The sequence below is a fragment of the Cupressus sempervirens genome, chromosome 2 (assembly GCF_028749045.1).
Source record: "Cupressus sempervirens isolate cs-2001-9-10 chromosome 2, ASM2874904v1, whole genome shotgun sequence".
Taxonomy (NCBI): domain Eukaryota; kingdom Viridiplantae; phylum Streptophyta; class Pinopsida; order Cupressales; family Cupressaceae; genus Cupressus; species Cupressus sempervirens.
In genome coordinates, this window is record NC_143119.1 from 580,902,009 (window position 1) to 580,974,097 (window position 72,089).

Here is a 72,089-nt window from a genome sequence, read left to right on the forward strand (position 1 = left end):
TTGTTCTAGTATAGAAAGTAGTATTCTTTGCTAAATATATAGAACTCTAGTTGTCGCAACAAATAATAATATGTCAAGTATCAAAACCAATATCATAGCACAATCTCTTAAGCCAAATGGTATCTTTAGAAGCATGAGTAGCTTCCATATACTCTGCCTCTATTGTATAAAAAGCAACTACAGTGTGTCGTTTACTCATCCAACTATTTGCACCACCAAACATTGTGAAAACATATTCACGAGTAGACCTTCTCCTATCACTGTCACTGCCCAATTTGAATCCACATATCTACAAATACATAGAATGTCAAGATACAGTAAGATTACCATGAAAACATAAGCAATACTCAAATGTGCCCCTTAGATATCTAAACACTCTTAACTACATCCCAATGCACCCTTCTAGAATAAGCCATATATCGACTAAGAACTCTTGTTGCTTGGGCAATTTCTAAACTTGTACAAACCATAGCATACATCAAATAATTTTTAGTCTATACAAATCAAGTTATCGAACCAACAAAACATGTCTAAATTACAATTAATATCACTTCATAACCAAATAAACTAGTATAGATATCTTAAATAAATCTATCTAAAGAAATGTCGATAGATACCCACTAAAAATAATTATAATTTAATTTACCACATCTAAAATTATTTATATTTCCTTTATCTCCATTTATTTAGTTTTTTACTAACTTAAGCTTTTTATTTTAATTTCTTAAAAAATGAATGATTTATATCTCTAAATATTATAATTTAAACAATATTTTATGTGGTATTTATTAAATTATTTTTAAAAGTATATTCTATTTATAATAAGATTTAAATTTTTGACATGTAAATGGTTGTCAAATTTAACCTAAAAGAATAAAAGTTAACATTAATACGCTCACACCATCCCACTCCCCCATTCTACCATTGTAGAATGTCTATCAACATTAAATATAAAATTTTAAACCAAATTGAATGAAACCATCTACATTCCCTTGGTATTGATGATACAATTCTAACCTTAAAATAATCTTGCCATTATCATTTTTTCTAAAAACCATGTGAAACTAAATAACTAACACACTTTAAAATGCAATTTTTTCAAATAAATGACTTCTTGAAGAAGGAAAATTGGATAAAAATCAATTCAAACTCTTAAAAATATATAGTTAGAAACTAGGGGGTAATGCTAAAAAAACACTAATTTATATATTCTAATTCTTTACAATTTTGTAGTTATACGTATCTTAAAATAAAGTTTTTTTTTTAAATATTCATTTCGGTGTCAAAGTTGGCTATAAAGTGGGAACCAATACTATAGTACCACTATACTAGTATATAGTTCTAATTTTTGTAACATTTGAACCCTATGTTTGCATGTAAACCAAGTCGCCTCACTTTTACATACCATCCACAAAAACCCATCATCATGTCAAAAGTTTGGACATGGTGAACTTATTAAGTCACTAGTGTTGTCCTTGCACCAAAAGCTCAAACTATTAATATCAAATACAACCACTGGTCCTATAAAACACAGGAGGCAATTAAGCCATGTCACAAATCCTGTGAGAGATGTCCTACTACCAACGATCCCCCACCCAACATCACTTGCCTATGTGGATTCAAACCTCTAACAAATTCTAATAACACTTATTAAGCCACTAGTGTTGTTGCACCAAAAACCCAAACAATTAATGTCAAATACAACTACAAGTCACATAGAACACATGGTTAAGTCATGTCATGAATCCTGCGATTGATGCTAGCCCACCACCAACAGCACTATCTATAAAGAATATGATAGCTACTATTCAAATGTAATTCAATCTATTAATACTTACATAAATAAATTAAATTGTTACATTACTTATGATGTGTTTAAAGGATTTATTAACAATTTATCTTACAAGTGACTTAGCAACCATGGAAACATGTCATGTCCTCTTAAAGTATTCCACAACCCTCTTTCACCTTAATCAAATATTAGTATATTTATATTCCAAAGTCAATTTTTTCAGTACACTTATTGGATGAATACCAATTTTTTATTGCGTATACACATTTCTTTCCCCAACCATTCTACTCATTTTATAGTTGCCAAAAGTTTCATTTTCTTGATTGAACACACGTATACATTGAGTTCTCCAATTTTATGTGCAAAGGATTTGTTGCCAACATGTCTAGTTATGACACCATGTGTGGATGCCTCTATATAGTACCATCTAACATCATAAAAATAAATCTTACATAGAACAGTTTTCAAAGAGAGGTCCTATTAACCGAAGAATGCCTCCCTATAAGATAAACTTGCAAGGAATGCCTCCATAAGATGGGATTAGGACATTAGATTACTTATTGAAATGATATTCTGCATTCTTTTTTTTTCTCGTAAAATCACTGACTTTCCTATTCTATTGATGGTCTGCCTAGCCAACCAAAACCATGGTCATGAATCATGAAGCCTATTCAAAAATCAACAAATTGCCAATACCATTTCTATCCCTGTGCAACCTCGAATTAACCAGTGGGCGTGTCCTTTGCTGCAAACTATACATAAGTGCAATGGCCATCTAAATTAATGATCTGACACTTCAAACTAAATAAAGTTCAAGCCTTACCTCTGATACACCTATTGACAACGAATTGATGTTTTTGAGCCATTTTATCAGAACTAAAGACACTTCTTACGCCTGCTGCTGATGGATTGAAATCCCCCATATACCTTACAATAGTTTGTTGATAATACAAATGTAAACATTTATTGGTCAACTCCCTCTGGCCTAAAGATTCATCCATCAATGCAAGAAAGCCCTTAAAGCACTAGCTTTCATGATGTAGTACAAGGATTATAGTTTGTTCATTGTACTAGAAGATGATGTAGCTTTGCCTAAAGGCTTGTTATATTTTTTTAACTGTGTTGGAATCAATATAAATCCAAATCTGATTTTTTTTATAGAAGGCATCTTGAGCTTCTCTACTGGGAGGCATTACCAACACAGAGTTCATCCTCTACCGTTGCACAAAAGTTTCAGCTGGAATAAAAACATAGAAAATTTAGCAAGCCAGATTGTTACAAAAATGGTATTCATTTAACTCATATCATCATGTTATTCATATCATGTTAAACCCACCACTTGCGTGACACTGGAACAAGTAAAAAATATCTCATCTATCCATCCATTCTGTTACCTTATAAAGTAGACGCCAATTTTTGTTCATTGAAATGCCATGCAATGAATCTCTATTGATTTCACTCGGCTTCACAGCTTGCAAAAAGATGATTTCCAATGCCAAAATAGACTTTTGACATATACTCGAAGGGATGGAACGGTTTCCAAAATCAAACTCCACTTGATCAGATACATGCCTTCAGGTCCGCTTGTAATAAATAAAGGATGCTTGTCATTTGTTAGATGGCAAAGAGATCCTGCAGTCAGCAAAGCCTATGCAGACTGCTTTAAATTGATAAATGTTCAGAGAATAACTTTGCAGCACAAAAATCCTTCCAATGCACCCTATTTCTGCACGGGATTGAAGTCCGCTTGCTCCCATGAAATGAGCTAAATTTCCACAATTATCTCAGACTGAATATTGACACAAAAAGTGAATGCAGCAGAATCGACTGATATTTCAGAGGTTGTAAATTCATCCCTTAATCTGGAGTTACATTTCCTTCAATGTTTGAAGCTTGTCAAAATTTGGATTTTTTCGCAAAATTACAATTACATTTCTTTTAATCTTTGAAGCTTGTCAAAAACTGGATTTTTTAGCAAATCTTTTGCAGAAGGTCTTTTTACTGGATCATTATCTACTAAAGCCTGTTAGATAACTCAAATCAGAGTCCAATAGAAAACTATTTATGGAAATGATAAAAGATGCAACAGCCAACAATAAATCTTGACGAACTACATTACCTGTAGCAGTCTTTGAAAATAGACTGAAAAACCAGGAAGGAGGGGAATCTTGATTTCTTTGCTCCTGTCTAATGCTCTTTCAGAATCAGAAGTCTGCTTTCTCTTTACAAGTTCATAAAAAGTTACACCCAGTGAGAACATGTCCGCCTTGTCAAGATGCTCATAATTACCGTTCATGATTTCATGGGGAATATACCGTGCATCACCTTCTTCAATCTGAAGGGTCCCATCCAGAAGTCTCGCACGACCAAAATCTCCAAGCTTGTAAGTACCGCCACAGACATAAATGTTTTCAGGCTTAAGATCCAGATGTACCACTCCACGGTTATGAATAAACTCCAGTGCCTGAGTAATCTGTAAGAATATGACAAGCATGCTTCAAGATTGTCCGGGTTCAAAATAATGAGTTTGAGAGTAAAAGATACGCCTTTCCTGTACCTGATACATTGCATCAAGAAAGTCCACATCTGATTTTAGAAGCCCTTTCTCAAAAGCATTTGCCAGACTATAGTCACAGAGCTCCATTTGAATATAAAGCATGTCATTCTCAAACCAGGCAGTGCGATATCCCACAATATTTTTGTGAGGGCCTGTTAGCAGACACAATCCATATTTAGACCATGGCATGTTTTTGTTCATAAGCAATGATTTAAATAAGTGTGCTTAATGTACCTAATGCTGCTAGTACTTGAACTTCCAAGAGTGCCTCCTCACTGAAAGGCAAAACAGAACCAAAACTTATCACATTAACCAATATCAACAGTAATAAATACAATCAAATTGTTAAAAATAGAGAAGCAAAAAAATACCATGCACTATCCAGTTGCAACTTGCGTGCTGAACGTTTTACTGCATAGCAGCAGCCATCAATTCTATTCAAAGCTTTGTAAACACGGCTAAAATTTCCTCGACCAATTTCCTGAGTGAAAAAATATTATCAACCATGAACCATGAAACAGTGATAGATCTAACATTTGAAAGATGGTAAGATAAGGGTTACCTTCAACTCGTGAAAATCTGCATGGTACCGGGACAAAAAGCTTTGTTTATCAACATGAACACCACATGCTGCAGAGGAAAACAATCTGATTGTTGAAATTGAAAACAATGTATATGAAAAAGAATAGCAGGAAAAAACGAAATCTAAAAACTAAAATTTAGGGGTTGTTATTTGATACCTGGAGATCGGCGATAACTTCTTTGAAGCCTTTCATTTAACTCTTCATTTTCAGGCATATAGGGATTTTTGACACAAGGTGGTGACCTAGCACGCTCCCGTAGTGTCAATGCTGATTTTGAAACATAGTTTTTCCGACCAAATGCAGTTTCTGTTGGAGTTTTAAAATAATCTGAACCAGAGCCCTCCCTCAGTGTTGCTAATTGATCAAAGAAAGCTGGAATGTTATCAGATGTACCATTTGAAAGGCTCACTGAAGCAATGAAGAAACATGAATTATCAGATTGCAATGAACACCTAAAATATATGAATATTCCAATTCTTATATACTCCATAAACTGCCTGTACATAATGTTTGTGGCTGAGTATTAGAAACAGAAATATTAGCACAAGCACCATTGAAAGCCCATACACTATTATAGAGGATAAGCAATAAATACACCATTACCTAAAATATAAAGTTTGCAAGACAATACGCTTAGCATTCATCCACAGTGGAATACAACTTTCATATCAAGTCATATGCACATTTTACATACAGTTACACATCAAAAATAATATACCCTTTGCTTTTATAATAATTTAAAAAAAAAATTCATATAAAATTTTGAAAGATTGTATTTCCACAGAGCTTTGGAATAGAGGACAGGGGACAGCACCGTAACAACAGTTGGATGCCTGCACACATACTATTAAGTATATAATTATTAATAATTCTTTTTCATTATTGTTAATTAAAATAAATTTAAAAAATTGATTCATATATATTAATATTTAAATATAATGTAATAAATAATTAATATTTGTATTTATATAGTTAATATTTATATTGATTCTCATTTCCTCAACATTCATTAAGGTTGAGCGCATTTACAAGTGTATAAGGCACATTCAATTGAGGAAAACTTGCAGTGTGTTACTTAGAGCTCAAGAGTGCACGTAAACCATTTCATACAATATTTATTATTTTGATATGAAGTTTAAGCAAAGTTGGGGAATTCTTGTTTCTGCCTTTCCCCATAACTGATGCAGCAGCTCGTGTGACCGGTGACCAGTCTGGTCACGCATAGATGTTTGTGACAGCGAATTACATTAAGCCTTTAGCCATCCTTTCTGAGAGCTCAAACGAATGCAATTTAACAGAAAAAAAAGTATGACCTCACAACAGTAACTGCAAATTGCATTTGGATTCATTTTCGCAGGTATAAAACAATCTATTTTTTCTTAAATTTTAATGGCCATTAAGGGGATATCAGGGCATCCATCAGCCATCCCCAGCACATGACTTCTACAGGACACTATATGAACATTGGGAGGGAAGGCAGGGCACGAGTTGCATGTGCCTGTGGAACCTTGAAAAATGACATACACCTAAAGTAAAACCAGAAAGACTCTTGCACTAGAAGAAAATTGCATCATATTTACTATTACAGAATAACTGCTGATCAAACAGCCATAGATAATTTATAAGGCCTACAGATGAACTGCTGATCAAACAGCCATAGACAATTTATAAGGTGCACAAACCATTGCAGAAAATATTTTAACAGGAAATTTATGCAACTTTAGTCAATTCTGTTTTCTGGCTATTATTATGACTGAGGCGACAACTCATATGACTCATCTTACTGCGCACAGATGATTGTGACTGCAAATCACAAATAAATAACTCTTCCAATTCCAACCATAAAAAATGGTCCTGATCCCATCGTGTGCCCTCACAACTGTTAACTTTGCAGAAATTATATTAAACTTCTACAACTCAAATCGAATCTTGTTTTTGCATGTATAAAATGTCTCTTCTTAAATCTTAATGGCCTCTTTGCAAACATCAGGTATCTCACAGCCATCCCAATTCCCTAGTTCTGCAGGACATCATGGGGGCATTTTTCCTCGGAAGTGATGGATAGGCAGCAGATAATTTTAGTAGGGGTGGCAGGCAAAGGGATTGAAGAACTTATTCAATAAAATCTGGATAATGTCATAAACCTGAAGTAATAAAGAATAACCCTTGCCCTAAAATAAAATTACATTGTTTTACAGAAAAAACACTAATCAGAGAACCATGGTCAATCTCACGACAAACATAGAATTTAAACTGTGGCAAAAATATGATTATATGGCAACAAGTGCTTCCAGGATACTCTGAATATAACACAAGATAACTTCTGAAATACTAGCACCAAATGCAAAGTAATCAGTTTCCAAGGTAAAAAAATTTGGAATCATAATGTTGACATTTCTTAATTATTAGCACATTAAGGGCTCCACAATGGCTAAATTCCAGTTATATAGATAAGATATCATAATCCTCACTGATGGCCACACAGAGAGATGATTCAGTATACAGGTATATGTACAGGAGAGGATACCATGATTAGTATTTATACCATGATTTACGAATTGACAAATTGCAGCAACTGATAGATAAAGGCTGGTCAAAAAGAGAAGATAAATGCAAATTGATTGAAAGCTTTATGATTTTAGAATCCAAACCCTGATATATATCAAAATATTGGCATTTTGATAAAGTTCAGAATTAGATTTGGCAAAAAATATCAAAACTCATTTGTGCCTCAAATATTCATCCTCATCCACACATGGTTCAAGAATCAAAAGTAGCATATATGCTTACAGGACTGAGAATACTTTGATATGCAATATTTCTTGAACCCGACTACTGAACAAGGCACCAACCTAAAGTCTACTTCAACATGGCTTTTGTAGCTACCATTGTTGCATAAAATATAAGAAACATCATGGCCTTAACACTAGGAATTTAGGAACATACCAACCTAATGTCTACTTCAACGTGGCATTCATAGCTACCATTGTTGCATAAAATATAAGAAATGTCAGGGCCTTAAACAATTAATGAAAACATTCTACACTACGAATTTAGGAACATACTAACCTTATGGGAATCTTGCTATATATAGAGGATCTGATGACAAAGCTTGGCCCAAGATTTGATTATGTAGTTAGTTTTACAAACCAACTGTGAGTTCAAATTTCTAAAAAATATGCTTTTTCTGTGCACCTGTCTGTCTAAAAAGATCCAAATTTGTTGCCCAGACATCAGTGTATGGATATTGTAGGTATAGCTCCAAATGCAAGTTCGAAACGTAAGTGAAGGGTAAAACAAAACACTATTGTCAAATTTTTGAAACAGAAACGAAATGATTATAGGATCATCTCAGAAAGGATCATTGACTGTAAACAATAAGAAGCTCAATACATTATTATTGTTCCCAAACAGAAAAGGTTGATATTATTTTCAATAGAAATAATCAAGATAACATTGCCTCACTGGTTGTTATTTCAAAACTAAATGCTAAATTAAGAACACAGCTAATAATTGATAATTAAGTGTCAACTGTAATATCAAAATGGTTTGTACAGTAACCACAGTTGAATTACTTAGAATTAATATTGAATCTGCAAGCCAATATGTTAAAATGGAATTCAATTGCTTGGGATTTAATCAGGAAAGTTCAAAATTCTGGAAATTCTAAGAAAACAAACATAAAGAAAAAACCGTTTTTTTCTTTAATTTCAAGACAACTAAAGAGGAAAAATGCTGATTTTCCATTTTACACACTGCAAAATAATTTTCATAATTTAGCTTTTGTAAATCCAAAGCAGAGGTCCAGGCTAGCGTCAATAGCAAAGCCCCTGCAACCAAATCATTTTTTGTAATAAACTTTTGACCAAGCTCCAAAACCTTAAAAAATAAAGATTCTTTGGGCTTTTCAAACACACAATCCTTATAGAACCATGCATGATAACAGAAGGTTTGGCCCAGGAACATCTGAAATGTACACAGACCAAATGATCAGGGTGTAAATGAACAGGATCTCTGATAGAGATAAGAAATGTTATGGTAGACTGAAATTGTATTGACTCAGAATTGTTTATTGTTTCAGAATTACTTACCAAATTGATGTCTGATGTAACAAGTCTGATTGTATGTGCTTTGCAGATCTCCATAACATAACAGTAGAATGGAGAATGGACAACTTTATATTGATTGATGTCTTTGATTGCTGGTAGAAGAGATCGCAGTGAGACTGAGTATTACCGTTGATTGATATCGGTCTACATCTGCGCTCTCTATATTAAATATACTAGGCATCATGTCCCCGTAGAGACATGACTCTACATGGCCAATGGCCACGTAAGGTCATGTCCCTATGTGGACATGACCTTTGATAATAACACAAACCCGATTACCTTTCGGTGAACCATTATTATATAATGAAAATATTCAGATCAACTCATCTAATGATAAGAGCCCGATTAGTTAAGGAATATTATTGATGTATAACTATATCAAGAATATAAGACATATAGAACAAATATATATGTAGAATCATGAGTACATGTACTTAATATAATGTGTATTTCACTTCTACTGAAGCTACACTTTAACACTCCCTCTTAGCAAGGTTGAAGTGATAAAAAATCCTTCATGATATCAGTATCAATGATATCTATACACAACACTTTATCTGACTTTAACACTTTGAAATAATGACTTGTCAAATAACTATAATCACAATGTTATGAACACTATCATAACATGTATTATGATCTTTGATAGTCCATAACAATATCGAGAGTAATCACAATACTTTCATTATCAATGACTTCCGGCATATCCGGTACAAAAACTGCCATAATAACAGATCTATCATTTGTAAGATCGTCACCTTACAAAGATTACCTTCTAAATATATATGTCCATGAAAGATCATCATCTTTCATTACATATATGACACAACTAGACAAAATTAGAGGCATAAGCACACATATACAATTGAAACTTATGTTCAATATTCAAAATCACAATTTAATCATACCAAGTTTTCCTCTAAAGTATTCCAATTTTACTTTGGCAAGAGGTTTGGTAAAAACATCCACAATTTGTTCATTTGTACTTATGTAATCTAGTTTGATAACATCTCGATCTACCATATCCCTAATGTAATGATAAGGTATTTCAATATGCTTAGATCGATTGTGGAAAACTAGATTAGTTGAAAGCTTGATACAACTCTAATTATCATAGTGAATGATAGTTGGCTTCAAGGGCTTCTTAAACAACCCAACTAGCAATTTTCGCAACCATACTACTTCTCTGGCTCCCATAGAGGAGGTTATATGTTTTGCTTCTATGGAGCTTAATGCAACTGAGGATTGTTTTCTGCTGAAACAAGAAATCATCCCAAATCCGAGACTGAAGCAACACCTTGTAGTACTCTTACGTTCAATAGAGTTGCCTACCCAATCAAAATCTGAATATCCATGAAGATTGATTTCGACTTGATCATATCCGAGTCCCATACCAATTGTACCTCTTAGATATCTTAAGATATACTTGGCTGCATTTAGATTTATCTTCTTTGGTTCCAACATGAATTGACTTAAGGTATTAGTAGCATAACATATATCAAGACGAGTGTTCACCAAATACATTAATGATCCAATGATTTGCCTATAGTATATAGGATCTGTAGGTTCAGATTCGATCATGTCATCCTTCAATTTATGTAAGTTGACTTCCATAGGAGTAGTAACTGGTTTACAATCCATCATTCCAAATTTCATCAAAATATCAATAGTGTATTTTCCTTCATTTAAGAAAATGTAGTTCCCCTTTTGCCAGACTTCTAGACCTAGAAAGTAGTGAAGAAGGCCTAGGTCTTTCATATCAAATAGTTCTTGTTTGCACTTGTTTATAAGATGTTCTTCACCTGTTATTAATAGATCATCAACATATAATACAAGAATAATCATATCATCACCATTTACTTTGAAGCATATGTTTGGATCAACTTCATTCTTAGAATATCCTAATTTTGTTAGGTAGCTATCTATTCTTTCATACCATGCCTTGGGTGCTTGTTTAAAGTCATATAGTGCTCTTTAATTTACACACGTGGGAATTTTGGTCATGAGTGATGAACCCTTCTAGTTGCTCAATATAAACTTCTTCTTCAATTTCACCATTTAAAAATGTTGTTTTAACATCCATTTGGTGGATTTTCCATCCTTTGGATGCTGCAATTGCTAAGATAGTCCTAACAAATGTGTACCTAGCAACTGGACCAAAAGTTTCTTCATATTCAATTTCTTCCTTCTGTGAGAACCCGCGCGCCACAAATCTGGCTTTGTATTTTTCAATGTTGTTGTCAGGTGCATGCTTGATTCTATGTAGCCACTTAGAAGAGACGACTAATTCGTTCTTTGGTCTGGGTACAACATCCCACACATCATTTTTTAGAATTGATTAATATTCTTCAATCATTGCATCTTTCCAAAGTTTGCTTGATAAGGCTTCTTCAACATTTGAAGGTTATGTTTTGATAAGTTCATATAGTAGTACCACATAACATGAATGATTTCTTGTTCTCTTGCTTTCTCTGATTACTTCATTAGGTTCAGCATGATTCTCTTCTATCATTTTTCTAGCCCAAAGTGGTCTCTTTTTGTTATTGGAATTTTTAGTATTCTCTGAATTTGAAATAGTAGGTGAAGAAGGTTCGGTATCATTCTCCCTCTCATTCTCTACTAAATGATCTTCATCTAGTTCAGTAGTAGGTTTTGCATATGATTCATCAATGTTCTTAGAAAGATTAAAGGCAACGTCTTCTTCAAATTTTCCATCTCTAGTGATCTCAATTGTTCTTTGACCCAAAACATAGATCCTATAACCTTTGGTTGTTTCACTGTATCCAATGAGTATTCCCTTCTTTCCAGATGGTTCTAATTTTGTCCTCTTCTCTTTAACAATATGAATATAAACAAGACACCCAAATATTCTTAGGTGACTTAGGTCTAGTTTGATACTCGAAAATACTTCTTCAGGAGTGGTGTTTTCTAATATTGAGTGAGGACATCTACTTTGAATATAAACTACATTATTAGAAGCTTCAACCCAAAGGAGGTATGAGGATTTTGGTCATGCATCATTGCTCTGGCTGATTTAATAATTGATCTATTTTTTCGTTCTACAACTCCATTCTGTTAAGGATTATATGGTACACAAAACTCCCTCTTAATCCCAACAGTAATGCAAAAATCTTTGAAAATTTCAGAGATGTATTCGCCTCCATTCTCTAATCTTAGTGTTTTGATTTTCTATCCAAACTAGTTTTCAACTACTACTTTGAATTTAGATAATACTTCAATTGATTCCTTTTGTTTGAGGAAACCCAAGTTCTAGAATAATCATCTATGAAAATCACATAATAGAGGCATCCATTTAGGGAAGGTACAATCATAGGAGCACATAGATCAGTGTGAATAAGTTCAAGTACAGATTTTGATTTGTGTATACTTTTAGGAAAGGATTTCTTGGTGTTCTTGCCTAGGGAACATCCTTTCCAAATGCCTAAGTTCAAATTTGAGACTAAGTAATCCTTTTACAATTTTTCCTATTGATGACAATGTACGAAAATGAAGGTGAGCTAGTCTTCTATGCCAAATTTCGGTTGAGTTTGATGTTTCATGATTGAGGGCTAAATTTTGTTGGTTATAAAATTTATATAAACTTCCATCTCTAAATCCAATAGATGTAGCTTTCTTGATATTGGAATTTTTTGGCAAAGATAGAACTCTATCCTCTTGAAAGGTGATTCTCAATCCTTGATCAGCAAGACCGGAGATAGAGACCAAATTTCTTTTTATACCAAGTACGAATAAAACATTTTTTAAGTTGAAGAGTAATACTTGAATTGAACATGATCCAATACCTTTAACTGGATGTGTAGAATTGTCTCCAATGGTTACTTCTTCAAAGAAGTATTCTTCGATGCTTTCAAATTTGTCTCTAAAAATTGTAATATGACGTGATGCTTCACTGTCTATAATCCAAGTGTTTTTGTTGGAGTTTAATTCACTTGAGAGTGCTAGATAAAATGCAAGGTTTTTTTCTTTTTCCTCTTTCTCTTTTTTGATTTCTACTAGAGTTGCTTGAATTTTCTTTCGTTCAAGGCAGAAGTTGTGAGTGTGACCAAATTTGTCACATTTGAAACATTGTACTTTTGACCAATCTTGTTTCTTACATGATTTGTTGATTCCTTCCTATTACGTTTGAATTTACCTTTCTTTTCTTTATTGTTTGTATTAGCATGAAGAGCTTAAATATCTCCCTCTTGATTTATGTTGATTCCTCTGGAAACTAATCTCGATTCTTCTTGAGCGCATTCATTTTTGAGGAAATTAAATTTAGGAAGGTCAAGTTGAGAGCTTAGACCACAAATAAAGGTTTGCCAAGATGGTGGAAGTCCTTTTAATGCTATGATGCTAAGTTCTCTGTCATCAACTTGACTTCCAATTGTTGCAAGTTGATCTTTTAACTTAGAGATTCTTAGGAAATAGGACATAATTCACTCCCCATTATTCATTTTCATATATAGGAGATCTTGCTTTAATGTTCGCAGTCTACTAGTGTTGTTGATTTCAAAAGTGTTCTTAATAGTAGAGAAAATCTCAAAAGCAGTTTTAAGAATGGATATAGAAGGAAGAATATGATCCTTTACCGAATCTATAATAATTTTCATGGCTTTGTTGTGTCTCCTCCATGTCGTTCTATCTGGATCATTTTCAGGGATTGATTTGTTTGATTCTATGTACTCTCCTAACTCCATCTTTTTTAATATAATCATGACTCAAATTTTCCATGATAAAAAATTTGATGTCCCTTCAAGTCTATCTTCTAATCTTATATGATTATCCATTTTGAATTTGAGGATAAAAATCTAATGTTGATAATTCTGAGATTTTAATTTAACTCTGAGAATAGGATTCTCTATCAGGATGGCTCTGATACCATGTAAGTGAACAGGATCTCTGATAGAGATAAGAAATGTTATGGTAGACTGAAATTATATTGATTCAGAATTACTTATCAAATTGATGTCTGATGTGACATTAAAATGGCTACAATATACAAAATAGAATTATGAATATGGTTGGGCAATCCATTAAGAAATAAGTCATGTTTGCATGGCACAGGCAGGATTCTCAAGAAAGGATGCTCAAAGAGCACTGCAAATGTGATTAGAGCACACCCAAACTCAATTTGTTTCTGTCAATAAAATGATGATTGGAAGATGCATCTTTAATAACTCTAAAGTGTGCTGACTTGGACATCATTATCACGCACCTTGCCTAAAATCTCTTTATATGAGGTGACTTCTACATATAACATGGCCAGTGGAAGTGTCATTGTAATTTATTTGGAGGTTGAACTAGATTTTTGGGCCATGATAAATATTAAACTTTAATTTTGATTTACATATGGCGAGAATCATTAATTTGTTCAACAAATTCAGTAAAATGTGTGTTTTTTAAGAAAAAAATTTTATAAAATTGTATTTTCCAGAGTAGCGCAAACTTATCCCTATATCCAATAAGGATACAAGTATGATACAGCATGGATATACATTGGATACAATAGCCACATGTGTCAAAGAAACTTGATTCTCCAACCAAGCCAGATACGGTAAGTTGATGTTTTTTAATAATTTTGAGGTAAAATCTTCCTCAGCTTAATTTAACAAAAACTTAAAAAGAATCAATAAACAAAACCTACACCAAACAAGGAAGACATGTGAAATGTTTCTGTATCAGTAACCCATTTTTTGCATTGTCTTCAAGAGCAACTCTACCATTTTTTGGGTATTGTATATTTTTAAATCAACTTATAATTATTTACTAAGTAATTGGGCTCATCCCCAGGCCTACCAAACCAGGTTCAGTTTATCCTGGGCAAAACGAAATGCCCAGAGGTGGTTAAAAAGAATTGCATTTCTTAAATTTTTTTGGGGTACTGATTTGACTTGGCACCTTCCCTAACCACGAAAGTGACCTCCAATTGACTTCAAACACCAAAACAACTTAGGTTTTGCTCATATCTTTTACAAACAGTACATCCGTTCCTACAGGCTGAGCATATAAACATTTGTTGCCTCAACAAAAGGAGTTGAAAAAACATTGGAGCTTCATCAAGAACTGCCCCTCATTCCTATGTATTTGCAACCTTCCATTGACTGTAAAAAGTGTAAGATTTTGTTCATTTTTTATTTTTTGTTTTAAATGTGTTTACAAAATTTCTTGCCATAGGAATTAGAATGGCTTGTAGTTCTACCTCCACAAGTCAACAACCAAAATTCAAAACAGATCCAAATTCTTCTCTATGGAAATACATTGAGGAGGTGGAAGATACATTTGGAAATGTAGGCAATGTGATGTACAATATTCTAGTTCATATTATCAAGTGAAAGCCCATTTGCGCAGAACACCTAAAAGATGCATCAAACCTTGCCCTGGAAAAGACGAGGTAACTATACCACAAGAGACTGTATTAAAATATATTATGAAGCAAGCTGTAGATGAACAAGAAGCATATCTACTAAATTAGTCCATTCAAAAAAGTCCAAGGAAATGCAGCACCCAACTAGTTCGGATATTGTTGTAGAAAACCACCCACTTTATCACAGCCACTGTATGCAAAAAATCAGAGGGCTTTTCAAAACTGCATTTCAAAATGAGGCTTGAAACATTGCCAACCAATGTGTAGCAGGATGCATTTATGCAAATGGACTTTTTTGAATGGGCTGATTTTGAAATGTTGGAAAATGTTAATGCAGCTCCAAAAGAGTACTAGGGCCCGTGCTATTAGAAGGTCTGCAGCATCTTGTTGGAAAGAGGGGTAAAGGGGGTTGAAGATACATTGAAGCCCAAAAAGGAAGTAATGAATTGAGGCTGCTGTTTCCTATGTCTATCAGTCTATCTATTTGTCTATCTGTCTATCTGTTTGTTTGTCTGTCTGTATGTGTGTATGTATGTATGTATGTTTGTTTATCTTTCTATCTATTTGTCTATCTGTATGTCTATTTGTCTATCTATCTATCTATATGTCTGTCTGTCTATCTGTCGCTTTGTTTATCTATCTATTTACATATTTGTCTATCTATCTATCTAGATGTTTATACATCTGTCTGCCAACATACATTCCCTCTATCTATCTATCTAATGTGATGCAGAGGTTAAGTGGGGCGGGGTTCAAATCAAGGTTGTTCCCACTTAAACCTATAAGGGAAATACAAGGTTGATTCAAAGGGTTTCAACCAATCTTGGGTTCTTAAACAACACCCAACACCCTAATTCCCCAAACTGCCCAGTAGGCCTAATTGTTTTCCTAATAGGTCTCCAGCGACACAAATGTGAAGTTTACTCCCAAACTTTCCAAAACACTGCCCAAACAAATGGTGGATTCAGATACCCATTCCATCATTCTTTAACATATCCCAATTCCAGCATAGGTTGTTTTGGCCCAACATACAGATCTTCAGACTGTGCACCTATTTTAGGCATAACATAGGGTCATTTTACAAAGCAAGTGTAAGCCCCCTTTACTCCCAAACTCCAAGACTTTCAACAGTCCCTTGAAATGGTTCCAAAACAAGGAAAATCAAATCAATTTGGTCTTCAGACCCCTGCAAATAAGAAACCCCCAAATTGGTCTCCTACAAACCCTTGAAGGTAGGGTTTTCTCAATGTACACCTTCCCAATCAAATCTCAAACTTCTGAGAGTTGATACACCTTCTCCATACCATAACAAACCACTTCCAATCATAAAACACAGACCTCCAATGGCTAGAACTCCTGCCACTGCTCCATAGCCATGAATTTAGTGCCCTTCACACTCACAAACTTCATTAGTGATCACCAATCCTTAGAACTTCCAGTCAATACATTGTTAGGATTACTTTGTACATATGATTACATGATCATTCCATGAGAATCAGGTTCCTACATTCATGGAATGATCAACATTTCATGTGAACACTCAAAACTATAAGGAAAACAGTGAAATCCTTTAAGGTAGTGAACAGCAAACTTTACCAATCTCAGTACATTAGAAATTGATCAAACAATGTATAAATATGCTCATGAGATCATAAGATTTCAAGAGATCAAAGTTAATCAAGAATCCATGCACAAAATGCTTGCAAAATGAAGTTTTATTGAACTTTTCATAACCAGTCCGTACAATGCTGATCAGTTCCGTACCACTATGTTGCCCCCATGCCTTGACCAGGCCATATAGGGTGTATGACAACTTCCCCAACCAATTTAATTTGGTTGGAACTTATTACAAACATGTTTAAAGTCCTAAAACTAGCTTCCCTCCTAAATGCACCTAATTGTTGGATTTCAAATATTTGAATCTCATATTTTGTTTTATTGCATATTTTAGCAAATTAACTCCTCTAACTGCATGGATTCAATCCACAATTACTCCTAGGACCTAATTGACCCACCTAATCAACTTAGATACTTTGTTGGCACTATTGGCCACCCTTACATCAAAATTGTTTCTAAGTCCTTTATCTGGACTTCTAGGACTTTTCACATTTACATCAAATTGTTCATTACAAAGTGCCATTATTGGCTTCAAAATCTTCCAATTCACATTCAAGGATGCTTTTGATCCTCTGACTCCATTTGGTTCCAAGGTGGGTTTAGGTGTTTGGCTAGGTGCCCCTGCACCATAATGTCAAAATAATGATAATGAAGACAATGATTTAGAAAATCATTTGATGATTAAAAGTTCCAACTGTTAAAACTTGAACTTAATATTATTATAGCATTATTTTGATATTGAACTTGGAAGTTTGTACAAGAATTACAATTATCATGCATGTTTTAAAATTTAAATGACATTCAAGTTCATGGCAGTTTATCTATTTGAATGATGTTATGTGATTTTCTAATCTTAAATTATGCTTCTAGGCTACATATATTATATATTTGTGATTTTTACAGAGGACTTTGTAGTAACAAACCCAAACCACAAAATGACTTAGCACAACCAGCAAATAGGATCCTCAAACCCAAACTAGATCTGGAACCAGCAACTTAGATTCCTTATGTAGCAATTATTTGTCTATATTACTTTCAAAGTAATGAAAATATCATCTATTAACTTAGATGCTAAGTTACAGTTGTCAAGTTTTCACACCATTGCCCCAAAAATTTTGGGGACCCCCTTTTTTTGATTGCCTTAGCAAATTTGGAGTTGTCTAGAGGTTTTCAATTTGAAAATTTTACATCTTGGATGCCTTCGGGCCAGGAGGGATGTGATTTGATTTGTTTTCACCCGGTGCGAAACTTGATTTTCCGGAACATGTAATTTTATCTTTAGGCCAAACAAGTTTCAAAAACAACAATTTTTCAATGGTTAGAACAATATCTGGCAAGACAAATTGCAAAGTTTGGACTTAGATGGATTTTTAAAAATTTGAAATAATTGTATAAGCTTGAGCATTTTCAAAATGAAACTTTTAGATATAGTCGTTTTGGAAAATCTCAAAAAAAAACTGGTGAAAAGAATTTTTTTTTATAGTGAAATTGAAATTGGAGTTTGAATTTTGATTGCCACAAAAATGATTTATTTTGTTAAAAATTAAAATTGCATTGCAAAATTAAAATTGGATTAAATTGCAAAATTGCATTAATTGGGTTGAAATTTTGCCTAAAGGATTTTTAAAATGTTAAAAAAAATTGGTAATTTGGAATTGAAAATTGATTTTAGCTTGCTAGATTCAATTTTAATGATATTTTAATTGCCAAAACATTGTTAAATAAAAATTTTGACATCTCCTAGATTTACCTTGTTTCTATTTTGCAATTTTTGATCAAAAATGGCAATTAAATGGGCCAATTTCACTACAGGCTAGGTAAATTTAATGTTGCATTTATATTTGAGCCATTAATTAAGGGACTAAATTAATTTTGTTTTCCCTTCAAGCAAGTCGGTCCACTTAGAGAGGCAAAAGAGTGTGGTATAAGAGGGGGTTCCCCTCTTATTTTCTCATTCCTTTTTCCTCCTCCTTCGATGTGCAATTTTCTTCTAAGGGAAGCAAATTTCAAACTTGGGCAATTTTTTGGGACAAATTTTTCCATTTCTTGGCGGCATTTTTCTCTTTGTTTGGGCGAATTTCTGCCCTAGAGCGATTTTTTGAGCAAATCTAATTTTTTCCAGCTTGGGCGATTTTTGTGGAGTTTGATTTCTCCATCCTTGGTAGCGATTTTCTCCTTCCAGAATTTGGCAATTTTATTTGGTGATGAGGTTATATGACTTAAGGTCTGATTTTTGGCAAGTGGGCAATTTCAAGGAAGTTGAAATTTTGATTTTTGCTAGGGCATCATTATTTGTAAGGAGGATTGAAATTCCCAAAATATGATCCGAACTTGAAGAGGGCCCAATTATTGGTGAAGGCTTTAAAGTAAAATTCTATTCATTTTTAGAGGTGAAGATTGGTTTTAAAGATAGATTCTATTCTTTGTTCTTGCTTGGTTCATTTCTCTTATTTTCTTCTTGCACTCATCATCCACCACTTCATCATTCCATTGATAGGCTGAAGTTGGGAGATATAAGTGTAGATTTCATGATAGGACATTTGGAGAGGCAAAAATAAGCTAGACCACCCTAAGATTGAAGTTGGGAGATATATGTTTAGTCCATCCTAAGGTAACATAGAGGCAGAAATAAGTGGTAATCTCATCCCTAGGAAAGAATTTTGGAGATTGATAAGTATAGAGATAGGATTTGGAGATTGATAAGTGTGATCCATATCATTTAGAACAAAGGGGCAAAAATAAGTGTTTACGATGGTAGATGTTAATGCAAGCAAGAACCCAAAGGGAACAAATACCAAAAAAGACAAGAAAGACATGATGCTTAAAACCACCTTCTTTTTGAAAATGAGAAGAATAAGTGATACCAATATCGACACGGTGAACATGGTACAGTTGAAGGATAAATTGAAGGAAGGACAATCCCCCATGGCAAAGAAGATCTACAAGAGCGGAATTGTACACACGATAGCTTTCCTCCTACCTTGCCTTGTCCAAAATTGGCAATGGAATGTGCATCCCAGTTTGATATTGTTACTAAGTCCATTTTTTGTGAAGGGAAGAGAGTGTTGGCTAACATCAACAAACAAGTGGTTGAAGAAGTATTCAATATTCCCCAACATAAAGGCATGACAGTGGTAATAATGGATCGAATGGCCAAGTTATTTCAAGATAATCAAGAGGCTTATCTCATTCATCTAAAGCAGAATTGGTTACACGAAGGCAAGAAGGGAGTCACCAAGTCGTCAAAGCTCACCAAGTCAGATTTCAAGCTGGCGTACAGTGACCTTATTGTGCTTCTCAGCCAAATCATGAACATGGCTCAAGGTATGCAATTCGAGAACTGGATGTATTATTTTATTGACGAAATTGAAAATGGAAAGAGAAGATTTAATTGGGTTAGAATTATTAATAAATATTTAGAGTTGCAACTTAGGATAGTGCAAAATCAAAAGTAATTCTACATGGGATCCTATCTTTTCTATCTGATTTCGAGACTATATGAAAATCCTGGACTTAAGGCCTTAGGAGTGATTGGCAATGGGTCAAGGCAATGTTTGGTGCATGAGTGTTATCCACAACTTCATTTGCACAACACCAAAGATTATAAGATGTTTTATGACGCCTTTGCCATGAAGACAGTAAGGATATTATAGGGGAACCCTACTAGAAGGCTCTCATCGAAAGCAAAGGCAAAAGTTAAGAATTATGGGAGTTGGTTCATCCAATTTTCGCAATTCACACATATCAGAGTGGCAAGGTGTACAGTTTGTCCCAAGAGACTTCCAAGGTACCCACCCGACAAGGTAGTTTTGATGGAGTTGACTAGGCAACTTGAGTATTATGACAAAATGATGAATTTTAAAGTTGAGACAAGGATTACCTTCTCATTTGGAATAGGCAATGATACCTACCCCAATCATGTCGCGTTAGCAATTGCAAAGAAAGAGTTAGAGCGATATCACCTAGGATGGTATAGAGCAAGACAAACATTCGATCCTAATAGTCTTATCAAGGCATCCCACAGAAATACATTCAAACATATTCCTACTATAGAAGATTTTTGGGCCAATGCACGGGATGACTTTTATGTAAGGAAGCTAGCTTTCTCAAGATTGTTAGTGAGCATGATGAGGGCAATCAAATGGGGAGGCCTTGATATTCCCAATCAACTGGAAGATGATGAAAATGTGCTAAGAGAAGATTATGATACAGTGGATGGAACAGAGTTGAGTCCAGTGGATTGGGATGATCATCAGGATCCTTCCTTAGAGGCAATTAGAAGGACAGTTGATCTACACAATGAATTATGATACAATGGGAAGTTAAGACAATTACAAAGTTAGAAGGTACGCCTTACTTATGAAAAGATGAAATCAGAGGAAGAAGGTCCAGTAGAACCAATCGAAGAGAAAGGTGAAGGCAATAAGCAGCAACAAAGAGCAATTAAGAGCAAGAAGAGAAATTTGGAGGTTGAGAAAAGTAAAGAACATTAGGAGCCTCCAACAAAAAGACGGAATGCAGCATCATCAAGGGAGAGCATAATTGAGGCTAGAAGTCAAGGGAGATAATACAAGTGGACAAGGGATCGCGGCAAAGGTGAGCTCTGATTTAGAATCGAGCGATTACAATGACATTACTGAGTACTCTCCTCTCTCGAAGAACCAACGTAGAGACGATGTGACAATCACTAGTGAAGAAGACGATAGGCCAATTGATATTGAGAAAGTAAGTCAGGCGTGGGGCCGTTGGTGATGCTTTGCTAGTCGAACCAAATCCAAATTTGGGGGGATGCACTGCTCCACTATGGTTAAGGCAAATGCTTATGCCAAGAGGTGAGGTGGTGACTGTCCAAACAAGTGAAGATATTCAAGGGTTAGGGGAAAAGGACAATAGCGAGAAACAAAGACAAATTGCAAAAACGATGGCAAAGGTAATCAGAAGCGATAATGAGGGTCATCAAAAAATTCAGATCGCTATACCAAAGGTTAGCAAGGCACTAGATGAGATTGTAGCCGAGGAATATGAGATAGTAGGGCATAACTTGGGAAGAATCACGAATGACATGGAATGTGAGGAAATCCAAGAAGGCATGGTTTCAATTAGATAAAGGTTGAGGAAGGCAAACGAGAGGATTGTAAAGTTGGAGGCCGAAAACAAGTATTGGAGAGATTGCCAGCCTATCCAACAATTGCAATAGGCGACCCTTTTGCAAGATAGTGGGAGCAACATAGAAGCGATATGGGCTTAATTGCGCAAAGTCAGAGATTGCACCAATGATATAATTCAAGATGGGTGAAATTTCTTGCCTTTCTCTCGACATTCAAGTCATTAGTGTCTATTAGAGACAAATTCAGAACATTTGAAGGGAAGTGGAAGGATTTCCTTCCAGTCAAGGACTTAGCCATTCCCAGGCTACATGCATTTATCGAGCTATCGAAAAGATATTTGGAGAGAACCAAGTTGGTAGATGAAAGAGGAATGAGCACGGTGGAGTCTTGGTTTGTTGCCTTGACCATCAAATTAAGGATACTTGAAGAGATAGGGAATGAGATTGCACAACACAGCCCAAGCATTGACACCTCCATTTCAACCATGATGAGCGATGTTGGGGCTGCACTTGATTTTGAAGATATCAAAGAGGAGAACGTCAACGAGACAGAATCTAGATCAAGATTGGATGAGTTGAAGAAGGTTGCCATCAAGAAAAAGCATTTGGGCACCCTTGCCTCTCTCAATGCCTTTATCGAACATGCGAAAGAATATGAGAAGGATCATGAGAAGACACTGCAAATAGTGAGCAACATGATGAATTCAGCTGAGCTCGAGATGAAGCATGTGCTTTGCCCTCCCATGAAGGAAGTCAACGACAAACTAGCCAAGTTCATTGCCTTGGCTAAAAAGATGAAAAAAAGGGTAGAATTATATTAGAAGATCATTTGATGTAAGCCCAAGTGGCAAATTCTCCTTTCTTCTTGGGTAGGATAGGTGTCTGATTCTGATTGGCTACCATTTTGATGCCTTCTCATTGGTTGCAACTTTTTCTTTTTTTCATTGGTCCATTGATGAAGTGGCGTCTTCTCATTGGCCGATGGGGTGGCAACCCTAATTAAGGTTTTGAGATCTAATGTGGATCGTTGATTTTGTCTCTTAATCTCTATTGCTGGTTGTAATTTTGGCCCCTATATAAGGCCATTTGCTCTCATTTGTAAAGGGTTGAAGAAAATTGTTGCTTAAGATAATACCAAAATTGCTTCTCTTATCATTGTTGTGACTTGCATGGTGATTAGGGACACTTGGTGTTATTGCATGGTTTCTACTTCCAATAGTTAGAGTTAAATTTCACTGAAGTTGTTAAAGTAGATTTTATTTCAACAAAGTTGTTAAAAGTAAGAGTAGATGGATAGTTATATGGTGATATTAGTGGATGTTTGATAGGGATCTATAAACTAGGCCACTAGCATCCTAGCCGCTGGTTAGGAAGCCTTGCATGGTAACCTAGTCTTTTTATCCTTGAATCATTGCATTTATGGAGATAGAGCCACTGGTAAGCTTTTATCAGATTCGATCCCTGTCCATTTGCTAATCTTTCCATTCATAGGAGTAGGGTAAAGCAACGAGTAGCTGAATAGTTGGAATTCATTCTTAAAAAGTTAAAAAAGGAGAAGCATCATTGGCAAACACACCCTCCACCGTCATCACCATCAACATCATTTGACGCTAATATACTTTACAAAACCAGACATCATCACCATCACAAAAAAAGTTCGACAATCCTTGAATGAACAATGTAAGGCTGCCTACATGATTAACCAGCAAATCACATTAATATAACTGAGTTAGTATTCACATGTGTAGGGAACATTGGAGTTTTTCTCATGTCTTCAAAAGTATTCACTTTTCAAGAGAGGGATTGAGTGTTTGATATTCCATATCAAGTATTCAATTGCTATAGTTATGTAGTGGTACAAAATTAACATCAATAGTTACCACAATAGCTCCTCCTTGTTGGAATTCAAGATTCAGTTTGCTACATCTAGTTCGGTTCAAATTTGCTCAAAATTCTGCCATAGTCAGATAAATTAGCTCAAAATTCTCTCAGAAGGACCCAATAAGAATTTTGGATGAATTTGGAAGACTTTGATTTGGACGGAGGAATTCGAAATGAATTTGGAGCAAATTTGACTGGAAATGACATTTTCATTGACTTTTTCATTAAGTTTTTTATCCAACTTAGGTATATTCAACCCTCCAACCCTAAATTGACCACTAAAAACTTTAAAAGACCAAAAAGGTTATTTTAAATGTCATTTGTGAATGAAAAGAAAAACTTCTTCCCTTCATTGCTAAACTTTCTTTCATATATGTGGTGGTGTATTTTGCTATGTTGATTTAATATTAGCATAGTGGGGTGTGTGTGTGTGTGTGTGTGTGTGTGTATTATTGTATAGACGAACCCAAAACAAATCGGAACCCAAACCAGAAAAAATTTGGACAGATTTCGAAACCGGATCTTGAACCCACATCTATACCGGAATCCAAACTAGCAACTTAGACTAAATTGTATTTAACAATGTGTTTTTTATAAATGTCATATCTTGTTGTATCCATGTTGAGGGTCTTTAAAAATAGTTGTATCTGTATCCATATCTGGGTTCATGCGACTTTGGTATTTTCAATATTCAACGAGCCTGTTGAGTCCTGACTCTCCTGAGTTTTTTTTTTTAAATGGGCCTACCCAGCAAATTCTGCATCCAAGTTTTTCAACTATGCAAACAAGACAGCAAAATAATATTTTGGGAACTTGTGATAAGGACATAACCTATTATTAAATAAAACCATAATTTAGAAAAAGGAAAATATGTAATAAATATTTGATCACATGACAACATAAAGAGTTCTTAATAATGTAATTAAATAATTATATTCAGAAAAATAGGGAGATATCTTATTTGGGAACTCAATGATCCAACCTGCCCTTTGCCTTTTGCTTCGACCAGTAGTTGACTTGATGGGAGGTGTTGGACAAGCAACATTTTCCTGCATGAATTGATATAAAAATAGAAATTCAAAGAGATCTGAAGTGAAAAAAATGAAAGAAAATAACACATTGCTAGAACCACATCATGGACCTACCTTTTTGATATCAAAGTCCATCGCAACTGCCTTTTCAACTGGCGTAACATAGTCCTGAGAACTAGAGCAAGAGCAAATTCTGTTAGACAATCTAAAGCAAGTCATAGCAACTTGAGCAGTCTATATGAAAGCATCTATATAAATACACCATGCGAATCTCATACATTTTGCCTTGCAATACTTCTGCTAAAAAGGTACAATGTATGACTCTTTTGATTGAACTCAACTATCCAAAACCATTCTGATTAAAGCAAGACATGACAATAATCCCTACAAGGCAATTATCACAGGGAATGTGCTGCCAGCAACAGTTGGGCAATGCATCAAACATAGACATGTTCATGAAGCTTAGCCACTAAATCCGTCATCCTGACCAGTAATTGTCACTATCTCAGATTACTGAAGATAAAGTACAGCTTTTTAAGCAGAAAAGCATATGTAATTCTGAACCCCACATATGCATTTAAAATCTAGAGCTGAAAAATCAAGCAACTGAGGCTAGGGCTACCAGCAGTTACAATGACCTGTAAACTACCACGATTTAGAAACATAGTATAGATTTTGGTAGACCTGATTTTCTTATTAGGAGAATAAGGACAATCTCAAACTTCAAAATAGACTAATAATTTCCTATTAGAGTACTTCAAAGTACAGAAAACAAACATATAGTCAATGCTTTCACTAGCTAGACAGATGTAAAATGACACTATGCAGTAAAAGACAGTGTTACACCAGTACAGGGATACTTCAGGATGGCAGGACGCAGGGAAAATGGGCCTCTTTTTCAGGACGGTGGGGGGATGGCCAGGGGACAGCGGGAAGGGGAGGATTGGTCAGAGAGGGGTGTTGTATAGTATACATATAGAACTTGAAATGCTAGTTATGAAATGATGTTTCAGTAGCGCACTAGAACATACCAAATTAAAATACTTGAACATAGCAAAATTGCAACATGAATTAGAACCGTTGACATTCAACGTAGTAACATATTACACATCCAATAGTAACATTCAAAATTCAAAATTTAAATAGAAATTCAAGTCCACATCTCAGCGGTGACATGGTTGCGGAATGGCGGAGGTGGGGGTGCTTGGGTACTCAAGTACCCGGTGCAGGGACGTCCCGGGGACTGGTACTTTAAGGTTTGGGAGGGGGTGCGAGTCTCCAGGTTACACTGGTAAAAGATATAGTACAATAAAATTTTGAATTCAAATCAATTTATTATACCTATGTAGCTGAAAATTTTAAGGACTTACCTAAAAGATTAACAAAAACTCAGATTTGAACTATGAACTTCATTTGGGGCAATAAGTCACATGCGACTCCAACACGAAAAACTAGAGCTTAAAATAATCTTAAATATTGTGAAGGATATTCTTTTAACTGAAAGCAATTGTTGCTGGACATTTGCAAAAAACTTGTGTCTGCTCAGGAAGGCATCATCAAAGATAACATTTCAAATAAAAATATTAGTCTTGCTATGATGTAAGAGCAAGGATAGTATTAATAATTTTTAACCTGATGCATGGCTTTTCTATTTTCATTCAACAGTTCTGGCAGTGCTTTCCTACAGCAGAAGAAAATATTCTGACTTGTATTCCATTACACAGTTCACTTTTCATATCAACAAAAGCATATAAGATTAAAATGCACACTTTAACCCCGAAATCACAACAAAACAAAGGCATAACTACCAAAATCACAAAAAACCTATCTCACAGGGTCAATGTTCAAGTTTCTAAAAAAATCAGAACAATTTCTTCAACTAAAATAATTCTGAAAAATAAATGACTAAATTCAATTAATATAAATCTGCAATTTTATTTTTGTTTAAAATATCATTTTAAATTTAAGAATTTAATATATCAAAGGTTATAGAAATTTATAATAATAAAATTTAAGTAAATCTTTTAATTTTAATGTAGCCTAATTATATTAAATATTAATAATTATTAATAGTTGACAAAATTATTAAATATTAGTAAAAAAATTCCTTTTTTAACCTATACTTTACTAATTTTAACCTTAACAACAACAGGCACAGGAAAAATAGCAAGCATCTGGAAAGCAGCTTTGCATTGACTGCCAAAAACAGTCAGCGGATGCATGCCAATCCTCTCTATTCACTACAGCTACTTCAAACTCTCTTTATATGAAGCACAGGAATGGACCCACCACCCTGCCTCTTTACATTTCAAACAAACATTTGAGATGCCGTCAAAATGGAACCAGTATCAGACATGGTGGTGACCCTAGTGATCACCAATGCACGCAAATACTTTTCCAATGGCCTCAACCTGCACTGGATCGTGGAGAGCCCTAGAAAACTCTATCACTTAGCATTACACAAACTATGCTAGTGTACGGTTCCTGTGCTAGAACCAACCCAACTGAATTGTAACCAGGAGACAACAGTAAAAACAACTTCAGATGTTGCTAAAGCATGAAAACAAATAGGACAACTGTAACATCAAAGTTCATTAGAGACAGATACATTATTACGTCCTTGATTTTGATTATATGAAACAAAAGAGTACTGAATATCATATAGATCTATTTAAATTTACTCTACTCGTAAGTCGTAACAGGAATCAAAATAATTGCAAATGTGTTTCCGCAATCCATAATATTAATTTTTTGCTTCTGGATTCAGATTGTGTATATCTTTTTGAACCAACATTTGGGTCACACTCTGTGAACCATCATCAGGGCAAGAGAGCAGTAAGGAATCAAAATGTCTTGTATTGTGGTTGCCTACGTACCATCTGTCCATAACAGATCACATTCACTTTCATATCCCCTATAGACAGCTCATCTCACTTCTCTCAGCTCCTGACAGCATAAGGTATTATTATGCTTCTTATCAGTATAAATACAACTGATTTCTCTACACAACACCCTCCTGCTGAAAAAGGTTAAGGAAATTCATTTCCATCATTTTGTCATGGTTGTAGTCATAAAAACAAAGTTCCAGCTTTTCTTCAATTTCTGGAGCAATTTTTTCTTTCTGATTTTTCTCCTTAACTCTAACCTTAACATAGTCTGTTCCTAAATAAACGATAAAAGCCTTTATCTTTTTGGTTTCTGCGGTTATTCCTGAGAACAATTTTACTACCATTCTACTATACATCCAGGGTAAGCAACTATAGTTCAATCAGAAGTTGCAAGCTAATGGATTTTTGAATTGCAGAAATGTGAGATATAATTGAAATACAAAACGGGAACTCACTCCAGAAAACGTCTTAAAAATGGTTCATTGCTACAAAGCCACAGACATCTCATCAACTTCAGGTACCCAAAAATTCCTTATATGGGCAAAGGTGTTAAGCAGATTTATATTCCACAAATTTGTTTGCTGGTTAAGTCATCAAAATAAAGATTCATCGACCATTTAATACTCCCATAAAATTAACTCCAGTCATCAAAATAAAGATTCATCGACCATTGAATACTCCCATAGAATTAACTCCACTGAAATTGTCGATCAAACTGTAATCTGATGGGTAATCTCAGAATACCCAGATTTCTGGCTATTGATTCTGCGTTGAAATGGTTGTGATTATGCGTGCCACGTGCAAACGATGTTGGAAAAGGTAAAGATAGAGATGATTTTCAAGGTCAGATTATGTGGACCAAATGTAAACAAGGTTGGAAAAGGTAAAGAAAGAGATGCATTTTTAGGTCATGCTCAGGCCCGCCAGCCAACATACTATTTGAAAATCTGTTCTATGAACAAGGCAATTTCTATACCCTTTGCTTTCAACCTCGTGAAGCAAGTTTAGCAGAACGCATATACCTCGTATTCGCACTTATATCTCAACATACAATAATAGAAACCCCTCATACACTCACTTCTACCTGAACTTGATGGTTCATTGCCAAATTAAATCAAGGTGAATTCGAAATTAAATACTTACCCACCTCAGACAAAATCAGAACCTGGTAACATTAGACAGATTCAGGCTCAAGCTCCAAATAAAAGAATACAAAAGAACTTATGCCCTAAACGGTCAGCAATCAAGCATTCCTAGCCAGTAGACCATCTAGCGGCATTTGATTACTAAGAAAGTCACCGGAGTTCCATTCTCATAGGTTCACTGTCCCTTCTAAGTCCATCTCTAGAAAAATAGATACTCATCAGAACTTCGAGCTAAAGCCCATTTGGGTGTTTGTTATAAAAGAGAACTCAAACGAAACTCTAACTTGTCTATACACTACACAGGGCAAAAACCAAGATTAAAAACGCAAAAAAATAATTAGACAGAAAAAGAAATGGATAAAAGAGGATGAAAAAATGCATACTCGAAAACTTCTTGGCTGAGAAGACCACTGCTATCAAATTCTGATAACAAGTTAGTCGAAGTGACTTCATCCGTGGATATGTCTGCGCCTGCATCTGTGTCTGTATCTTTCATTATAATGTCCTCTGCATCGGAAAGTGAAAGCGAATTGCCCTCTTCTTGTGATAGAGAAAGCAGAGACACCTGACTCAGCCTTTGGCTCAAACAGTGGTTAGTGCGATCCGCTGTAACCTTTTTACCCATCCCTAAAACAGCATTTTAAATTTAAACGGATGAAGATGATTGCAATGAGCTAAGGCAAAGCCTTTAATTGATACAGAAGATGCTCAGCTCAGCAACTATCGAACTGAGGCAAGAGCACTGATGCGATTTCGAGTTTGAAATTGGGTTTTTTTAATATGTATTGTCTGATTGATCTTGTTTTAAGCGTTGTTTTGTGCCAGTGGGGGTACGGGGGGGATTAAATAAATTTTATTTCGCCAAAACGCTTCTATTTTTTTAAAGGAAAAAGATGAAGCGTGTGAAGCAAGATGGAGGGAGGGTAAAGGACGTATGTTGCTACGGCTCCCAAAGGCGGGAAAGAGGAAAATGATTTAGCATTTGAATCCCTTATGAAAGTAGACTAGTACTGGTATGTTTTTGTACATGCAGGAGTGCGCTGATGGGAAATGCGCTCTAAAATAAAAATGTAAAATGAGCATTTAAACATAAATATTATTTAAAGTCAAAAATAAAAATGTAAAATGAGCATTTAAACATAAATATTATTTAAAGTCAAAAATAAAAAACATAGAGATGAATTTTAAAATATTTTAAGAAATATAAATATTAATTTTGAAACATGTTTGAGATTTTTACAGATATTACTAATTTATGTCGTGTTTTATTCTAAATAGAGTCATTTTATTGTGTGAAATATTTTTTCATTTTAACTCAAACTTTAAAATATACCAAGTTGTTCCCTTGATTTATTAAAACAATACAAAGAAAAAAACTTGAATATATGAGAAAAAAAGAAAAAGATAATTTTTGGTTATACAATATTAGCCCACTTTGATAGGGATGGGGAAGTAAGACAAAAACTCCAAAAAAGAAATGATAAAATAGAATAATATATTTATACAAAAAAACAGAATTAGATATATATAATTTTAATAGGTTCTCATATTTTCACATTAAATTCATATTGTTTCTCATCTTCATAATTTATGTAAGAGGAATTCTAAAGTTATGAGAAGGGAGGTAGAAGTATACAACATCAAATATAATTTACAATAGCACACTAAACATGGTTGAAGATATCACCATTTTCCTTACGCAACCCACTAAACTTATAATGGCCAAAGATAAAATCATGGATAACTTCATCAGCTGAAATAAGATAGCTGAAATAAGATGGTTGAGAAGCCCACATTGTTCTATTCCTAACCATACATTTTGATTAATTTCATTAAGTAAAAGAGATGTGTAGCATAGAGGCAATAAAATCTTGCCCACAACTTCACTTCAAAGTGTATCTATTGATGTACAAATGCAAGAACCTCACACAAAGTAATGAACATTAGATTTCCCAAAACTACCTTGAGAATGTATTTTCCTTACATGCCATCATCGTCTAGACTGCATACATAAAACCATAAGTGGGGAATGCAAAGCTAAACAAACCACTAAATTGTTGACAAACATGAACACCATCTCATTCTCTATGGTAAGTTGTGAGCTCATTTCCCACATTATGCAAACAAAGAGAGATAGAAAGAAGGCTATGTAGTAGAAAATAATGAAATGTTCAAAAAAATTAATGAATATAAGAAGAGGGAAAGACAAGGCAAGTTTCCCAACACATTTAGAATAGGAAGAGGAAAGTTTCCCAAAGTTATTTTAGAAACAACTAAATTCATATAAAAAATTCCTATATTAATAACTTATCCACTAGTTACGAAAAGTGCAAGATTAAATTACAAAAGAAAATATTTTTTTTTTTAATGAAAAAGGTGAGGACTAATTGGAAAAGATAATTATCCGGAAGAGTCTTACAACTTTTTCGACAATAAAATACATTTCCGGGAGCAATTCTCCCACACAAAGCCTATCAACTTAATAAAACATTAGTTTGGTTGTGGAATTGACAATTGGGAATCGTTATTCTAGAATTATTATTTCTCAATAGAAATTTGTTTTCTTGTTTGGTTAGACAAAATAGAAATTGGAATTGGAAAACATTGGAAACAAAATTCAAAGGAGAGAATATACAACTGGTCTGCTTGGGTGGAAATTCAAAAATGACTTTCTTGAGATTACCAAGAACTAACTCTACACCAATCTATTCAAGGGTAAATAGCTTCTATATCTCAACCTGGAATTGTATTTGAATCAGCGGGATCTGCTGGCTATAATACCATTGGTTTAACACATCTGAAAACACATACCTCCACTTCATACACTATTGTTAAACCTAAAGTATTAAGTTTGCATTTTTGTGCACACCCTGATGCAGCCAAGAGCCCATATCAATCATAAAGAGAAAGAGGAGATAGGTGGTGGTCCCAACTATTTAGATCAATCGTAGCCCAATTGGTGGTGCATATATGTACTTAGTCAGCCATTCAAACTTTATCATCTAGCCCCTCAGCGGTAAAACAATCTTGAACAATTTCAATTTTGGATACAATGATTAATGAATTCGGAAAGTGCCCCTTTTCAATATAGTCTCGTTGTGTTATTATGGGCCACATAAATTTGTTTCAACGAATTTCAAATTTTGATCAAATAAGCAAAAGTCAAAGTGGGAGTAGGAATAGTTATTCCAATAATAGGTTTTTTTTAGGAATGGACATATGCTCATTTTGAGGCTAAAATACCCCAAAATGGGAATACGCATTCCTATTCTCAATTCCAATTTGGCGCACCAAACGGAGAATACAAAATAAATTCTAATTTTCCGTTCCTATTTCGGTTATATTCTGCAACCAAACGGGCCCTAATAAGGTAAATAGATTTCTTTTTTAAATTATTTATTTTAATATTAATCGTTGAATGGAGAAAATTAGGGAAATAAAAGTCGAGAGTAAATAGGGGTTGACTTCACATTGCAACGAAAATGTTGTATTCATATGGAGTATCAACTTTCATGTTGGTTGAGAAACTTGTATATGTATATATTTATGGAATGAGGTTTATCTTTTTTAAATGGTTGTTATATATATATATATATATATATATATATATATATATATATATATATATATATATATATATATATATATATATATATATATATATATATATATATATATACTCTTTTTCCTTTTTTAATATAATTATTCTTAGGATTTTTCTTGTTTTTAGGGGTGTTTTCATTCGTATTCACCCAATTATGGTCTTTATAATTTCTTTGGAGAGAAACAAGAGAGACTTTCTTTAATCCTTATTTTTATATTTGGAAGTTCTTATTCTTCTTCTTCTTCTTCTTTTTCTTTTTGTCTTCTTTTTTTCTTTTTTTTCTTTTTCTTCTTTTTTGCTTTTTTTCTTTTTTTTCTTTTTGGCTTGTCTTTTAGTTGCTTTTTCTTTTACTTTGGTTTTCATTTCTCACAGCTTTTACATTTTTTATTTGTTGTTTCTTTTAATTTCATTTAATTTGATTTTTTATTTTGAGCATCTCTAGATTTTTTTAAATCTCTTTTATGGTTTCAATTTTATTTATTTTGATAATTTGGCTCACTAGCTATTTCTTTCTCTTTTGGTGTTGTTTTTATCCATTACCTTTTTTCATTCATTTTTTCTTTGTGTTTAGTCTTTTCAGGTAGTTTTTGTGCTCCGACTTATGTTCCATTTTTTAATTATTTGTCTGAGTCTTATCAACCTCGTGTTGAAAATAATTATTCAATTGTATATTGTCTTTGATGTCACACAAAATGTCAAGTCTTTGCCAGTTAGTGTCTGTCAAGCTCACTCAGGTGATGAAGATAGTTTCTAGTGTTTGTTGAGTGTTCTAGAGGTAATCAAGTTCAGAGTTTGTGTTTGTTAAGTTCACTCAGGCACCAAAGGAAGTTTGCAGGAAGACAGTGTCTACGGAGTTCACTCAGACACCAAAGAGAAGTTGGCACGGAATCAGTGTTAACAGAGCTTACTCGATAACCAAAGGGAATTCAGTTTAGGATGCAATGTTAATTGAGTCCACTCAATTACCAAAGGAAGTGTGAAGAAAGTATTTTTTGAGTTAGTATTGACTGAGTCGGGTCGGCTAACAAAGGATTTTCTTGATTCAACATATTTAGTTTGATGAATTTATTTGTTAAGTCTATCTGACTTATGGGATTATATTGAATATTTAAAAGTGTATTCAAGCTGACTTGACAAGGTAAATGATATAAGTATAAGGTCAAGTTGTGGGATTGAATGTAAGAAGCATGGGATTGAAAAGATAAACTAAGGAAGCGAATTGGAAAGATAGCGGAGTATCCTAAGTTGACCGAGCTATAAAGTTTTATCTGATCGAGAAGGATCAAGTATTCAAGCCAGAATAAATATCTAAAATCAGCAATATAGTTGCATCAGCAATCAGGTTGTATTATTGTTACTCTCTAATAATTGTAGCAGTGAATCAAATCTCTTGACAGAGTTAGCTTAAAAGTTATTTGCCAAATCCTTTAACAAGGTGGCATTTATAGATTGAAGTGTCTAAAGACCTCTAACAGGGCCACTCCTAACAATGTGATTTAAATCCTTTAACAAGGTCACACCTAACAGTGTGTTTTGTAACCTTTAATAGGGTGGGCTCCTAACAGAGCTCACTTCATAAGAGTGAAAAATAGTAACTAGTTGCAATTGGTGATTTTTCCAAATTGGGTTTCCACGTTAAATCTTGGTGGCATATGTATTCATGTTATTTTCTTTTTGTTTCTGCAACTAAGTTAATTGTGGTTAGTAACACTAAACATATTAAGAAGTAAATATTTTAGTGATTGTCGAGTGATAGTAATTCTTACTATTAATCGAGTGATTCCAGTACTAACTGAGTCACAATAGTATTTCGCTTTCAGCAGAGTTTGATTTTGATTTGTATTGGCATCTAAGGGATCTGGAATTTATTTTTGTGGTAACTGATTCACCCTTCCCCTCTTAATTATTCCTCTTATATTTCCAACAATTGGTATCAGAGCTTTTGGTGCTTGCATAGAAGGTTTCAAGGACCTAAGCTAGAGATCAAGATGTCTTACAGAAGGGCGATCCCTAAGCTAAATAGAGATAACTTCAACGCATGGAAAGAACTCATGAGATTGCATTTGGCAACCATTGGAGACTCAATCCTAAAGTACCTAGACACCGAGTATGTGGCACCTACTAGAACTGTGACTGTTGAAGAAATTATAGAAAAGAAGAATCATAACATTATGATGATTGACATTGCCTCAACTCTCAACTATGTTGAATTTGATGAAGTCAAAGACTGTGGTACTGCTTATGAGATGTGGATCGAGCTAAAAGGCATCTATGGAGGAGATGATAATGTAAGGAGAGCTAAGGCAGAAAGTCTTAGAGGTCAATTTGATCAAATGAAGATAAGAGAGATGAGAACATTGCAATATACAATGAAAGAATCAAAGCCAGTGTGTGTGCAATCAGAGCCTTAGGAGCAAAGATAGAAGATGAAATAGTGGTAAGCAAGGTTCTCAGAACACTTCTTCCTATACATACAATTAGAGTTTCAGCAATTCAAGAGATGAGATGCAATCCCAAAAATTATATAACATTGGATGCACTAGTGGGAAGCTTGACAACATTTGAGTTAGATAACTATGATAACTATGTTCCTAACTCTAGCAATCTTGAGTTTGAATTTCAAGCCAAGCTATCACTCAAGAAGAAAGCTACAAAATATAAAAGGCAATTTGATAGTGAGGATGAAGATGGTTATGATGAAGATCTTGACGTCATTGAAGCATTACTTGCAAGAAGATTTTTCGAGGGCAAAGGAACGTACAAAGGTAAAATTCCTTTGATCTACTTTTCTTGTGAAGAAGTTGGTCACATTGCTGCAAGGTGTCCAAATAGAGAAGGCAAAAAATAAAATAAACATAACAAGTACAAAGGCAAGAATGATTTAAAAAGCTACAAGGACTACACGGACAAAGGTAAGAAATCCTGTTATATTGCTAAAGATTCTAATAGCAGCGAAGAAGATGAAATGGTCTACATTGTTGTTAAGGATGAATTGAATGATGAGAATGATAAGATGGCCCTTATCTCACATGTTAGTAAGAATGATACATGGATTATTGATAGTGGTTGCTCTCACCATATGACTAGTGACAAATCTAAATTTGAGAACTTGGTACACGATAATGGTGGAAGTGTTAGATTTGACAGTGATGAACCATGTTATGTGAAAGGTAGAGGTTGTATTGCACTAACCAATGATCTTAGATGTGATAATGCTTATTGGGTTGAAGGACTAAAGCATAATCTACTTAGTGTGGCTCAATTGAATAACATTGGATTCAAGGTAGAATTCATGAATGAAAAGACAAATCTAGTGGATGGGAAAGGAAATTTGGTTGGAATTGGAAATAAAATAGAAGATATCCTATTCTACCTAGATCTTAATGAAAACACATGTTTCCTAGCTCAAGTAGAAGAAAGTTGGTTATGGCGTAAATGGTTTTGTCATGTGAACTTTGATAACCTAGTTAACATAAGCAAAAATAGAAGAGTGAGAGGCATTCCAAGCCTCAAGAAATGTGACATGGGCATGTGCAAGAATTGTCAAATTAGAAAGATGGGAAAGACAAGTTTCAAAAGCAGGAACTATCATTCCAAAGAAGTGTTGGAGCTGGTTCATACAAAACTTTATGGACCTATTGGCACAGAAAGCTACTGTGGAGATAAGTACTTTATTTTATTTGTTGAAAATTATTCTAGAATAATAACAATTGTACCTAAAGGATAAATCATAAGCATTTCAAAAGTTCAAATGGTATCTGGCTAGAGTGGAGAAAGAAACAAGAAAGAAAATGAAATGTTTAAGATCAGATAGAGGTGGAGAATTCATTTCTCACCTGATACACCTCAGTAGAATGACATTGCTAAAAGAAGGAATAGATCAATCATGGATTGTGCAAGGACCCTGATGATAGAGAAGAATGTTGTTGTCAAATATTGGAAGGAAGCAATCAACACTGTAGTTCATACCTTAAACTGAGTTTAGTTGAAGAAAGATTCAAAGCAAACACCATATCAATTATGGTATGGCTATAAACCCAATATTTGTTATGTCAAAGTATTTGGAAGCAAATGTTATATTCTGAAGGACTCAAGCAAAGAAAAATTTGATGTGAAAAGTGATGAAGGCATATTTCTGGGATACTTAAATAAGAGCGAGGCATTCAGATGTTTGAATCTATCTACTCACAAAGTTATAGAAAATACACATGTGACGAATAATGAGTTTGTAGAAAAGAGTGAAGAACAAAGGAGCAAGGAACGTGAAAACTACAGAAACTTTGTTTACTATGAGCCTAATACTTTATCTAATTCAATTGGGAGTTAGCGGTCTTCACCACCCGAGTCCCCAAAATCTCTAGTTCAACCCGAGTTGCAGCTAGTGCAACTTGAGTCATTAGAAGGACCTGAGTCATCAAAAGAACTCGAGTTTCAGCCAATGGAAATCGAATCACAGTCTGAAGAACCCGATTCACAGTCAGTGGGACCCGAGCATGATTCAAAAGATCATGGTGAACCTAGTGAATTTAGAAAGGAGACCAAACTTGTTGGATATGTCAGAAGGCATCATGTACTTGAGCAAATCATTGGAGATCAATCAAAAGGTATAATGATAAGAAACAAACTGAAAGGTACATGTTTTCTTACTAAATTTGAACCTATAACTATTAAAGATGCATTAGAAAATGAAAGTTGGATTGAAGCAATGAATGAAGAGATTGATCAGATTGAAAGGAACAAGACTTGGACTCTTGTTCTTAGACCTAAGGATAAGAATGTAATTGGCACAAAATGTGTATTCAGAAATAAGTTGAATAAAAATGGAGAAGTTTCAAGAAACAAGGCAAGGCTAGTTTGCAAGGGTTATGCTCAAGAGGAAGGTATTGACTATGGAGAAACTTTTTCTCCTTTTGCTAGACTAGAAGATGTTAGAAGACTCCTTGCATATGTTACACACAAAGGATTCAAAGTATATCAGATGGATGTGAAATCGACATTCCTGAATGAAATCATGGAAGAGGAAGTCTACATTGAGCAGCCATAAGGTTTCATTGATCCTATCAAAAGGGACATGGTTTGTGGATTACACAAAGCTTTCTATGGTCTCAAACAAGCCCCCAAAGCCTGGTATGAGATATCTCATAAGTAACTTATAAAGATTGGTTTTCAAATAACTAATGATAATAGCAACCTATATATCAAGGAAGGACCAGATAAGAAGATTGTGTTGGCATAAATCTTTGTGGATGATACATTATTTACTAGAAATGATGATTTGTGCAAATCCTTTTCTGATGAAACAAGGAAGGAGTTTGAAATGTCAATGTTTGGAGAGATCAAATTATTTGTTGGCTTATAGATTCAATAGAAGAAGGATGGTATCTATATTACTCAATCAAAATACATCAAGGATATACTAAAGAAGTTTAGAATGGAGGATTTTAGATCAGATGGAACACCTATGTCTACTGGACATAATCTTTCTAAAGATGATGATTCAAAATAAGTAGATCAGACTACATATAGATCAATAATTGGAAAACTTCAGTATGTGGTGCATACAAGACCTGATATATCATTAGCAGTTGGAAAGGAGGCAAGATTCTCTGCTAATCCAAAAGAAAATCATATGATGACAATAAAAAGAATCATGAGGTATCTAAAGGGTACTGAAGATAATGGTTTGTGGTATAAGAAAGGAGGCAACTTTGAATTGAAAGCATTCACTGATGTTGATTGGGCAGGAAGCATTGATGATTGAAAGAGCACTAGTGGTGGAGCATTTTTTCTTGAAAAGAGGCTAATGTCTTGGACAAGCAAGAAGCATAATTGTATTTCTCAGTCTACAACATAAGTTGGATATGTTGCTACAATAGTCAATCATTCAAATATTGTTTGGTTCAAACAACTTTTGACAGGTGTGAAGGAAGAAATCAAGGATCCAGTTGTTATTTTCTAGTGATAACACTAGTGCAATTAACATTTCCAAGAATCCTGTGATGCATACCAAAACCAAGCACATTGCAAGAAAGTATCATTTCTTGAGATAATTAGTGCAAGACAAGGAAGTAAGATTGGAATATGTGAATACAAAATAACATATTGCAGAAATATTCACCAAACCATTACCTAAGGATGCATTTTTATATCTAAGAGGTAAGCTAGGGGCTATTCCCCTATCTGAAGCTCACTAATCAGATTTCAGCGATCCATCAACCAAGCATGTTGAAGATCAGTCAAGTTGATGCAATACTGTAAAGGAAAGATTGCATATAAATCAGTACATCCTGAAGACTATCTTTGGCATGAGATGTCAAAGAGGGAGAGTTTTATGTCAATATTAAGAAATTTTGTGATTGTTTATGTTTTTGGCATGAATTTTCAAAAAGGAAGAGTTTGCAGACAAGTCAAATAAAGAGTAAAGAAGGAGATTTTTCTGACAGGAAGAAATTGCAATCAAAGTAATCAAAGAATTATTCCAAAGGGAGATATTGATGTCAGAGGGAGTTCACACTGATAGATGGAGTTCTCATAGATGAGAATAAGAATGAAACTAACTTACTTTTATTTTGCTCTAAAATTTCATTATATTATGACATGTTGTGTTGCCATCAATGTCAAAGAGGGAGATTGTTGAAAACAATTGTTCAATTGTATATTGTCTTTGATATTACACAAAATGTCAAGTCTTTACCAGTCAGTGTCAATCGAGCTCATTGGGCAATGAAGACAATTTCTGGTATCTACCAAGTGTTCCAAAGGTAATCAAGTTTAGAGTTTGTGCCTATCGAGTTCACTTGGGCACTAGTGTCTATCAAGTTCACTCGAGCACCCGAGAGAAGTTGGCACGAAACCATTGTTAACCAAGCTCACTCGATTACTGAAGGGAATTCAGTTCAGGATGCAGTGTTAACTAAGTCCACTCGGTTACCAAAGGAAGTTTGAAGAAAGTTTTTTCTAAGTTACTGTTGACCGAGCTGGGTCGGCTAACAAAGGATTTTCTTAAATCAACATATTTAGTTTGATGAATTTATTTGTTAAGTCTATCTAACTTATGGGATCAATATTGAATATTTGAAAGTGTATTCAAACTAACTTGATAAGGTAAATGATATAAGTATAAGGTCAAGTTGTGGGATTGAATGTAAGAAGCATGGGATTGAAAAGATAAACTAAGGAAGCGAACTATAAGGATAACAACGTATCCTGAGTTGACTGAGCTGCAAAGTTTTATCTGATCAAGGAGGATCAAGTATTTAAGCTAGAACAGAGATCCACAATCAACAATATAGTTACATCGGTAATTAGTTTGTATCATTGTTACTCTCTAATAATTGTAGTAGTGAATCAAATCTCTTAATAGAGTTAGCTTAATAGCTATTTGCCAAATTCTCTAACAAGGTGGCATTTCTAAACTGAAGTATCTAAAGACCTCTTACAAGGCCACTCCTAACAGGGTGATTTAAATCCTTTAGTAGGGTTACACTTAACAATGTGTCTTGTAACCTTTAATAGGGTTAGCTCCTAACATGGCTCACTTCAGAAGAGTGAAAAATAGTAAATAGTTGCAATTGGTGGTTTTCCCAAATTGGGTTTCCACATTAAATCTCGGTGCCATATGTGTTCGTGTTATTTTCTTTTTGTTTTGTAAATAAGTTAATTGTGGTTAATAACACTAAACATCTTAAGAAGTAAATATTTTAGTGATTGTTGAGTGATAGAAATTCTTAGTGTTAAACCGAGTGATTCCAGTACTAACTGAGTTACAACAGTATTTCACTTTTAGCAGAGTTTGATTTTGATTTGTATTGACATCTAAGGGATCTGGGATTTTTTTTTTTGTGGTAACTGACTTGCCCCTCCCCTCTCAGTTACTCATCTTATAATTCCAACACCTTGGTCAACAGATTGCTTCCCCTTCTCTCTCTTGCCCTATTCTCTCCCTTCTTAATCCTTTCTAGGTCTGCAATCCTTATATATTTGTCTTCCTTGTTTCTCTCTTGCATATTGATGATGGATCATGCAGTGTGATCTAAAACATTGATATAAAAAGTACTACACAATCAAATCCAAAAACTATATATTAGACTTGTGCTTGTTCAGTTGTTGACACATTGGTGAATTTGAGTACCCCGCGCAAATAACGGAAAGGTTGCATGCAACTTTGGAAGTTTGTGCTAGCATAAACTTGTTCATGGTTCTCATCAACAATTGTTATGTCCAACAATTGTCCCCTCTACCATGTTGACCAAAAGAATTGAATGTAGATGATAGAAGACATGTCGTCAATGGTTTGAGTAATAAGGTCATTGTCAACAACCAACCATTAGGAGTTATGAAGTGGCAACCAACATGGAAGGCAGAAGGGTATGGTCAATAGGTGGAGTGATAAGGTGGGTGTCAATAATGGTAGTCTTCCCATAGGGCATATAATAAGTGCACAAAACCATAAAGTTTAAGTTGTAGAGGAGATATAAGGAGATCGCCATGCTACAACACCAAATAGATATGATAGGTGTTAATGCCCCTGACAAAATGTTGTATTCACTTTAGGGATGGGGTCCCCTAAATGTAGCCCCACTAGTTCAACGCTTTAGGCAAAAGTGATTATCGATTTTTTATTTGTTAAATGTAGAGATTAAATAAATAAAACAAGGATGTTTAATTAGAATAGTTAATGTTCTTTTATTAAGTAGGAAAATAGGAAAAGGATTGAGTTTCTCAAATTGACTTGTTAGAAAATATCTCCTATACGTTAGGATGTCTCTTATATTTAGGAAAGTTTATCATGAAGTAAAATCAAAAGATGGAACAATATAACTATAGTTTTTTGGTTAGCTATTAGACCAAACTAAACAATGAAAATAACACAAAAAGAGGGAAACAAGAAACAAAAAAATATTAATACGGGACAAAAAAAATGGAGTTTTAAAAAAGGCATAAAGAAGGAGGTTTTAGTTTTGGTGGAGGAATATGATTTGAAGATGGAAAAAAGTTGGCTTCATATATAAATCCTATACCTTTTATAGTAACATGCATAGGAGGATATGATGGACCTTTATTCTTTGTTTATTAATTTCAAGACCTTGTCCACTATATCCTTGTTGAGAGGTAATGTCATGTATCCTACATTATGATTAGCCTTTAGTTGAGAGGGAGAGGGACTTTTATCTTGAGGTTTAGGGAAATGTGTGGTATAAGGAGGAATAGTAAGAGGATTAATCTCTTTATGGAGATTAGGAATCCTATTGTTGTTAGTTACAACCTTTATAAGTTGGGAAGAAGAAGAAGGCTTATTGAGGTCTTCATCCTTAATGCTATCTTAATAGATAAGTCATGATCGGATGCATTGCAAAAATATTATTGAAAATGATTTGATAAAGAGAATAAGCTATAGGGGAAGGAAGCTGATCTAAAGAAGTTCATAAACTAGCATTTGTAGTCTCCTGCCTTGAGGTATCTTTAGGAAGAGAGCGCCTAGTACTATCTAATGTAGTGTTATTAAGAGTATGGTTTCTATCCTTATTCTAGTAAAGATTACCTCTAAGATATTCTAATATTGTTTGTATTAATACTATCTATTAATCAACATTTTCAACAGACTTATTTAATTAACACATTACATGCATTTTATTAAGAATTTTATATAAAGCTATACAAAGCATGGATTAAAGTCTTGAAAAATATGTGTATTCATAGTAGGAGGGACATTAAAGATATTTTTCCAAGTAATTATCAAGAGTTACTGAAGAGATACAACAAAGATCAATTGGGTGAAAAGCAAAACTAGCCTTTATATTATTAGGAAATAACATACAACAGAATTTCAACAATTGATCTTAATTCCAATGATATAGCCTTGCTTTCATATATAAATCATATTTTCTAACCTTCAAAAGCTTATCTTGGTATTAGTTAGCTAGCACACTCCCTCAAAGGATCAAATTAGGAATTATAAAGCCTTCACAATTCATAAGATGACCTAGAAAGTATACATTTTCCAAGAATAGCAAAATGTATTGCAAATATAGGCAAAGACTCAAATCACACAATTTTTTTTCCACAAGTTGTAAAATGAAACATGACCGAAGATGTAAGGGGGCCACAAGTGTAGCAACATGAAGAAATGAGCCACAAAGCTTCATCAATCAAGAGATTCCTTTGCGAGATTAGAAAACACAAGTTGGACATGAAATATGAAGAAAATACTAATTCTCATCAAGAATCATTAAGATATTGATTGTAAAGTAATAGATCAAGGTGTGAACCTAAAGAAAGTTCCAACATGATTCTAGGTACATGCCACTGAGTGTGTAATAGTTAAAACTACAAACTATAGGTACATTGGAAGAAACTCAAAGATTGTACAAACAAGAAACTAAAAACAAAAATATTTTTGGTTGATACATTGTTCCAAGAGCCCAATATGCTCTTGCATAAGAAATTTAAGGTTATTGAACACTGAGACTTTAAAATTTGATGCTAGAAGAAAATCAAGACAATCTACCCAACCTAAGAAATTGATGAAGGATCCTCAATCGGTAATGTCATTCTATATGACAAGTTATTATGTGTATCTCTTACCTTGTGTAGTTTTACTTGTATACAACAAATTAGTGATTAAAGGAATACCTAAACTAGTTAAGTATTCAAACAAAAAAATTGACAAAAGATGAACTAAAATATCAAAGAGATCTAAAGAGAGTGCTAACCTTCATAACTCAAGTAAGCTCTCCTTGATGTGTAAATTTGTCCAAGATCATTAATACATTTGGGTTTGTTTTTCGATGGCCAATTCCAACAAAGGGCACATTTTGTGAAATTGTTGTTTTTTTTGCAATTGTCCTTGATAATGTCAAAATTCTAACTACATTTTTTGGAGACTTTGATAATTCTGACAGTCATTAGGCAAACATTAAAAAGTATACAAACCCCCAAATTCATTTTCATAGTCGTGCTCAAAAGCTCCAATGCCAAAGTTCCATGAAAGCTCTCTAATCTTGCGTCAAAGGTCTATGAAAGCTCTCAAAGCTCCAAAGGTTGCTTATTGGGTAGCAAATTTGTTGAGGAATGCTAGGGATTTTGGTTTTTTTTTTTTTTTCTTCTTCTATGAATTGAGGAATTAGTACCTCTGTTAATTTTTCTTTGTTGTTTATTCATCTTCTTCTTCTCCCTGTCTTTTTTTATTATCATAAGGAAAATGTGCGCTCTATGCCCAAAAATATTCCTTCCTCTCACATAATCACCCTTTCCTTATCTAAGACACTTGAAAGAAAATATGTGCAGAGATAGTATGCATACCCCTTGAAACTACAAAAAAACTTGTGCAAAAATACCATCAATTATGCCTTAAGAACATTATAAACCTTTTCATATTATAACAACACAATTTGTGGTACCAACCTTTTCAGGACCAATTCCTATCAGTAAATTTGTAGCATAGGAAACTCAAAGATTGTACAAACAGGAAACTAAAAATAATTTTTTTTTTGGTTGATACAATTTTGCCAAGAGCCCGAGATGCTCTTGCATCAAAAACCTAAGGTTATTGAATACTAAGACTTTAAAATTTGATGCTAGAAGAAAATCAAGATGATCTACCTCAACCTAAGAAATTGATGAAGAATCCTCAATGGTAATGTCATTCTATTTTACAAGATATTATGTATATCTCTTACCTTGTGTACTTTTACTTGTATACAACAAAATAGTGGTTAAAGGAATACCTAAACTAGTTAAGCATTCTGTAAGAATTTTCCTTAAGGAAAAATTCACCAAAGACCAAGGAACTCAAACACAAGCACAACAGTAGACCAAAGAGAGTATGATTAGAATGATGATATAATATTCATTCAATATGGATTTAAGTACACTAGGAGTACTTGTATATAAAGGCTTTTAGAGTGCTTCTAGAATGAATAGAAGTCAGCAACATGATAAGTCATACAACTAGGCACATGTCCACCAGATATGGGTTATCCTCCATTAAGCACAGTAGTAAATGCGATGATGAGAGGATAAGCCTACAAAGGTGTAGCGCACAAAATAATGTTGTAGACACCATGTGCTAGATTAGGAGTACAAATAACTATGTTGTCTACATGACAACTCAGTTAATGATGCGAACTCTAGAGTTGTAGACACCATGTGCTAAATTAGAGTTGCTTACTCCAGTGTTGTCAACATGACAACTCATAAGAGTACATAAACTCCTTAGTGTCTCACCAAATAAATAATAAAATAATGCATTAACCTAAGTAAACTTAAGTAAAGTGTAATAAGTAAATACTTATTTACACCAACATCCCCCCTTAAGTGCAACTTCAGGGAATGCACTTAAGCTTACGAAAGCTAGGATGAAATGCATGATGAGTCCCAGCTACTAGGCCATGTTAGGTACCCATGTACATAATGAAATGCAATCTCTCATAAAGCAAAGAAAGAGGGAAAACTTTGCGGTAAAAACCCTCCCCCAAAAAGAGAGATGAAAAAGCTAGATGCATGGATGGATGGAGTAATCAAGACCCCCCCATTATGACGTACATCAAGTATATACAATAGAAAAATGTGAGAAGAACATTATCCAAAAAGAGGAAAAGGTCCCCCCACAAGAGAGAAGAAGAAGAGAGACAAGGTAGTCTCCCCCCCCCCCCCACCCCCCCAATGAAGAGTGTCAATTAGTGATAGCTGCATTGATGTAGAAGCTGATCCAAGACTGCTGAATAGTGTTCCTCCCCTTTGGAAGAAACAATATCATAGGTACAAGTGAGATGCTTCTACCGTGTGTGAAAAGAATCTTGATGATCACTAATGCCTCTGAAACCTGCTCAATTATCCCTGTCAAGGATGAATGTAGAACCTATCCTAAAGAATCTAATGTCTCCTTAAATGATAAAGAGACCTCTTGCAACTGTTGTACATAAGTATCCACAATCACATCAAACTGTGAAGATCGATCATGTAGAGAATGGACATGAGGGTCAGAGTGAGCCCTCGTAACAACTGAAGAAGGATCTTCTCCATCATGTATATCATCAATGGTGTCTCCCAAATCTGATATGCATGACTTCGCAAAGAAACCTGAAATATCTACTATGTAGTCATCCTCTGATGTTGGAATTGGAAGACTAGGTGTACCCTGCTATGCTGGACCTATCACTATGGCGATATATATGTGGAGTGCGCTGATGTCATGACCTCTCGTTGCAACTGTTGATAGAACCCCATGTATCTGAATCAGTTGAAGCACTATCATTGGTGTCACTATCAATTTCCATAATGTATGAAGTGTGGAGAAGATTAAAGGACAAGCTTGGTGAACTTTTCTCAAAGTGTACATTCCTCTCTATGAAGATCTCATGTGTCTCAAGATCCATAAGTCTGTATGCCTTTGCACCATCTTCATATCTGATGAAAGTACAAGGCCTAGGTGGTGGTGCCTTACATCCCCTGGAAGATATGTTTGCCCATGATGGACAATCAAAGACTCTAAAGTGTGTCACAACTAGTTTTCTACCACACCATGCCTCAAAAGGAGTCTTTCCATCTAAGGCAGGATGAGGTGACCTGTTAAGTGTGTGATTGGCACTACTGATTGCTTTGACTTCAAGTGATGGATCTAGAGACTTGGCTTGTATCATAAAGCTTGTCATGGACTTAAGAGTTCGTATCATCAGTGCTGCAACATCTGTCTTGTGTGAACTAAATGTTGGTGGATTCTTAAGATCAATACTCTCAAGTTTGCAAAAGTCTTTAAGTCTTTTGTTCACATATATGCTTTCATTGTCCATTCTTAGAACTTCGATGGCTTTCCTTGATTTCTGTTCAACATGAGCCTTGAAGGCTAGAAATTTATCCAACACTTCATTCTAATGATGAATAATGTAGACCCATGTGTGGTGTGAAAAGTCACAAATGAAAGTAAGTATGTAGCAACCCTGGCTGATTGATGTCACTGCAAAAGGACTTGCTAGTACCATGTGAACCAACTGAAGAACAATTGGTGCTCTTGAAGACTTCCCTTTGTGTAACTTCTCCTCTGGATGCATATCCACTAAGCATGTTGAACATTCACTGTGGGAAAAGTTGATTGTAGGTAGACCTTTGACCAATTTGTTTAAGCAAAGTTGCTAGAGATAGCGGAAGGCAAGATGTCCATATCGCTCATGCCATAATTTTGATTGTGAATTGGATTGAGTCAACAAGGCTTGTGAAGGAGACTTGGGCACAAAGTGGGAGAAATAATACAACCTTTTTTCATGATTAACTTTCCCCACTACAACCAATGAATCATCTTTTGGACTATGCACCTTTACTGAGTCAGGAAGGAACTCAACTTTGTGACCATCTCCAAGGTGAGTGATTTGGTAAATTGAGAGGAGATTAGAACTTAGGTTGGGAACATAGAGAACATCTTTGAACTCTCCACATTTCCTTTCCCTTCAACTTCCATTTTTGTATCATCTCTTACAAAGATGTGTGGTACCTTAGACTGCTTCAATAAAGAAAAATCTCCTTTTGAAGAACTCATATGATGTGAGGCACTTGAGTCAAGAATCCATTCCGTTGAAGAACTTGAATTTTCCATGAGTGCTTGCCCTTTGCCCTTTAAATCTTAAGATGAGGATCCTTTATCCTTGTAGGCATTAGGCAATGGAACATTGTGTTTCTTTATGATGTTTGTTAACTCGTCAATCTTTTTATAATAACACTCATGTTCTTAATGACCCAATTTCTTGTAATAAGCACACTTTTTCTTGTCCTTATTATTGTCCCCCTTCTTATTTGAATCCGAGGAAGACTTGCCTTGTTGATTTGATTGTGGTGTTGTCTTTTCTACAACCTCTGATTTGTTAGTCTTCCACTTCTTATTCTTGCCCTTTCCTTTATTTGAAGATTGACCAGCTGAATTTTGAGAACCCTCATTACTTGCCACCAATGCCTTTGACTTGGAAGAACTGATAATCCCCATTGACTTCAACTTATTTTCTTCTTCATCCAACAATTTAGCATAATGATCAAAAGAGACTTTCTAATAGGCAAACCCTAATGTAGTCTTCAAGTTGTTATAAGTAGAAACAAATGTGGAGTACTCAAATGGCAGCTTATTATGAATGAGATAGATCAACCTGTCATTTTTAATAGGACTCTGACAATCATCAAGCTTTGTTCTTAATTCATTCAACTTTATGATAAAATCCTATATGGAATCAATTGCCTTAGGATCTAAGGAGACAAGCTCATCTTCAATTTTGAAAACATCTTCCTTAGATACTTTACCATAAAGGTTTTGGAGGGTATCCCAAGCTTCCTTGGATGTACAAGGCTTCTAAATTTGATATATGATCTTGTCTTCAACCCCCAAACAAATATCACCTAGGGCTTTCCTATCCATTGTTTGACAATCAGTGATTTCACTAGCAAATTCTTGATCACTTGTTGGTTTAGGAAGGGTACCATCTACATATTGAGAAACTCCATTATGCATTAAATGACACCACATTTTAATGGACCATGTAGCACAGTTATGTGGAGTTAATTTTGGAAACTTAAAATTTCTCATAATGCAAAAAATGAGAGAAAACAATAGAAAAAGAGGAACACAACACCAAGAACACCCCCCTTTTCATTCAATAAAGAAACCCCCCAAAAAAGATGTTTTTGTCACTTTATATGTAGTGCGTTTACAATGGTCACTTGCTAATTTGGCCTTAGTGGACTTCTAATTTTTCCTTTTACAACCTCCTTATGGAGTTCAAAATTGGAACATTACAATGTATCGCAGATATACAACAATTCTGAAGATATATCAAAGCATTACAATGCAAAAAAGGACCTAATTTTGAAAGTGACACTTTTGTCCACACAACCCTATAATCTGATTGTAGATCTAGAAAGTAGACAAAAAATAATGCACTTTCAAAAAAAATCGAACATGTTTTCGTGTCCAAATGAGCTCGTATAGAGCATTTGAAGTTGCAAAATGCAGGATTAGACAAGTACAATCACCAAAAGATGCAATTTCTAACAAATTCATGCACAAAGCCCATAAAAGAGATACACCACTTAAAAGTTTAGGAAATTTTACCCAAAATAAAATAAAATTGCACCCGATTTAGAGTCTGAATAACTGAGATATAGCCTCCCAAACTCTAATTGCAAAATCAAAAAGCAATCTAGAGAGGGGTTGTATCAGCAAAATATGGAGTTAAATTTGATGGTCACATGACTAATGAAACAGTTCTAATTTTCCCTTGGATGATAGTCAGACGGTTGTCAACTTTAGGCTAGTGAACTTGATGATGTCAGTGAAAATGACCCCTCTGATGATGTCAACGTGACATCAGCACCATATGGAAAAGTACAGACTGCCACATGTTTGTATAGGTTTTGATGACATGGTAGATGGCAAGTGTTTACTGGGCAAGGTTTGCTGACTGTATCTTCAAGCTGTGTGGCAGTGCCTTCATAACTTTCGGGAGTGTCGCGTGGCGGTTGGGTCTGTCATTGCTGGCTATCAACATGTCAATGGCTTGCGAATGATTGTGCACCTTGTTGTCAATAGAACACATGGCAGATGTTGACAGGTCTGTGTGGCTATGGCAGAACATGGCACCAATGTGTCGTCATAAAAAAAAAAGGCGGCTAGAGATTTGTTGCAGCACGGCGTCATCCAACAATGCCAAAAACCTTGAGTTTAGTCCCACATTCATGGGGTATGTAAATACAAAAGTGTTTAAAGTGCCAAGGCCACATTTGATTTGTAAACAAGAAGGCCCGTCAGGAGAGTATTTGAGTTCGCTGTGGAATATGTGATGGTCATATTTTGGTTCGCAGTGTTTGCCAAAATTGCTAAATGTTGGGTTATGTTGCCAAAAAATTGTAGCCTGTTGATTAATTAATAGAATATTCTAAATTTACAAGGAATATTCTTTGCGGGAGCCAGGGTGTCACTACCCGATTCCTGCAAAAAAAATTCTCTGTAGGGGCCTGTAGGGCCTTTTTTTTTTCTCGAAAATACCAAATTTGAAAAATAATAGCAAAGATAATTAAAATTTTGATTTGAACAATAGATTAATAGATTGAATAAAAGAGCATACCCAAGATGCAAATCGGGCCTTCAGGTGCTAGTTTGCAAAAAAAAATTGCCTCAAAATTGACTTTGGCCCAGCATAGGTGAATTTATAGCCAATTTTCACCAAATCGACATTTCGAACGCAATGGAAAGGTTTGTTTTGGCTCTAGACACTCCCAATTTCTACAGATTCTCTGGATCTAGGTTGAGGTGATGAAGAAACAATGGTCTCAAATGGCTATGTGAAGAGAATCTCCCTTAGCTTTGATACTATGTAAGAATTTGCCTCAGAGAAAAATTCACCCAAAACCAAGGAACTCAAACACAAGCACAACAATAGACCAAAGAGAGTATGATTAGAATGACGATATAATATTCATTCAAAATGGATTTAAGTACACTAGGAGTGCCTGTATATAAAAGCCTCTAGAATGCTTCTAGAATGCCTAGAAGTCAATAACATGATAAGTCATATAACCAAGCACATGTCCACCAGATATGGGTTATCCTCCATTAAGCATAGGAGTAAGTGTGATGATGAGAGGATAAGCCTACAAAGGTGTAGCATGCAAAATAATGTTGTAGACACCATGTGCTAAATTAGGAGAGTGAATAATTGTGTTGTCTACATGACAACTTAGTTAATGATGCAAACTCCACAGTTGTAGACACCATGTGCTAAATTAGAGTTGCTTACTCTAGTGTTGTCAACATGACAACTCATAAGAGTACACAAACTCCTTAGTGTCTCACCAAATAAATAATAAAATAATGCATTAACCTAAGTAAACTTGAGTAAAGTTTAATAAGTAAATACTTATTTACACCAACACATTCAAACAACAAAATTGACAAAAGATGAACTAAAATACGAAAGTGACCTAAAGAAAGTACTAACTTTCATAACTCAGGCAAGCTCTCCTTTATGTGTAAATTTGTCCAAGATCACTAATACATCTGGGTTTGTTTTTCGACAGCTAGTTCCAACAGAGAGGGCACATTTTGTGAAATTAGTATTTTTTTGCAATTGTGCCTAATAACATCAAAATTCTAAGTACATCTTTGGAGATTTTCATAATTTTGATAGTCACTAGGCAAACATAAAAAAAAAAAGAAAAACCCTGAAATTCATTTTCATAGTCACACATGAAAGCTCCAGTGCCAAAGCTCCATGAAAGCTCTCTAATCTTGCGTCAAAGCTCTGCAAAATCTCTTAAAGCTCCAAAGGATGCTTATTGTGTAGTAAATTTGTTGAGGAATGCTGGTGATTTTGGGTTTTTTTCGTGAATTTGAGGAATTAGTACCTCTTTTAAATTTTGTTTGTTGTTTATTCATCATCTTCTTCTTCCTATCTTTTTTATTATCACTAGGACAATGTGCGCTTTATGGCCAATTTTTTTCCTTCCTCTCACACAATCAACCTTTCCTTATTTAAGACACTTAAAAGAAAATATGTGCAAAGATAGTATGTATACCCCTTGAAACTAGAAAAAGCTTGTGCAAAAACATCATCAATTAAATCCTAAGAACATTATAACCCTTGTCATATTTTAACAACACAATTTGTGCCACCAACCTTTTCAAGACGACTTCATATCAGTAAATTTGTAGCACAAATGCAACCCCCCCAACCCATCTATGCAACACACTCATTCTATGACATTCATATTTTCATTTAGTATATCCTCTAAACACAAGCCACACACCATGTAAAAATGTGCATGCTAAGAGATCAAACTGGTTTCAGAATTCCTATTTGAGGGTATTGAGTTTGTCATTTTATGAACTACAAATTTATAACGGGGTATTGATTCACCCAAGCATGCTATCGAGTCTATGAAAATGTAAGTTGATTAAGGATGTTTGGCCCAATTTGGATTTCTTTCTACCAGTTTGGATATTAAATTGGTTTTCTTAAGTTGGAATATGTCTAATGTCAGATTTGGAATTTAAATAGTTTTGGGTGAATAAATCCAACATGGGAATTGATACTATATTAGATTACTCTATGTTGATTAATGGAAATTAATGCATGTTATGATAACATGTGTGGATAAATTGATTATGTTGGAATAGAATCAACTTTATCATATTTCAACTACATTTTACTTTAATTAGTATCGATTCTTCATGGAAATCTTAAAATGAATTAGTACTGATATAAATTGCAATGTGATTCTGAGATGGAAATTAATTCAAAGTAAACTTTTGGGAAACTTTGTTTGAGATGGCTAATAAATATGGATATTGCAGGTTGTTTGAATAATTGCTTCTAAATTTATAGCATGGGTTTGGTATGCGAGTATGCATATTTAATTAAAGAGATGAATTTGAGGGTTAGAGTCATGATGTATGAGTCCTCTGAATGTTATATTAACCTATCACCCTTTCTAGTTGACATTCCAACATTCCTATATCCATTTCTATCTATGGATCTCAAGTATAAAACAATGTTGATATACGAGGCTAAGATATCCAGTCACTATTCCTACAAAGTAATGTTGAAAACCATCTAAAAAATGTCTACGAGATTCACGTAATGAATTGTCACCGCATAAAATATCATTGTTTGTTATCTACTTGCATTATTATTCAAACTTCTATTACATCAATTGAGGCCTATATGTCATCAATCGTACTATGCTTTTATAAACATTTCCTCCATATTCAAAGAGTGACTAATCACCCCAGCTAGTTCTCAAACCGACTACAACCAATTATCAACCTAATCCAAATTGACATTAACTAGTTATATGGTTTTTAGAATGTTGTAAAGTTGAAAACATGGTTTTCAACTTGACAACTACTTACCATTACATTGTGATTTTAAACCATTACTCACCTTTTTTCCTTCTCTAGATTCCCATATAACCCATTTTACATGATTGAGACACTAAAACTTTAGTTAACCACCCTATTAGCCTTTTTAGTCCTTATTGTTAACTTATCACCATAAGTTTCCTTATGACAATGATGACCCTCCTTACTAGGTCCATTATTCCTATAAGGAAATTACAATGACAACCAACTATAATCTTAGGCACTAATGGCCTCGTTATAATTTTTAAAGTCCCCTTAGGATTTTCATAACCTTCAAATGATCAAACTCCTTCATATGACCTTGTAGTGTTCCTAAGCCTCCTGGAGCTCTTGCACCATACCAGATGTCAAATCAAGTTAAGTTATCCAACATATTTTTGTATCCATTTGGCTTCTTACAAGGAATATTTGGATTAAAGTGCAATGACATTGAATGAACTGCACCTCAAACCATCTTCCATCTTACAACACTAACATTTCCAATCGCATTGTTAGTGCTAAAATGTTCATTAAATAAATAGTATAATAGCACCCAATACCAAAGAAAGGTGCATAGAGGCATCAAGGAATGAAAGAGGAAAGGTAGGAACACCAAATCTAAACTATGAAGTTTTGAAGCCCATTATGACAATGGGATGCAAGGAATTCAAGTTTAATGGAAAATGTCCTAATAGTCTTGATAAGGATCATATGACAATATTTAATTACAAGTGGTCCAATATTGCCTACGTATCATAATATTTTAAATGAGGACCTTAATATATTTTCAAGTAACATGATTTGATCAAATACCATGGTGAATATGCTATTTTGAAATCTTAAGTGAGTTCACTTTTCAAACTAGTGCTAACAGGGTCAACACTAGAGACACAATGTTCTTACCCATAAAATTTACTAATGATTTCCTTCTAATCCCAAAAATATTATATTAAAATCTAATACTAAAGATTCAAAGTCCAAACAAAATTCATTCACAAAGGGAAAGATATGAGAGTCGGGGAAAACAAACACTCAATTCCAACCTGGTTATCATAATTTACCATGTCTTACTCGACACAAATCTGGTACCTTTCAAAACTCCTTTCGTGAATCAATTTTTCTCATTATCATAAAAAAATGTCTTAACTTTGCTAATGATTATCACAACCTTCTCTTTCCTTCTAGATCTGATCTTTGAAAAAATACGAGGCTATGAAAGTCTAACACACCGACATAGAAATTGAGTTAAAACTATAAGAGCAACCTAATTGGTTTCTTTCTAAGTTTCTTTCCAGGTTAAAAAAATAGCCTTGTGTTTCCTTCCAAGTTGTTTGAAGTCTCTCTTTATCACTTTTGGTGCAATCTTTCCAAACACTACATTTCTATCACTTAAATAAATAAGAAGCATAATGTCTCCTAGTTAATTCACATGGGAAAAAAATGATATTTCTCTGTTGGCAATATCATGGTAATAAAAAATAAGTACAAACCTCCACTTAAAATATCACTTATCGTTCTTAACATGACTAATGTTGTGTTACCGACTTAGGAATACATAACAATATGATTGATCAAACCTATGCATTATGATAGTAAGGTGACTTCTATGTCTAACAAAACCAAAGATGTTTCAATCCCCTTCTTGCACCTTCTAAAATATATACAAGTTTTTAAATATCCTTTTAGTCAAATACCATTAACTCTTTAATAACAAATATTAGTATTTTGATGAATCTATACAATAAACTATGACTGCAATTATTAGTATCTTTGTAATAGTCTTGAGAAAAAGGGGTCATATTAGATGCAATAAGACTTAAAAAGAATGAAGTATCTTTGAGAAATAAGTGTAGTTAAATTAATTCATGAATCTTTCAAGGATTGTAGATTCCAAATGACTTGAATCTTTAAACCAAATAAACAATCATGGTTACTATTACATAATTAGGTGGTTTTGATTGTGATAACACAATTAGTAATTAAAAGGAAAATAGAATGATATTGAAGGAAGAATTGGTTTACTGCAAATACACTCTTATTCTCTCATAGATATATAGTTCATCACCATGTCTCAATATTTTACCAACTTTTCTTGACCAAACATTGGTCTTCTTTGTCTTGGAACACACCCTAACTGACATAACTCCTCTTCTCAAATACAAAACCCTTAAAAACTCAATAACACACAATGACCCTCCTTGATGCAATAGTCAACATTCCTTGTCCATGGGTGACCTACTCATCATGGTAATGAAGGTGCTCTACATGGGTGTTTTGTTTTGTAAAGACACCTTGACATGACAAGGAACCCTAACCAATAGCTCACCCCTATGAGATATGAAAATTGAAAAAAAAAAAAAAAAAAAAACTTAGGATTTAGCAATCATAACCATTTTAGAGAATAGAACATTCTTGGCTTCAAAAGACTTGAAAATACCTTGAATAACCTTAACTAAGTGTAGGGTGATGGAATGATCAACAATGTTTAACCTTATCAATTTAAAGGAACACAAATACATAATGAACTTGCAAAGATATGTAATACTGATTTGACCAAGACAGTAAGTCAAAGAGTAAGAAGTAAATGTAGGAAATTCCCTTGTGTGGAATAGTGTGGTGGTACATAAACAATATGAATTTAAAAAAGGAATAAATATGAAAAAATTTCACTAATATTTTATTGTAACAATATCATAATGTATTTATTATCCTTCATTTCTAGTCAGTTAATTACTTGGCTCAATGAATTATGATGATTTTATCTTTGTTCTTCTAGTCTAGACATACTTTGAGGAAAGAGTTAAGAGGTTAACATGGATAATTTTCCAATGTGGTTGCTTATTTAGATATAAGCTACTATGTTACTATGTTGAATATTCAGTTCATTTTTTCAAATTTTCCAAGTTCAAGTATTTCAATTTGGTATGTTGAAACACCATTTCATAACTAATATTTCAAGGTCCCTATGTAACTAGGTCTAAGATGATTAGTGTACTTGCAACATCATTTTTCTTAGTCTGTGATAGTTATAGACCAAAGTTTTTATAGCTCGATTTTATTTTCATGTGGTCTATCAAATCATGTTAGATAATATAAGTGAATAATGAAATAGGGAGACACTTGCTAGATTGTGGTATAACTTCAAACAAAGAGGTGATGAAAAGTGTTATTGTCCTTGCAAAAATTGCAAGCGCCTAAATATTAGAAGAATTAACGTCAAAATAACTAAGATACATTGTAGCAACCATGGTCACATCAAAGGGGGAATTGATTATCATCCATTGGTAATTTGTGTTGGCAGTGAGCCAACATCTCTTGTAGGATTTGCGACATGGCCTAACCACCACTTGTAGTTCTATAAGACTATTGTTTGTATCAGGCATTGATAGGTTGATCTTTTGGTGCAACGATAACCTTGTCCTTTCTAACAATTGGTACTAGAGCTTGGTCACAGGTTCAAATTTTGCAAGCCATGATGAGTGACATTAGGAGGGGGATTGTTGGCAGTGGGTCAACATCCCTCACAGGATTTGCAACATGGATTAGCTGCCTCATGTGGTTCTATGAGACTATTGGTTGTATCGAGCATTGATAAGTCGATCTTTCGATGCAATGACAACCTTGTCCTTTCTAACAAGTTGTTCATTATATCATTTTAACAATTCATAGAGACAAGAAATCTCTTGATGATTAATCATGATCATGTTTTATATAGGTCGACCTCCCTAGGGCACATGATATGGACCATCACAATATGAAAAATATGGTTTTAGAAGTGGAGGATCATGGAGGTGTGAATATACAAGTTGAAGATAATGTTCCCATGGAAGATGATGATCATGTGCCAAAAAATGCATTACAAGATGATGGTACAAATGCATTGAGTCATGACACATTTGGTACTAACATAGGTGAAAATTATGATGAAGATGATCTTTATGTTCATGATGTACCTCTACTTGAGAAGGAAGACTCAACCCTCTAGGAATGCTCCCAAACAACTCTTCTCTACGTTGTATTGTTATTCCTGAACTTGAAGGTTATGAATGGTTTATCCAACATAAGAATGTCACATATGTTATGTCATATGTGTAATATAGTTAATAAAAAGTGAATCATGTGATGTTAATATTATTTATATGAATAAATTATATTTTTTTTATTGGAGATTGATAGGTGAGTTTTTGTTGCCAACATCAAATATTCTGTCTCTCATACCGAGATTTATCTATCATTAGGAAATATATTGAAATGGAGTACAAGTAATAGATGCTTGTCCCAATGATCATATTATATATCATAGATAACATGAATTTGCACAAGAATGTCCTGAATGTTATATGAGTAGATGTCAAATAGATGAAATAACAAAAAATGCGCCTTACAAGGTTCTTCATCATATTTGGGCATTATCCCATGTATGCAATGGTTATTTAGGTGCAATAGCTTGGCTCAATTTATGGATTATCATGCACACAATAGAATTTAGGATGAAATTTATCGAATGTCTGCAAATGGTTTGAAATTATAGACATAAAGGAAAAGTGGTTGCACTTAAAAAAAAAACCTCATAATCTCATGCTTTCATTGACAACAAACAATGTCAACCCATTTGGATAGACAAGATATGTTTACTCAGTGTGGCCTATTTTGTTATCAACAATAACATTCCTCCATGAATATCAATAAAGTTGGAGCACGTCATGTTGACAATGATTGTTTCAAGTATTTTTTCATTTAATAGTTATGTACGCGTAATTTTAAAGTTTGCAGTAAAATGGTCATAATAATTATGTAACATTTTGTTCATTTAACTGGGTAAGTATCAAGTTAGAGATATGAATGTATATATTGAGCCTCTTATCGATGAGCTACTAGAGTTATAGAAGGGTGTCACTATGTATAGTGTCTCTAGACCAATAGGACAAAAATAGTTTCAATTCCATGTGATGCTTTTATGGAAGATAAATGATGCCCCGAGGATAACACATTTTTGTGGTATGTTTAAGTGTTCAAGTTGTGCATGATAATTATAACTATAAAAATAACAATATTTAATCCAATTATATCATTATCTTATAGGTCTTCAAATGAAGAAAAAAATTGCATGTCTAGTTTGTGGTCCAAAGATGAAGTCTCATCATTCAAAAACTTTAGAAAAGTAGGATTTGATGAGTATAGGCACTTCCTCCACAAAACTCATAAGTATTGAAATACTGGAAAGTTTCCTTTTAGTGGGAAAGAAGAGACTACATTAGAGCCACGAAGGATGATACCTTGCTTATGGAAGTTGGAATATAATAGAATTAATGGTCAAGGTAATGTTATTCTATCTAATAGTTTATTTTCATTAATTTATATTTTTCTATTATGTTTTATTTACTCTAGTTTTCTTAAGCTAAACTTTAGGCATATAATAATTAATTATTTTATTAATTGTTATCATGCAACCTAAGTTTTACCCTGTTAGGGTTTTGATCTCCTTTTATAAGGATTGATCTCTTTGTAATTTTATTCATTCAGTTTTGATAATAGCAATCTCTTTTTTGCTCATCAAGAGTATCTCATCTATGGATCTAGCAATTCTAGCTTCCATAGCTTTTTGCTTCTCTCTTTCTTTGTGACAGGTGTTTGCATGTAGGTGATTCATGGGAGTTGTAGGGTTGATCTTTCATCAACTTAAACATAGTATTGGAGCTCCAGATATTCATGCCCTTGTTTTGTTATGAGAACTAGTTTTTCTTGGCTTTCAGGTATGTGTTTTTTGTTTAGAAGGTTTTATTTTTTTAGAGTTTTTTTTATTACTAAATCTAGGGGCTCACAATTTTTTGGTGAACTTTGAGCCCAAACAGACGTCACCATTGAGCTTAGAGCACCCAAAAACCCCTATTTTCATTTAAAATTTGTCCAATTTGGACATAGTTGGAATTTGAGGCAAAAAAATTTGCTCCTAGATTAAACACATTTCCCGAGATGATGATTTTCTAATTTTTGGCACATTTCTTGAGGCAATGATTTTTAGATTTTCTAGCATGCAAATCGAGATTTTTAAAAAAATCAAATTTTTACACATTTCTCGAGGTGGTGATTTTGTGTTTTTGGCATAAAAATTGAGGTTTTTTGCACGAAAATCAAGATTTTGTGGCATGCAAATTGAGATAGTTTTGGTACACAACTGGCATGCTTCTTGATGTAATTTTGTACTATTGGGTTCACTTTTGAGACATTTTGGCATGAATTCCAAGGCAATAAATAATTTATTTATTTTGCTTTTCTAGCACTTTTTTGACCTACATGTGGTTTTTTGGTTATAACTTGCTCATTTGGATTCTGTTTTTCGATCTAAAAGAAGCACTAGAAAGATGATTTCAAGCCCATCAAGATTGTGCATTTTATTTGGATTTTTTATGCTATTTGGTGGCCTATTTTGGATTTCAAAGTTTGAAGGTATATTTTGCACTCCAAGAGACATATTTTGAGACATTTTAGTTTCCAGATTCTACTCCAGACACATCCCATTTAGTTTTTTGCTTTTCTGCATTTTGATGGGTATCTTGGTTGTTTCAAGTATGAAGATCAATTTTGTTATTTTATATAATTTTTCATGGGTTATACTATCTATTGTATCAACCTTATGTCTCTTTTGATCTTTGTTGACATCATTTTGTAGTGTTTTTGCAAACACACTGAGATAAAGTGCCACTCTATTGCATTTCAAGATCTTGGACATCTTTGTATTTTGTTGTACTCACACTACATCCTAAAGTGCCTTGGGGGGTTTTATGTTGGCCATATTCACCATCTTCCTTTGTCAAGTGAGTGTTCCTTCCATGACATTAGCCTCATGATGTGTCGATGACACATGCAATTATAAGTGTTTGTACTTCTTTTACACTCTCGATGTTCTTGGTTCTTTCTACAGGAGCTATTGCATTCAATTTTAGTGTTCATGTCTTACCTCTCAGCGTTATAGGGGGGTTATGTTGGTTCTAGTAGTTTCTTGGTTTAATGGATTGAGCTATGTATTTAGTATTTGATCCTATGTACTAGTCAATTGTAGTGGTTGGATACCTATGCATTTTAGTGAGATGGATCATTTACCATATATAGATTCTTTTATTCTTATTTTTAGAGGCCATGAAGATACCTTCCATCTTTGATTGATCATCTCTTCAGACTTAGTCTTCTCTACCTGGTCATGTTCTATACAGTGGAGGTTCTTCAAATCAATAGTTTGGCAATGTCTGCAGCTTCATGCTTCAGTGGTGTTCTTCATGATCATATTTTGTTCCTATCTTCTGGAACATGTTTTCAATATCTTTTTGAAATAGGGTTTTTCCCATGTGATTTTCTCTATTTCTTCTCTTTATAGAGATCTGGTTGTGCTTGGGTACCTCATTAGGCCTTGTTGTCGAGACCCAAATTTACTTTCAGTAGTAGTTTCTAAGTTTTTAGCTACTCCCTAAGTTTATCTTAAGGGGGGGTGTTAGAGTAGTAAAGTATTTTCTTATTAATTAAATCATATTGATTTTAATTATCAAGTCACTTATTATCTCTAGTTTTCTTAAGCTAAACTTTAGGCATATAATAATTAATTATTTTATTAATTATTATCATGCAACCTAGGTTTTACCCTGTTAGGGTTTTGATCTCCTTTTATAAGGATTGATCTCTTTGTAATTTTATTCATTCAATTTTGATAATATCAATCTCTTTTTTTCTCATCAAGAATGTCTCATCTATGGATCTGACAATTCTAGCCTCCACATCTTTTTGTTTCTCTCTTTCTCTGTGACAAGTGTTTGCATGCAAGTGATTCATGGGAGTTGTGGGGTTGATCTTTCATCAAATTCAACATGGTATACCGGACTATGTTTCACATTGCTAAATATCTTCTTAAGCTTGTAGCAAAGATTAATATAGATCTCTTTTGGGATCCTAACCCCATTAATAGATTTGAAGGAGACCACTTGGTGGGGAAAGGTAGATTGAAGAAAGTGAAAGGTAAATATAAGATGTTTTTGTAGTTAATTAATTCTTAATCTAAAAAATAAATTGGTTCTAAGCCATTTATTTATTCTTTATACAATTGGTAGAGAGTGGGCTGCATTTTATTTGTATCTTGCAAATGAGCTTGATTGGATGATGCTATGTATTGAACAATGTCGACAATTTGGTCACACAGTAATATAGGAAGGTGTATCTTCATTGGTTAAAGAATCTTATTGTAATGGAGATTCCAATGTTACAGAAAGGAAATTTGATTTAGCATGTGGTTTAAGAGGTCACGAGGTATGTATAAATTAATTAATCACCCATATATTTATCAATTCACAACACCATTCTCTTTAAATGTTTGACATATTATTGCATGTCAAACACCACAAGGCTATGTGATTCAATGATTATACATTTCTTGTTAATAAGTTGGATGACATGAATGAAACGTGTTATTCTAGGATAATTATAATCTTTGAGGTAACTAATATTTCATCTAGAGATGACATACATCCTCGAGAGTCTCATAATTTATACTATGAAATTTTGGATGATATACTCAAGTGTGACTTCAATCCCTTCAAAATAGTTATCTTCATATCAAAATGGTACATGCTATAACTCAATCAAAATGATCCTAATAGAATTGTTACCAAACATGATAATGGATTTATAATGGTTTATCCAAGGTTGTTTGAGATAGTTGGGGATGAGCTCTATGTTATTCCAAGCCAATGTGAAAAGGTATTTTATTCAAAGGTTCCACATAAACTAGGTTGGTCATTTGTTGTTAGACATGATCCAAGAGGAAGGCCAACAAAGTATAATATAATAAAAGAATAAGATACTAAAGAAGTATAAGATGATATAGATGATGATCATGACCGATAATGATCTTGACAGAGATGTTCATGAAGAAGAAAAAGAAGATGATGTTGCTACTATTATTGATAATGACAACGATGATGACAATGATGATGACGATGATAATGGTGGTGGTGGTGGTGGTGACAATGGCGATGACAATGGTGATGATGATGATGAGTTGGATGAAGAAGAAGATAAATGACATGAATGAAATGCAGAGGTATGCAATCAACAATTAATCGATTTAATAATGATTTCTTGATAGAAATATTAGAATAAAATTCAATTAAAACTGTGATTATGATGACTATGATTAGAGGTATGCAATCAATACTTAATCTATTTAATGTTGTAGAGGTATGCATGTTGTTCATGTTATCTACTATTTAATTTTTAGTATATGTATCATGTAATTTTTAGCTAACATAAGATATTTGAATTATATATGTGGGAACATAATCTCCTTTCTTGAGTATTCCTCACAGTCTCATGGATCGACAAGTATAAGTCAATACACCGTATAGAGATAGTTTACTTAATAAAATTATGGATAGTAAGATTAATATCTTGTTAAATATCTCTCATTTGTAAACTCTCTCTCTCTCTCTCTCTCTCTCTCTCTCTCTCTCTCTCTCTCTCTCTCTCTCTCTCTCTCTCTCTCTCTCTCTCTCTCTCTCTCTCTCTCTCTCACTCATTTAATAGAGTTTAGGTACCAAAAAATAGGTATTTGTCAAATGTATCTTCCTCAAGTGAGGGAAATATAGGAATAGAAAACAAAAGTGAGATATGTAGTGTGTCTCTAATAAGGAGATCAACTAGAGGTTAAAAAAATAGAAGGAAATTCAATAAACACATGAAACTTTTCCTTGCTCGAGGGGGTCATGTTCTTATGAAAATGAGACCAATGGAAACTTCAAGGTACCCTTTAGGTACCAACATCTATAGAAATAATGGGTACCCAAGGGACTTCCTTGAATAAATATTATTTTTTGTGTTAACAAGAGGATATATCACATAACATTGACATGAATGAAACTTGCTATTCTAGGATAATTATAGTCTTTGAAGTGACTAATATTTCATCTAGAAATGACATACATCCTTGAGAGTCTCACAATCAATACTATGGAATTTTGGATGATATACTTGAGTGTGACTTCAATCCCTTCAAACTAGTTCTCTTCATCATCAAAATGGTACATGCTACAAATCAATCAAAATGATCCTAATAGAATTGTTATTGAACATGATAATGGATTTATAATGGTTTATACAAGGTTGTTTGAGCTAGTTTGGGATGAGATCTATGTTCTTTTGAGCTAGTGTGAGCAGGTATTTTACTCAAAGGTTCCACATGAACTGGGTTGGTCATTTGTTGTTAGACATGATCCAAGAGGAAGGCCGATAAAGTATAATATGATAGAAGAATAATATACTAAAGAAGTATAAGATGATATAGATGATGATCATGATTGATAATGATCTTGACAAAGATGTTCATGAAGAGGACAAAGAATATGATATTGCTACTACTATTGATGATGATGATGATGACAATGACGACGACAATGATAATGGTGGTGGTGGTGGTGATGACAATGACAATGATGACGATGATGATTTTGATGGAGAAGAAGATCAATGACATGAATGAAATGTATAGTTATGTGATCAATACTTAATTTATTTACTAAATATTTCCTGATAGAAACATTAGAAGGAAATTCAATTAACACTATGATTATGGTGACTATGATTAGAGGTATTCAATCAATACTTAATCTATTTAATGCTGTAGAGGTATGCATATTGTTCATGTTATCTACTATGCAATTTTTAGTATATGTATCATGTAATTTTTAGCTAACATAAGATACTTGAATTACATATGTGGGAACTTAATCTGCTTTCTTGAGCATCCCTCATAGTCTTGTAGATCGATAGGTATAAGTCAATACACCGTATAGAGATAGTTTATTTAATAGGATTATGAATAGTAAGATTAATATCTTGTAAAATATCTCTCTTATTTTCAAAATCTCTATCTCTCTGTCTCTCTCTCTCTCTCTCTCTCTCTCTCTCTCTCTCTCTCTCTCTCTCTCTCTCTCTCTCTCTCTCTCTCTCTCTCTCTCTCTCTCTCTCTCTCTCTCTCTCTCTCTCTCTCTCTCTCTCTCTCAACCAAGAGGAAGGTCGATAAAGTATAATATGATAGAAGAATAAGATACTAGAGAAGTATAAGATGATATAGATGATGATCATGATCAATAATGATCTTGCCAGAGATGTTCATGAAGAAGAAAAAGAAGATGTTGCTACTTCTATTGATGATCATGATGATCATGATGACAACTGTAATGGTGGTGGTGGTGGTAATGACAATGACGATGACAGTGATGATGATGGTGATGATGAGTTGGATGATGAAGAAGATCAATAACATGAATGAAATGATGAGGTATGTGATCAATATGTAATCTATTTAATAATAATTTCCAGATAGAAATATTAGAAGAAAATTCAATTAACAGTATGATTATGATGACTATGATTAGAGGTATGCAATCAATACTAAATCTATTTGATGTTAAAGAGGTATGCATATTGTCTGTGTTATCTACTATGTAATTTTTAGTATATGTATCATGTAATTTTAAGCTAACATAAGATAATTGAATTACATATGTGGGAATCTAATCTCCTTTCTTGAGAATCCCTCACAATCTCATGGATTGACGGGTATAAGTCAATACACCGTATAGAGATAGTTTATTTAATACAATTATGAATAGTAAGACTAATATCTTGTAAAATATCTCTCTCATTTGCAAAATCAACCCCCCCTCCCCTCTCTCTACCAACTATCTATCTTATTTAATAGAGCATAGGTACCAACAAATAGGTATTTGTCAGATGTACCTTCCTCAAGTGAGGGAAATATAGGAATAGAAGACAAAAGTGAGATATGTAGTAGGTCTATAATAAGGAGATCAACTAGAGGTCAAAAAAATAGAAGGAAATTCAATAAACACATGAATTTTTTCCTTGCTCGAGGGGGTAATGTTATTGTGATGATGAGACCAATGGCAACTTCAAGGTACCCTTTAGGTACCAACATCTACAAAAACAATGGGCACCCAAGGAACTTCCACAAATAAATACAGATTTTTGTACTAACGAGAGGATATATCACATAACATCATCATCATTGAAAGGTTTAGGCCTATTTCACATGGATGACATAAATGTCTCTTCCAAAAAAATTGCCAATTTGATGGAGAATGTTGGACTGTGTTAGATTACAAAAGTTGGATGTAGATTGTTCAATAATAAAAAGTATGCGTGGGTATGCACTCTCAACAAATTATATACAATAGAAAGATAATAGTCAAAGTAAAAGAGTGCCTATATACATTGATTGAAGACCAAAAGCAATAGGGAATATCACATTTTTCATAATATTATGTGACCTGGATCAACTATTAAGCAACCCAATTGCATATTTGAGGTGTGCAAGGGAAATCATGTATTTGTATGTGTGATAAAATTAATATGTTTAGGAGAAGAGCTACTCATGAATTACAATTTGAATCATATAGATACAAACAAATCTATTATAATGGGGGCGGTACATACTATGCACCATTTAAACCAACCTACAAATAATGAGCCCAACACAACATTTTATTATTAAGTTTTTTTGCTAATATTTTTATATTTGATCTTTTTACTAGGGCCACGTAGATCAACAACCACATGACATAGACATGGATATTGATACTCCAAACTCTTTTCTTGGTAGGCTCACTATAATTTTTCAAATTCGATAGAAGAAAAGTGTTATTTTATTATGTTGTTTTCTTGAGTGTATTGGATTAAGTTTGATAGTGTTAATAATATTTTTGTCATAGGTAGATGCTTGGGGAAAAGGAAACGAACCTGCACCTGTCCTCAAGGAAAACTCTAATGAGGAGGATTATGATGTTATTATCTCAAAATATGCTGACCTGGTTAGTGTGATTACAAATTTTTTCAAGGAAATTACAAATAAAGTTCTTGAGATGTCAAAAATACACACTCAAACTATTCAAATAGAATAGAGCACAAAAATATTGATGCAACAAGAAGATGTCTTAAATGTGAGTAGTAATGAAATGTTTAATTATAAAAACAATTCAATAATGGTTTATTTTTTATACTCTTTAATGTAATTAACTAAACTTTTTTGCATAATCATGAGCCTTTCCACCTTGACCATACTTAGTCTCCATTAGGAAACTATCTCTTGCTTGCCTATCTCTATGCATCATATACATATCAACACTACAACATCATCTCACTTGTACATTCTATTCATAATTGTTGGAATACTTTAGAATAACTGAGATGGGGGGGGGGGGGTTGGGTTGGGTGAATCAGTAATCGAAGGTCCAGATGTACAAATAAAACTTTTCCAGTATTGCAACTTATCCTTATGCATGCATTGACCATTAAATATCTTAAACATATTCATATTGTTGTCCTATGTCAAAATAACTTTGTAGAAATGTAAGCATGCAATACCACAAAATTAATCACACATTTTGACACAAGGATTTTACATGGATACCCAATTTGGGAAAAATCACCAGTAATATGCTACCAATTTTCACTCTTCTGAAGTGGGCTCTGTGAGGAGCCAACCCTATTAGAGGTTATAATGCACACTGTTAAATGTAACCTAGTTAAAGGATTTCAATCACCCTATTAGGAGTGAGCCTTGTTAGAGGACTTTAGAACATTCCATTAGAATGTAATCTTATTAAAGGATTTACTAATGACTGTTGTATATGTGAAATGCGGGCCTCTGATTTTCACACACACTACAACATAGTCATTATCTGAAAGATCATCTTGGAATGAATATGAGATTATTCATCCAAGTAATCCAATAGTTTGAACTGTTGCCTTCTAACTAGAAGGATTTTGCCTTTGCTCTCAGAACAAGAAGTAGGCAACCAAACCTCTAGAATGAAGAATTTTATAGCTAAATGAGAATGTAGATTAATCTAAATGTATGCAAGATTATTCTAAGAATAAGAAAGAACAATTAATCTAAATAGATGCATTGTTAAACTATATGAGATTGATATAAGAAAATATTAAGCTAAGAATGCAAGAGCAAAAGAGTAGATATTCCAGCATAAGTTTGATGCAGACTCAAATCAACCTCCCTAATGAGGAATCAAAGGCTTCTTAAATAGAACCCCAGAATCAATCGATAGTCAAGATTAATTAGAATGGACGATCTAGATTGAAGGTGAGACTTAGTCATAATGAAAATTTCTTTAAGAAAAGGAAGTTAACTGATTGCTTTTTAGTGGAAAAAGGAGTTAACTGATTTGATTGTGAGTTGAAAAGGGAGTTAACTGATTTAATTCCTTTTCTGATTTTAGTTCACCCAGAGTTTCCATTTTTGAACTGGAGAGAATATCTAATTTAATAAAATAGAATATGACCTCATAAATGGATAAAAGTTAATTAATCGAGTAATTAAATTCAATAATTAAAAAGAGGAAATATCTTATTAAATTAAATATATTTAATTCCTTTATACATTAGCTAAAGGGGTGAATTTAATTTAATTAAAGTAAGAACACTTATAATTAAATTATTTCAATTAAAAGGTTAATTTAGCCAATTTAATGAATATTCAAGAATTAATTAAAGTAAGTGATTAATACAGATTAATAATTTTCTACATTTGACACTTAGGTCGAGTAGAGATTATCAAAATTAGAATTGTCTAGTAAAATAGGACTTAGGAATAATTGAATAGACCAGAATTGGTTAGTATGGCAATGTGCCAATTTTAGGGTATTACAACTACTAGGTCAACCTTAATCCAAAGGATTTATCTAGATTGATATAATTATTATAGAGTAATAGTAGGACTTGATATGACAACAATAACAACACACTTGTAGATTACAAATCTCGCATTCAGTCCTCCATTCTTCTTGGCATTCATCCACTTCATCTCTTACAATTTTTTCACCCTTCAAGCATTCATCACCTTAAGCCTTCTTGCTTTGTATGCCAACTACATATTCTTCTATTCGTCCACCATATGAAGCAACACCCTAGACTTCTTGTCTTCCTTAGGTTCTCGCACATGACAACTATTGCTTCTGGCTTGCTATCTCCTTATATAAAGAATTTAGGTCTTTTTTTGCTTAACCACAATCATCTATTCTAGGGTTAGGTAAGATTCATTGAATCTACCCACTTTTCCATTTTATTCCCTTCTAGAAACTTCCTCTACAATCCTCTTTGCATTCACCTCAAAATGGTTTATATCCTAAATTCTATGCCACCAACTCATCATAGTAATCTTCCACATGCTTCACATAATTCAAGAAATCAACTTTGTCAGCTCAGATTCATTAAATCTTTGATCTAACACAATTTATTGGCACTTGACGATAACACTTTATTTGCTCGACAAACACTATGTTCTAATGCTCAACTTATATTGGGTTTCTTAACATCCACTAAGTCTTTACTAGTGCTTGACACATACTAACTTTCTTCACTCAATACATACTGAACTTATTTCTTAGCTTCAACTAATTTGATGCTTGGCCTAAACTAACTTTACTCGGTTTGTACTATTTGCTCAGTCAGGCTTGGCAGACACATTTCTTTACTTAGCCTCCTTCTAGTATTTGATCAAGTATCCTTTCATTATAGCCTTGAGTATATAAACAATACACTATACCATCGATCTCTTGCTTGGTCTTAGTGCTCCATTTATAGACCAAATAACTCAACCTCTCTCTAGATTCTCTTGTTATCCTTTCTTTCAAATCCTCTTCATCAATCAAACAAATGATAGCATTTAGAACAAAGTGAGAAATTGTCTCACCAACAAGTAGCAGGTTTGAAATCAGAGATGAAATAATGATTGTTCTTTCAACAATCTCCCTCTTTGGCATTGATGGAAAACCAATACCAATAACAATACCAAGAAGAAACTTAATACCTTTTATTGAAATCTCTCCCTCTATCAATATGTGTGCCTTCCTCTATATATTCTAATCTCAGATTTCTTTAATATCTTCTTAAGTACAACTCTTTGTTATATTCTCCCTCAATACATTCTTAGTAAACTCTCCCTCTTTCTCTTATATCCATCTTACTTGTATATTCTCCCTCTTTGACAACAATGCAAAAAAATTGTCATTTATACATGCATATATAATCAATTCAGGTTCTCCCCCTATCACCTTGCATGTGATTGTAAATCTTCTATTTTTAACTCCTTCCTTACTTCGGATAGGTCCTAAAGTAAGATCCACTACATCAATTTGTAAAATATGTCATTCAACTCAGTTGATGTAGGGCACTACTCTTGCTTCTTAAGTAGCTTTGGATAGGGGTATCACCCCTAGTTTACCTCTAAGATGTGCATGTGCATCTTTAGGTAAATCCTTTCTGAATATATCAATTATCTATTCTTTTGTATTCACATATTTCTTTCTCACTTCTTTGTGTTGAACCAACTCTCTCAAGTAATGATACTTGATTGCAATGTGCTTTGTGTTTGTATACATCACAGGGTTCTTAGATATGTTTATATCACTTGTATTATTAGAGTAGAGTACCATAAGTTTAGTAATTTCCCCCTTCATTATTTTGAGTAACTATTTGATCCATACCATATTTGTGCAATTCACTACAACATCCACATATTCAGCTTCAGTAGTAGATTGTGATATATAATTTTGTTTATTGTTGGTCCAGGTGACCAATATTTTTCCTAAAAAAAAATTTCACCACTTGTACTCTTTCTATCATCAATTTTTCCAGCCCAATCAACATCTATCTAGGCTCTCAATTCAAACTTGTCATTTTTCTTGTAGTATAGACCATAATATTTTGTCCCTTTCAGGTATCTCACGATCCTTTTAACAACCATTAAATGATTCTCCTTAGGATTTGTAGAAAACCTTGCAACAATCCCAACAAATAATGCAATATTAGGTCTGCTATGAACTACATATTGCAATTTTCCAATCATAGACTTGTAAAATGTTTGATGTACTTCAACAAAATCATCAGTTTTGGATAGTTTGTGTCCTATCACCATAGGAGTACTAGCAAGTTTTGAATCCTCCATACCAAAAGTTTTCAAGATTTCCTTCACATACTTCGACCAAGTGATGTAAATACCATATTTCATCTGATATACTTGCAATCCAATTTTATTTTTTATCTCTCCAAACATAGACATCTCAAACTCTTTCTTCATTTCATTTGCAAATGTTTTACACAATGTATTTTGTCCTCCAAATATGATATGATTGACCAATATTTTAGCTAGTAAAATTCCTTTACCTTCTTCTATCTTCAAGTATGGATTGTTGTTGTCATCAGCCTTCTCAAAACCAATCTTCAAAAAATATTTGTGAAGCCTTTCATACCATGCTCTGGGAGCTTGCTTCAAACCATATAGAGCTTTGTGTAATCTATACACCATGCTCTTTTTATTTGGATCAAAAAATCCTTTAGGTTGTTCTATGTAAACCTCCTCTTCTAATATGCCGTTCAAAAATGTTGATTTAACATCCATTTGATAAAATTTAAATCCTTTGTATGCAGAGTAAGCAAGCCAACTTCTTACTCCTTCCAATCTTACAACTGGGGAAAATGTCTCTCCATAGTCAATTCCTTATTCTTTTGCATATCCTTTGCAAATAAATCTTACTTTATTCCTTGTGACTTCACCATTCTCATCTAATTTATTTCTATACACCCACTTGGTTTCAATCACAATTTGTTCTCTAGTCTGGGTACTAGAGTCCATGTTTTGTTCTTCTCAATCTGATCAATGGCTTTACTCCAGTCTTCATGCTCTAATGCATCCTTCACTAACTTAGATTCATGCATACTTAACAAACATGTGTCATTTCTCAACCTATTCCTTGTCATTGGTCTGTCTTCTTTATCTCCAATAATTTGTCCAACAGGGTGATGTCTCCTGACATACTTTGACAACCTTGGTTCAACTCTTCTTTCTACAATGTGTTTCTCAATTTTAGATTCATTGTGCACTTCTCTAATAAGTAACTTGACATTTATTTCATGTAAATTGATCTCACTATTAGAATGTACCTTGGCTTATGATTACAATTAAGCTCTTGACTGCAACTCAGGTCTTGAATGTATCCCGACTCCTGAATGTAACTTGACATCTATTGTATGTGACTCAATAATTACTAATTCTTGTTGATTAACAAATTTATTTACAAAATTATCATAGACATGTCTTCATAGTAGTACATAAAGGTTCTGTAATTTTTAGGTTCCTTCTTTAGTTCATCTTAATGCACTTCTGTATATTCATCGAACTTTACATTTGCACTTTCCACAACTTTTTTAATGTTAGTATTTAAAAACTTATAAGCTTTACTTTTTGTGGAATAGACTAAGAATATACCTTCTTCAATTTTTGCATCAAGTTTACCATTTATGTTGTCCTTAAGAATGTAACACTTGCTTCTAAATACCTTTAAATATTTGACATTGGGTTAGTATCCATACCATAATTGAAAAGGTGTGGAATTTGTACCCTTCTTCACTTGTACTCAGTTCAAGGTATAAACAATTGTATTGATAGCTTCTCTCCAGTATTTCAAAGAAAAATTCTTCTCCATCATTAGTATTCTAGCACAATCTATTATAGTTCTATTCCTCCTTTCATTAATCCCATTCTGTGGAGGGGTGCTAGGTGCATAAGTTTGTCCATTCCTCTGTCATTGCAAAAATTTTCAAACTCATTTGATGTTAACTCTCCACCTCTGTCAGATCTTAGACATTTCAAGCTTTTGCTAGTTTCCTATTCAATTCTTGCCAGATACCACCTAAAAATTTGAAAAACATATGATTTTTCTTTTAAAAAACATTATTATCATCATTCTTGAGTAATCATGAACAAATAGGATAATGTACTTGTCACCTTTGTAGCTTTGCACATCAATTGGTACACATAAATCATTATGAACTAATTTTAGAATTTCTTTTGAAGTATGAGTCTTACTTTTAAAACTAGACTTCTGGATGGGTAGGACCAAGCAAACCATTCTCTATCTCCCGCACCCCTTCAAGCAAGCTACATCCATTGAAAGCAAGAACCAACCCAATTGCCCATAGAATTTGAGGGAAAATTGACATTGTTTGCAAATCACATTATCAGGTTTCTTCAATTTTGGCAAACCTTTAACTCTTTTCATCTTACTGATACTGACCAAATTGTCAAAATTTACATGACATAACCTTTTGTACCATAGCCACACATCATAAACTTGTACAAAAAGACAAGTAGCATCATTCATATCAAGATAAAATATATTACCTCTAGTTTGATCTCCACTTCCAATTAGTTTTCCATCACTATCATAGATCTTAGCTTTTCTGTTATCAAATTCAACTTTGCAACCTGAACTATTCAATTATGACACACTCAACAGATTATAGTTGAGTCCTTCCACACAGTAAGCATTGTCACACATGATCTTATCTATCAATCTTATCGATTCTTTTCCTTTAATTAGACAAGGTGCATTGTTACCAAATCTAACACTATTTCTGTTTTAATACTCAAGGGTAACAAACTTACTTTTGTCTCCAG

The 72,089-nt window shown here is 33.8% G+C and overlaps 1 protein-coding gene across 3 annotated transcripts; it reads right to left on the reverse strand.

Annotated features, from left to right (window-relative positions):
* Positions 1 to 2,161: 2,161 nt before the first annotated feature.
* Positions 2,162 to 29,896, reverse strand: WEE1 (WEE1-like kinase). Of its 3 annotated transcripts, none has more exons than XR_016360091.1 (11): positions 29,462 to 29,896; positions 25,160 to 25,220; positions 24,997 to 25,063; positions 5,090 to 5,341; positions 4,912 to 4,979; positions 4,721 to 4,830; positions 4,584 to 4,624; positions 4,350 to 4,501; positions 3,912 to 4,265; positions 3,187 to 3,815; positions 2,162 to 3,029 (listed from the first exon to the last, which is right to left on the reverse strand). XR_016360091.1 is itself a non-coding variant. In XM_089814576.1 (10 exons), the coding sequence occupies exons 1-10, from the start codon at positions 29,701 to 29,703 to the stop codon at positions 3,720 to 3,722; spliced, it is 1,443 nt and encodes a 480-aa protein (XP_089670702.1). In that variant the 5' UTR covers positions 29,704 to 29,896; the 3' UTR covers positions 3,065 to 3,719. The 3 variants fall into 3 exon arrangements, 1 of the variants encoding a protein (XP_089670702.1); XR_016360092.1 differs by having other exon boundaries at positions 5,090 to 5,287; positions 29,462 to 29,841; XM_089814576.1 differs by lacking the exon at positions 2,162 to 3,029 and having other exon boundaries at positions 3,065 to 3,815.
* Between the last annotated feature and the right edge of the window lie 42,193 nt (positions 29,897 to 72,089).

Bases quoted from the DNA above. Each gene is read 5' to 3' on its own strand.
- WEE1 (XM_089814576.1), bottom strand. From the start codon at position 29,703: ATGGGTAAAAAGGTTACAGCGGATCGCACTAACCACTGTTTGAGCCAA. The intron at 5,342-24,996 runs GTTGGATCATTG...TCATTGCTTCAG, and splicing joins AAGCAAAAGGCAAAGGGCAG to TGAGCCTTTCAAATGGTACA. The intron at 4,266-4,349 runs GTACAGGAAAGG...ATATTCTTACAG, and splicing joins TTCTTGATGCAATGTATCAG to ATTACTCAGGCACTGGAGTT.